The following is a 69,066-nucleotide window of genomic DNA, read 5'->3' as shown; positions in this document are numbered from 1 at the left end:
GGGGGTCTGATATCATTCACCCTGATTCAACTTTAGAGTTATTCCCTTCCTAGCCCCCATAAAAGAGAGCCTGGGGCTTTGGTTTCTCCCAGTCCCCTCGCTCCTGGCTTCCTCCACCGGCTCGACTTTGGTCTTTTTGGAACATCATGCCTGGTTTTGTTGAGGTTCAGCCCCCTCCAGAGGATGATGGTCTCATGATCATTCACTTCATTCAACAAACCTTCACTGGGTGCCTCCCTGGTGTTTCAGGTGCCTGGGTCTGGATTAAGCCTTGTCAGAGGGGGGCCTTGGGGTGGGAAAGGAAGAGCACCCACTCCCTGCCTCAGTGGTACGAGGAGGCCTGCTGAAGGGGTCATGGAGTTAGTGGGATGAAGACAGGCACAGGACGTGGAGTCAGACTGACCCAGGTTCAAATCCCATCCCCAGCACTTCCTGCCTGTGGGAGATTTAGCAGGGGGTGGCCCCTTGTTGAGTCTTAGTTTCCTGATCAGTAAAACAGGGGCCAGGACACTGAACGTACTGTGAGGTCCATACTGCTTTCCCAAGCATATGCTGGGCCTTTGAAACTGGCTCAATATTGTTGACCGTCTACCCTAACTTGAGGTCTGGGTTGCCCTGAGGCTGACATCTGCCTTCTCCCTGCCCAGAGTGTCATTTCTGAGCTTTCCTTCCAGGCAGCAATGCCAAGCAGCCAAAGGAGAGATGCCGTTCTGTGGCTTACTATCTTTTCTGACTCGGAGGAAAGTCGGGTGTAGGGGACCCGCTGTCAGCAAGCCGTGCAAGGGTTGAGTGAACTCTGTGTCCCATCAGCTGTACTTCCTCCTTATGACATCCTCTGTGGTCCAAACCCCTTCCAAAGCCATCCTGTGTCCCTCCAAGATGCAGCGACCCAGAGCCTGTAGAGCCTTGCCTCATTACTAGTTATGCCATCTGCTTGTGCTCTTTGAATATAATGCTGCTTCCGTCAAGTCACAGATTCTCAACCTTGGCCACACACTGGAATGACCTGGAGAGCAGATAGGTCACTGGTCTGACCTCCAGCAATCCTGACTAAGTTGGTCTGGGATATGGCCGAGTGTCGGGGTTTTAAAAAGCTTCCCAAGTGACTCTAGCGCACAGCCAGGGTTGGGGCCTTCTTTGTTAGGGCGAGGGCCTTTCTGCACGGCAGCTGGCGGGCTCAGGCCGAGAGCCCTCAGTCCCAGTGGATCCCTGACAGGTGCTTTGGACCATCCCTCAGCTCTGGCTTTTTTTTCTGCTTTAATCTCAAGCATCTGTGCTGAACTTTGAATTGCAGTTATCATATTTTCAGTTCCAGAGAGTTATTTTTTCTTCTCTGTTTCCCTTTTGTAACATCCAGCTCTTGTTTCATGACTGCCGTTCTTAACTCTGAGGTCATTAAAAAATACACACACGTGTCCGTGTTACTAGATTGTTCTAGATATCTGCGTTGTTTCTGTTTCCTCTTCACTGTTCCATTTGTTTGCTTGTTTTGTTGTGTCTCTGTCTGCGATGTTGGAAACGTCTCTCAAATGTCTGATGATCCTTCTGCTTATGTTTGTTGACACAACACTATAGGCGGGTTGGCAAACTGGTCTTTTGGATGACAGAACTACCTAAATTCAACTCTGATAGGTCTTTTGTCTGGGGTCAATCCTGTTTTTCAAAGAATGGTGAGAACGAGAGAGTCTGGGGCCAGGCCCCCATGTGCATCCTACCTACATTTATTTTTATGTTTATATATTTATATTTTAAGGTTTTATTTATTTATGAGAGAGAGCGCAAGATAGAACAAGTAAGAGCAGGGGGAGAGGGAGAAGCAGGCTCCCCGCTCGATCCCAGGACCCTGAGATCATGATCCGAGGTGAAGGCAGACACTTGACTAACTGTCACCCAGGCGCCCCCCACCTACCCTTGTTTAAAGGGACCCTGCACCCTGGACATTGTCAGTTCCCAGCTCTCACTTTCCTCCTTTGCTCCCACGTCCTTGCCCTTCTGAGTGACTTTCCCTTCTCTCCTTTTTTCAAATACACTTCTTTGCCCAGTAGTTGGCTTTGGCCTCAGAGGCGTTGGTGGATAGGATAGGCTCTGGACTCAGAACTGTGTGTGAGAACCAGCTGCGCCTGCTCCTGCCCTTGGGCTACCTGTCCCTGTCCCCATCCTTCACCCGATCGCGGCTTTGAACACCGTTGTTTTCCTTTTACACACACACTCGGGCGTGAGACCCAGTCCTTCCTCTGTCATGGGAACCGGTGCTCACGCCAAGAGTTTCAATTTAGTGCATTTTGCTGAAGTTCCCGTGGGTGCCTCGGGGTGGGACTGCACTTCACAGCACAGCCTCTCAGCTCCTTCCTGGTGTCCCTCCTCCTCACTCCTGCAATCCTTTCCCCTTCACCCCTTGCTTCCATGATTGTCCTGGAAACTTCCAGTTCCTCTCTGTTGTCTCCCTCTAATGTCTTGCCAGTCAATATCCAGGCATTTGGAGTCTCATCTTCTACCCTAAGAACTTTATGTATTTTTTCAAGTAAAGACAGTTCTGGGATACCTGGGTGGCTCAGTCGGTTAGGTGTCTGCCTTTGGCTCAGATCATAATCCCAGTCCTGGGATCGAGTCCTGCGTCGGGTTCCCTGCTCAGCGGGGAGTCTGCTTCTCCCTCTGCCTGCTGCTCCCCCAGCTTGTGCGCGCTCTCTCTCTGGCAAATAAATAGATAAAATCTAAAAAAAAAAAAAAAGATTGTTCTTTCTGCAAAAGGAATGCTGGTGGCAGGTACTTAGAGATGCTCCTACACCTTAGTGATTCTCAAGCCCACCTGGAGAACTCACTTAACACAGAGTGAGTTGGGAAAGGCACCTGTCTAACACAGATGGCTGGGCCCCACCCTCGGAGTTTCTGACTCAGCTGGCCTGGGGTGGGCGTGAGGAATTTGCATTTCTAACATGTTCCCAAGTGATGCTGCTCATCTGGAGACCACACTTGGAGAACCATTGCTACATCTTATTACAATAATAATTATTTTACGGTGTTTTGGGTGAGGATTAAGTGGGCAAATTAGTACCAGGCACCAAGCACAGTGCCTGGTGCTTGTATAGATTTAATAGATGCTGGTTATGCTTTTGCAGGCTGGTCCAATAAGTCTCATTCCAGCTAGTTGGTATCGTCATCATAACCTCTTTCTATCTGATGCCATTGTCCTCTCTGAACAGTTAATCCAGACAAAAAAATTGGAATTTATGGTTGGTGCAACAATTTTCAGGGAACTGGGCTACATGGCATTTCCCCTTCCCTGGCTTGCTGCCAGCACTTCTAGAAATAGATGAAAAAATAAGACAAGTACTTATACCCTAATATTATATTGAGAAGCTGAATGAATAAAAAGTGGCTTTTGGGGCACCTGGGTGGCTCAGTGGGTTAAAGCCTCTGCCTTCAGCTCAGGTCATGATCCCGGGGTCCTGGGATCCAGCCCCGCATCAGGCTCTCTGCTCAGCAGGGAGCCTGCTCCCCCCCCCCCCACCCCGCCTCCTTCTCTGCCTACTTGTGATCTCTGTCAAATAAAAAAAAATAATAAAAAAAAGTGGCTCTCTAACTCCACATACTGAGGAAGTGGTATGTGAGCCCACAGGTATCATAGACAGGACTGAAGACCACTGGTCTTGCCTAGTGCCTTTTTTTTTTTTTTTTTTTTTTTGAGAGGGAGCGAGGGCAGAGGGAGAGGGAGAGAGAAAATCCCAAGCAGGCTCCATGCCCAGTGTGGAGCCCAACTCAGGGCTCGATCTCATGATCCCGAGATCATGACCTGAGCCAAAATTAAGAGTTGGGTGCTTAACCACCTGAACCGCCCAAGTGCCCCTTGCCTGTTGCTTTCTTAAGGAATACCCAAGGCTTCTACAGCTGGAGACATCTGCTCCAGTCCCCTAGCTCAGCTCATTCCAGGGCTGCAGAGGGTTGCTTCTCGAGGGAGCTGATTCACTCTGCTTCCTGTCTCCGAGGTCCCGAAGTGAGGCCCGCGTGGCAGGAAGTAAAAACAGAGCCTGTTCCAGCCTGACCACCCCCGTCCTTCCGATAAACAATCCTCAAACTCTCAGCATCTCTGTATGTGGAGCAGGGCTAAACGAAGGGAGGATCCCGGGACGGTCCAGATAGAGTGTCTGCCTCACGGGGATGGTCCTGACACTGACCTCCTTTTCTGAGAGTGGGGTCCGCACGTCTCTCTTTCTTACTAGCAACTGGCTGAAAAGATGCCCCTGACTCTTCGACTTTCTGTCTGTGTCTGGAGTTTGTTCTCTCCTCCCTGCTATCACTTCTTCCCCGGGTTGGAGAGATGATACAGGTCTGGAAGCTTCTGAGGTTCTGTTTCCTATCTCCTTGGGTTTATACCATAGCCATTATCCATTATCCATGCGGCTTCCAGCACCCACACACTTCCTCCTTGGGGGGCAGTCCTGTCCCTACAGGGAACGCTCTCATTAAAAGGAACAGCAAGTGCCCCACAGAGCTCCAGCCTTTCTCAGGGCTCAGGCAGGTGGGGGTGCAGTGGGCAAAGCCATTGGCGGCTCAGGGCCAGGTGATGTGGTCTCCTGGCAGCCCCGCCCTGGTAATGAGGGCCCAGCCACCGAGCTGATCCTTTGAAGATGTGTCCTGAAGCTCTCTCCTGGTGATCAGTGACAGGAGCCCGGTGTCCTGCTTTAGCCAAATGACTAGCTTGGCCTCTTTTATGAGGAAAGGAACTCCTTATTGGAAACCAAATTATAAATTAATTAGCAGCTTCTTCTGGGGCTATGCACATCAATACCACCCCATGATGACTTTCTAGAGCGAACCCCCTCATTCCAGGGGTATAAAAAGGCCCAAGCAGGTTGGGGTCTGTAGACACCAGCAATCCAGGTGGCCGCCGCTGAGGAGAAGGGACCTTCCCAGACATGACTTCCAACTGTTCGGCTTCCATCAAGAGCTGCCCACGGCCCTCCTCTGTCTGTTCCAGCAGCATGAGCTGCCGGCCTGAGATGTGCCTGGGTTATGTCTGCCAGCCCGTGAGCTGCGTGCCTTCTGTCAGCATGCCCACCACCTACCGGCCCGCCAGCTGCTTCTCCAAGACCTACCTCTCCAGCTCCTGCTGGCCCAGCAGCTGCCGGCCCACCAGCGGCATCTCCAGCTCGGTGGGCACCTGTAGCTGGTTCTGCGAGGGCTCCTTCAACGGCAACGAGAAGGAGACCATGCAGTCCCTGAACGACCGCCTGGCCTGCTACCTAGAGAAGGTGCGCCAGCTGGAGCGGGAGAACGCGGAGCTGGAGAGCAAGATCCAAGAGGCCTGCCAGTCTCAAGTGGCCACCATGAGTCCCGACTACCAGTCCTACTTCAGGACCATTGAGGAACTCCAGCAGAAGGTGAGTGCAAGCAGCGAATGGACTCACGGGGAAGGCAGCCAGAAGAGCTCGCACTCCAGATTTGAATCTTGTTAATTCATTAAGCCACATTCAGGGGAAAGACACTTCCCTAGGGCATGGGGTTATCTCATAATTTGAGCGTTCAGCTAGAGCCCTTAATGCGGAAGAAAACAGGGATCTAGTCTCGGTTCTACCACTGCATGACTTTGGGAGGGCCCTTCTCTTCCCTAGACCTCAGTTTCCTCATCTGTAAAATGGGGATGAAAAGAGCTCTCACCTGGTGGGGCTGGTAAGAGGATTCCATGAATCGAGGCAGGTAAAGTGTTTACCACAGCCTCTGGTAAATGGTGAGTTTTCCATAAATGTTAGTGCTTATTAAGGGTCCGTCTGTCCCACGAATGACTTCAGACTTAAAGAGATTCTTTCCTTCCACATTGTTCATTGTAACCAACATAGGGGCAGTTGGATTCATGAAGACCTAGTGCTTAAAAAATAAATTCCGTGTTCTCCAATGATTAGCAGTTCATCTAATATTCTCTAGGGCTCCAGGAAAGCAGGGCTTCTGCAGTGATGGGTCCCAGGCTGCTGAACCCCATCAGCTGCTGGCTTCTCATTTGGGATCTTTTTCCTTTTTCTTGTCCTGAATTAAATGCCTCTTGTGCCTTGGCCCCCAGGTTCTGTGCACCAAGGCAGAGAACGCCAGGATGGTCGTGCACATTGATAACGCCAAGCTGGCTGCGGACGACTTCAGGACCAAGTGAGTTTGGCCGGGGCATGCGGGTACCCCCTTTCCCCGCATGCCTTCGGGGCAGCTCTCCATTAGTTTCAGAGAGGGCTGGAGAAGTGCCAGCAGCTCCAGGCCTTCCCTGAGTTCGGTCTTCAGCTTCAGCCCTCAGCTGCTGCCCCTGCCCTTGCACAGGTACGAGACGGAGCTGACCATGCGGCAGCTGGTGGAGGCCGACACCAATGGCCTGCGCCGGATCCTGGACGAGCTGACCTTGTGCAAGGCTGACCTGGAGGCCCAGGTGGAGTCCCTGAAGGAGGAGCTGCTGTGCCTCAAGAAGAACCACGAGCAGGTGAGACCTGAAGTCAAGTTGACGTGGCCCTGGGAAGCCGAGCAGGAAGAATTCGAGGCTTTGGAGTTGAAATTCCAAGGGACTGCCACTTGGAGTTTCTGGGACTTGCCCAGTTTACTGAATCTTCCCGAGCCTCCTGGTCTGTAAAACAGAGTGGCACTGTCACACGGGCTGCTGTAAGCTTTAAATGAGGCCGTGCGTGTGAAACACCTGTCACTTGGTCCGGGCTCAGAGAGCTGAGCAGCCTTCTCTTCTGCGTCGTGGTCTTGTGTGGCTTGTGGCCACTGCCTGTGTTTTTCTCAGGCGAGCCACATTCTGGGGGTGGAGTGGTGCGTGAGGGCCCGAGGGGGTTGGGTTCCAGAACTCGCATGCAATGGCCTGTCCCTCTCTGGCAGGCTTGGCTGCTGGTGGTGACACCCATCTCTTCCAAGCGGGGGTCGAATGCAGTGGATTTCGTTTTTCTGTCCCCACCCTGTTCTTCTGCTTTCCTGTTTGCATATCCAAAAGTTGCAGGTCAACCCTTTATTTTCTGATGTTCCCCCTCATCGCCGGCAGGTCCTCGAAGGGAAATTCCTCCACTCTGGGCACCCATGTGCTGCAAAGCCCACCGGAGCTCTGGTGTTTCCCCCGTCCTTCTCTGAATGGACTCTCAACCTCTTGACTTGGGATTTGAAAGAGCAAGTGTTTCGGAATCCTGGCTGGGTTTCCTTAGGCTTAGATGTAAAGTGACAATCAGTACCACATACTCACTGAGTGCCCTAAGGTAACTGACTCATCCTGCTTAAGTCAGAGAGCTGGGAACCACACCAAGAGGCCACTAATGAGGCATTATCACACACTCCAGGCAGCCTCCGAGACAACTTTCTCTCCTTGGCAGCCAAGCCTGGGGCGGGGGGTTGTCTGCTCGCACTCAGGCCTTGAACTAAGTGAAGCCTGGCTCCTGCTGCCCTCTGTCCCAGATATACACGGGCTGGGAGGCGGACTGGTAATACAGGGGCATGGGTTTCCCTTTTCAGCCCAAGGAGATCAAACGAATCCCGTCATTGCTCTCGGCTTCTGCCAAAGAGACAGGGAGTGCGATGGACTGCTTCTGCCGTTATGGGAGTGTCCGGCCGGCGCTGGAAGACCACAGGGCACGCTGCACAGTGGGCTGCAGTCCTTAAAGGGCCCCTCTAACCTAGACATCTTAGCGTCTTCTGTTCCATCATTTTATGTCTCGCTGGGGTGGCCACCATTTGACTTCACCCTTGTGCCTTTTCAGGAAGTCAGTGCCCTCCGCTGCCAGCTGGGGGACCGCCTTAACATTGAAGTAGACGCTGCGCCCCCCGTGGACCTGAACAGGATGCTGGAGGAGATGCGGTGTCAGTACGAGACTGTGGTGGAGGCCAACCTCAGGGACGTGGAGGAATGGTTCAACACGCAGGTGGGCCTCTCGCCGGTGGGCCGGCCTCCCGCAGGTCCCCGGGAAGGTACACCTGCCCTTCTTCTATCTCCCCCCATTGCAGATGGAGGAACTTAACCAGCAGGTGGCCACGAGCTCCGAGCAGCTGCAGAGCTACCAGTCAGACATCATTGACCTGAGACGCACAGTCAACACACTGGAGATCGAGCTGCAGGCCCAGCACAGCCTGGTGGGTACTGCCCACTGGGTGGTCTCTGGATCCCAGGTGGCATTGCGCGTAGGTGCAGGCATTCAGGAGGCAGGAGGAGGCCCCGATTCAGCCACCGCGGCGTGTCTCCCGTCCGACATGGGGCAGGTGGACACTGTTGAACACAACTCCCCAGGAAGGCTTATTCTCTACTTGGTCTGTCCTTCCAAACCCATTCTGCCTGTCGGAGTTTTACCACTTCCCATGCTCAGGATCCTCTCTGGGTGAGTGAAATCAGAGTCTGTGGAGTTGGGGCCGAGGCCCCAGGATTTTCTGAAAGCTCCCATGTGACTTCAATGTGCAGCCAGGGCTGAAGACCACAGATCTGAATAATGCCATGGGGGATGAGCCTGGTGAACTTCAGATCCAAAGTGTAAAGCCAGACTGAGGCTGAAGAAGAAATAAGGGATTTAGGATCACACGATCTGGGTTCAAATTCTAGTCTTGTTACCTGCCAGCTGCTTGAGCTTGAATAAGTCACCCAGCCTTTTGGGGGTTAGTTTCCATGGTGACTTAGGTGGGGAGGGGTCATTCCCAGCCCCAAAGAGAGAGGCGGCTTTTCTTGGTTCTTTCTGAACCAGGAAAATAGGTTTACTCCTCAGCTATTTTCTTTCCTTTTGCCTTAGAGGGACTCTCTGGAATCCACCCTGGCAGAGACCGAGGCCCGCTACGGCTCCCAGCTGGCCCAGATGCAGTGCCTGATCAGCAACGTGGAGGCCCAGCTGGCCGAGATCAGGTGTGACCTGGAGAGGCAGAACCAGGAGTACAAGGTGCTATTGGACGTCAAGGCCCGGCTGGAGTGCGAGATCAACACGTACCGGGGCCTGCTGGAGAGCGAGGACTGCAAGTGAGTGGGCCTGGCTGAGGCTGTATGGCTGTAGGCGAGGGTTGGAGGAGGCTATGGGAAGCCACTGGGCCTACCCATGAGATGGAGCCCTGCCATGATTAAGAAACAGTTGGGAAGCCGGTACGATCCAAAGAAAGTCAGGCAGGTGTTCGTGCTGCCGTCCCAAACGTGGCCCACTGGAGACCGTTGTGTTCCTTTCTGTGTCAGCACACTCCTTCTAAGGGCTTTTCAGGGGCAGGGCACCATGGGGGACATGGGGATAGGTGGTGACAAGCCCTCCACTCTCAGGTTGTTTCCATCTGTTTAGGGAGACAGACAAGCAACTGGAGATCATACTTGGGGGAAAGGTTTTCTGCACTTGGGAGGACAAGGGTAGCTTAACATGACTGAGCTCCCTTTCCTGAGAATAGGAAAGACCAGTGAGGCCCATTCCAGGAGAACCACGAAGTCCATGCTGGGGAGGGAGGACCTTATTTTATAGACAATTGAGAGGCCTTAATTTTTTTTTTTTTTGAGGAGGAAATGATAGAATTTGCTCAACTGCCTATCTCCCCAGTGAGATGGTAAACACCTAGAACTCAGAGACATTATAAATGATCTTTATCTCCTGCCCCTGGCACAAGTAAATGCTCAGTAAATGTTCCTTGACTGAGTCCGTGAAAACTCAAAGCTGCTCTTGAGGAAGATGGCACAGACGGCTGCAGGAAGGACAGAGTAGAGGGAGGGGGGTCCGGGCAAGGAGCGTGTTCAGGAGGCCCTGGCCATGGTCTGGGCAAGCAGTGGGGAGGGTCGGAAGCTGGGCATTGCAGGGAGGCTCAGCACGGCCTGCTGGTCACCTGGGCGCAGGACACCTCGGACCATGGACACCTGGTAGGCTGATTGCTGTTGCAGACATTTTCTTTCTTTCTTTTTTTTTTTTTAAAGATTTTATTTATTTATTTGTCATAGAGAGAGAGAGAGAGAGAACACGAGAGCGAGCACAGGCAGACAGAGTGGCAGGCAGAGACAGAGAGAGAAGCAGGCTCCCTGCCGAGCAAGGAGCGTGATGTGGGACTCGATACCAGGACGCTGGGATCATGACCTGAGCCGAAGGCAGCTGCTTAACCAACTGAGCCACCCAGGCGTCCCTGCAGACATTTTCTTATTCTGCATTCAGCCTTGCTTTTCTGTCATTTAGTCTCAGCCTCTGGGGCAAGGGTTGCAAAGTCAAATGCCCTTCAGGGAGCAGGCTGTTTCCATGCACGAGTGACATGGGTCACTGTGGGGCTGTGGAGGACCAGAGAGCTATGCCTAGCCCAGTGAGGGCACTGCCCCCCTCGGGGCCATCTCTAGCAACCAGTATTATTGGGTCTTTCGATTGTTCAAGAGAAGCTGGGAATCCTGAGGTCTTTTAAACATGAAATTCTTCTTATTTTTAAATATTTTCAACAAATTAGAAAAAAATACGTCACCATACGAAACACAATTCAGGCTGGATATGGTCCCTGGGTGCCTGTCCAGTTTCTGGGCTATCTGGTTCCCATGTACTGTCCAGTGTGTTGTTTCTGGTTTTGAGCCCACATCTGCTAGTCTCTGAGATCACCCTTTTTTCTCTGCCATGTATGCCTTCTGCATGAATTACTTACCTCTTCTTATTCAACACATTCTCATGACATACCTGCTCCAGGCCAGGTTTGCAGGGTGTGCATACATATGTGGCTGCTGACCTCACTGTTTAAGGGGACACGGACCGTAACAGAATAATCACGAATCATTCTGGGAGGAGGCACATGGTAGCCCTGGGGGACTTGATACAGAGAGATCAGAGAGGGCTTCAAGGAGGATATGGCCGTTGAGTTGAAGGTAGCTGTTCTTCATCATGGCCCACATGGAGCCACCAAAGGTTTTAGGCAGGGAGAGGCACGCTTCTATTTGTGTTTGTAGAAGATCGTTTTGCCCTCGAAGTTGACAGTGGTTAGGAGGGGCAAGAGTGGGGCTGGGGAGACCAGTGAGGAGGCTGCTGGGGTCATACAGGCAAAGATGGTGGAGGTGGGACTAGGGAAGGTGAGTGGAGAAGGTGAGCAGTGGGGGAGTTTGAGAGGCATTTGGGGGGCAGAACCACGGCATGTGTTGCTGAGTTGGACTTTTTTCTAATCCTGCCCCACGTGTCTTTCTTCCGCAGGTTGCCCTGTAACCCATGCTCCACTCCCTCCTGTCCTCCTTGTGCACCTTCCCCCAGCATGCCCCGCACCGTCTGTGTGCCCCGCACTGTCTGTGTGCCTTGCGTGCCCTGCCCTCAGAGCCGCTTCTGAAGTCTCTCATATCGGTGGATCCTGCAGAGACCGGAGCTGGGTGGCTGGAGCCTCCTCAGGCAGAGTCTGACCACAGTCCCAGGCCCCTAGGAAGCCCCCCAGCAGCGGTGCGGGGAGGTGGGCTGTGCACAACCCGCTACGACCTGCAGGGGGCGCCCTAGCTCCCACTTCTTAGACGCTGTCTCTCCCTTCCACCTGCCCATTGCTCTTTGCTGATGTTCATGGTTGTCTGTTCGGCCTCAAGAGTATATTCTTTTAACTGGTAAATAAAGCCTCATCCAGTGGCCCTGCAAACACGTTTCTCTATTTGTCGCTTTGTTGCCGTATCCACCAGCCAGTTCTACTCAGCTGGGCTCAAGAGGAATGTCGCTAAACTCTGTATTTATTTTTATGCCCTGTCTGTTTCCACAGGCTTGGGAGGCACTCGCTAGAAAGACCAGCATGCCATATACTACTTAAAGCTAGGCCATCGGTCCAGAGCCAAGTAATAAAAGAATAAAGAGAAGAGGGAGATAATTAAGCCAGAAACCTAGGCCAAACTACTGTAATTGAGAATAATACTGTTATAACCCCACCCCTCTACCTCATTACAGCTGGTACAATAGGATCATTCATTCACTCATTCAAATAAACTTCACTATGGCCTCCTATGTGCAGACTGGGCGTTAGGGGCCAGCCAGCCCCCAGGTAGCCCTCCAGACATTTGTTCATGCCTCACTTGCTCCTTGCGACAATCTGTGAGAAAGGTACCATTATTTTCTCTTTGTAAATGAGGAAACTGAGACCCAGAGAGGTTAAGAAACTTGCCCAAGTTCACACAGCTAGTAAGAAGTGGACCCAGGATTCAGTATAGGCTGTTAGGCCCCAGGGACGCTCAAGCAATTCATAATTCTGAGTCCTCATATTTGCAAACTAGAGCTGGATGCAGGGGTTACAAAAATTGCAAGTGATCCCTACTGTCCAGATGTCTAGGATTGGAGAGGGAGCTGAGGCCAGTGTGTGTAAGGCCCCACTCTTCCTCAACAAAAGCCAGATAACAACAACAACAATAACAACAATAGTAATAATCATGACTACCCCTTCCTGAGCACTTACGATGCACCAGGAGCTGTGCTGAGCACATTATGTAAACCAGCCTACAGCAGCTCGCACAATCACCATGTAAGGGAGGCATCGTGTCCATTTAGAAAGGAGTGGAAGATGGGTTAGTCAGTTGCCCAAAATTCCATGCAAGGGCAGAGATTCAAACCCAGGTCCAGCTATTTCCACCAAAGCATTTATTTGAACCCCTCTGCTGGACGGCTACCTTCCTACTGAGAACGAGCACACACTAGCAAAGACTGGGAGAAAGTACTCGACTGGGGAGAGTAGTAAGGGCCTCAAGCAGCTGGTGGCATTTGAGATGGGCCTGAATGTCTACAAAGCAAATGAGAGGTAGCTATGTGTGGGGCCTGCATAGAAGCAGAGGTCGTGCTCAAGAGGCCTTGAGTGGCTGGGCAGCAGTTGTCCCTGTGGAAGCCTGGTGGGAATAAAGCTCATGTGGTAGGGAGGTATCAGACCCTGAGGGGGCACCTCGTGTACCCCCACAAAGAGCCCGGACTCCATCCTGAATGCAGCAGGAGAGCTGCCGCAGGTTCAGAGCCCCAGGATGGCATGGCTGGAGTGATATTTTAGAAAGTTTCACCAAGGAGTGTCAAAAGGATGACTGAGAGGCAGGGGGAGAGCTGATACGAGTGTGTGGAAGAAGCTAAGGGGACCTCAACTCAGGTTGTGACAGTGGGAAGGTCAATGTGAGAGGCTCAGTAAAGAACCCCACTGTGCAAGGCTGGCCATGGCAGATGACGAGGAGAGCGCCAGAAATGGGAATCTCGCACCCCTTTCTGAATCTCAACCTCCAAACACACTGTTCTTCCTTAATGAGCTGTGGTGATGTTTCTATTAAAGATCTGCCTTCTGGCCTTGCCAAGAAATGACGAGAGATGGATTGGCTCCTGCAGCTGCCTGGGGCTCTCAGGACATGATCCTGCCTGCAGACCTGGCAGGCAGAGCCTCGAGCCTGACGGGACACACAAACACACTGCTTAGCCAGCTGTGGTTTGTGAGTGTGGAGGTGAGGGAAACATTTCATCGAGCTGGAATGCCAAGGGAGAGGAGCTTCTGGCTCCTCTCTCATAATTGAGTACCAACCAGTGGCCCTTCTTATTTTCAATCCCTGTGCAAATTTGCCTAGAATGTGCTTCGCTTGATAAACACAATAGACTGAACAGAACCAGATCTTTGGTTCTAAAATCTTGGGCCTGTTCTGTCCGAAATGGTAGCCACAAACTACAGGTGGCTTTTGAATTTTTAATTAAATAAAATGGAAAATTCAGTTCCTCAATTGTACAACCAGTGCCTCAAGTGCTCAAGGCGAGGGGGTACCATACTGCATAGGGCAGATGTAGAATATTTCCATCATTCCAGAATGTTCTATTCGCCAGCACTGTCCTAAACTGTCAGAATCATAAGGAGACTTCCAGATGATCTGGCCTAGTCTCTTCCATTTACAGATGGGGAGTCTAAGGCCCAGAGAGTTGGAAAGATGTGCTCACAGACATACAACCAACAGATGAGAATCAAAGTCTAGTGGGTCTCTCTGACCCTTCATGTTTTCTCCTAGGACCAAGGTTTATTATTATTTCAGGCTAATAAATATTTTTCCTTTCTCCTCCTTTCATGTCCTTAAGAGCAGAGACATTTTCTCTGAGATGCTGAAATTCCATCCTGGGATGATATAGTTGCCCTTTAAAAAAAAATAACTGGAAACCACCAAACTTAGAATCTTCTTATTGTTGGAGCATGTGGCTCATTAACATCACAGACCCCAGGCTGCAGCCAGAGCCATAGCAACCACACAGGGCTTGCAGGCCAGGAGTCCGGGCCCCTGGACCCTTTGTGGACTTCTGCAGGCTCCTTTTCCCTCAGAGCATCCTGTCCAATCCATCCAGGTCTCTGTTTCCACCCTTGTGTCATCCAGCTTGCCAAGACCTGTCTGACCACCGAAATGCGTGTTAAAGCTTTTTATATGATACCAAGCCCGGAGTGCGACCCCCTCTGCTGGACATGGGTGGCCACCATCTTCTGTGTTTGGATGGTGCTTCCAAGAGAGGGAGCTTGTGAGCTATCCTCCTGCCTAGCCCATCTCTCTTTTTTGATGGATGAAAAAGCCATGGGTGTAGACTTTGAGAAGTAGTTATACCCACCAGCACCAGAACCTCCTGGAAAGTGGACCCAGGGCTACACATATGGGGATTCTCAGAGGAATTCCATTCTCATTTCAAAGCATTCGGAATTAATGACCTCCAGTTTATAGGAAAACTTAGGCAGGACTAGGGTAAAGTAGTAAAACCTCTGGCATATTTGATGTTTGAGAGAAACTCCCACAGGTGGCTGGATCCTCCCTGAATGGGGACTGGAAAAGAAAGGACGTGTGTTTCAAAGATGAGACTTTCCCTGAGGCCATCAAGGAGACAGGTGCACAGCCTTGGGACTGCGTCTCACTGCCCTAGAGGCAAGGCCCCCTTCTTGGGGTGGGAGTGAGGGCCGACCAGGGCAGAGCTGGGTTCAGGGAAGCTTCCAGAGAGAAAGGCCCAGCTGTTGGACACACTGACTAGGAGAATCGCCAGGATAGTTTGTGGACTGAACTACACTGGATGGTACCCTCCCTATGATATTGGGAAAAACATCTGCAATAGGATCAGAAAAGGAGGTGCCCGTTGAAAACTGGGAAGATCGTGAATAAGAAAACAATTCTTTGTGTGTTTCATAGATTTTAGTACCAATCACGCAACGATCCCAATTTTGCTAAGTAAAAATTTCCTAAAATCGTTTGAATTTTATCTTTTGGAACAGCTGGTCAAGATAAATTCATTTCCGAAAAGTCCTCTCCCTAAACCCTAAATAAGTAACCAAATACACCAGTGAGCCTTTTGCTACAAGGGAAACCATCAGTGACTTTGGCTTCACAAAACCAGGGCTGGGATCCCAGTCCTGCTGCCACTAGCTGGGTCACTGTGATGGGTTGCCTAACTCCATGCATGGCAGTCTCCTTCTCCCCGTGGAAAAGGGGGCGATTCTATCTCCTCCACGAGTCAGTGGGACAGAATGCCTCTTAACTGTCCATCATGATGTCTGGCAGACCCTAAGTGCTCAATTCATCTCAGTTAATCCACATGCCACTCCCTCAGGCAACACACAAGGGCATCCCATGACCTGCATCCTACAAGCCCCCAGAGCGCCTCCTCCTTGAGACCAGTCTTCGCGCCCATGAGAGGCTGGCAGGGTCACAGTGGATCCTGTACCTGGGGCAGTGGGGATCCTCCTGTCGCCACACATGAGAGGGATGCAGGAGTTCAGGGACTCACCTGTGGCTGACGCCCACTCACGAATGGCTCATCTCTGAGGTGGGGCGCCCCTGGGGCTCTGCAGCTTCTCATGACTTCCACACGTGTTTTGACTTTCAAGTTTTCTTAGTGGGGCCATTTTCCTTCTGGAGCAGTTGGGGAGCTGCTTCTCTTTTCTGGATCCTGGCCAATAAATTAAATGAATAAATGAATATGTGAAGTTGCCTACTGAGTGTGTCTATTGTTGTCAGGTTATTTCACTGAGTTACAGCGTTACTGGGTGTGGTGTATTTGAAACTATGGCTGCGACCCATTGATGGTCTGTGAAGTCATTTTAGTGGATTTTGATCAGAGAGAGAGAGAGAGAGAGAGAGAACAGAATAGAAAATAATGTGTGTGTGTGTTAGATTGCAAAATGTGCAGTGTAATTCTTACTTGGGTTGTGCTCAACTATTCAAGCCCATGGTCTCTTCTAGAGTCTGCATTTTCAGTGGGGGACTGGGGACCAGAAGAACTGGCTGACTTGCTTTGGGCCACCCAGCTAGTGAGGGGCAGTGTTGGGAGCAGAAACTGTCTAGAAACACCCCATCCTTCAATGAAAACGAAGTCCTAATCCTGCCTTGTCAGCCCTAGAAGGAGGCCCTTCTGGGGTGGAGAAGGGGCCAAATAATTTGGTCTTGCCTTCTGGGTCAACCTGCCCTTAGGGACTGTCACTAAGCACCACAGCCAGGACTTGGGAGCCTTCTCTCACTTTGATACTGGTCAATAGTGAATAAAGGACCCCAGATTCCCTGCCACTGTGTGCGGGATGGGTGGTTGAGAGGGGATTCAGCTCCATGTTGATGACAGCAAAAGGGATCTATGGGTCATAAGTTTAGATGACCTGGCTAACCGTCTGCTTGTGGGACATACAGACCTGTTCTAACTGCATGGTTTTGTGAGGAAAGTGATCTTGTCTGAGATCCTCTCCTTCTAGCTCCTGTTTCCCTGTGTTCTGGACATCATAACCAGCCCCTGGGCTCCTAGGAGCTCCTTCCCAGATGCTGGACCAAGGAGGAGCTGAGCCCTTGAAGTGTTTCTTTCCTTTCTGTGACTGCCCCTCCTCTGCCGGTGATGGACATGTTGAATGGGTACCCACATAGCACAGGGGTGTTGCTCTACCTCCACAGACTTCAACCACACCAGATTCAACATATTATTCCTGGCATTCACTGGAAAGTTACCCAAAAAGCATGAGAGAGTGAATTCCTTACAGAGCCCAAGTGGCTGGGGCCCTTTCTCCCAGACCTCAGATAACTGTGGGGAAGACCTTGTGAATGAAATCCTTACTGATTCTGCCGTGAAGTATATGGATAGTTCTACTAAGTGGGATAAATAAACACTAGACAAAGACAAAAAAGTTAGGAGCGAACTTCGCTTTTCAGAATGTCTTGGATCTCAGAATTGCACAGAAGGTCTTATGGTCGTATCCTGCTTTATTAGAAATAGTTTCATTAGCAACTGAAATCTGTTTTCTGGGGTGTGTGAATCCTCCCAAGTAACTCCCAGGGCAGATTTTATAACCTTCACTTTCCACTGGAGAAAATGAAAACTCCGTGGCTTAAAAAACTTAGTTGAGCCAGAATGACACTTGTATGGCTCCAAAGTGATGTTTTTCACAAATACACAATGGCTTTCCCATTCTCTCTTTCCTTGTTCTTCTAGGTCACTGCTTCTTAGCCTTGCACACTGGAACCCCTTGGGGAGCTTTAAAAAAAATACCGATGTCTGAAGAAGAACAAAGCAAGGGGCATTACATTCCCTGATTTCAAGCTATATTATAAATCTATAGACATAAAAACAGCATGGCACTAACATAAACATAGACACATAGACCAGTGGAACAGAATCAAGAGCCCAGAACTAAGCCCATATATATACACAGCCAATTAATATTTGACAACGGAGACAAGAATACTCAATACAGAAAAGATAGTCTTTTTAATAAATGGTCTGGGAAAACACGACCATTCACCCCATCTTATACCACTCACCCAAATTAACCCATAATGGATCAGAGACTTAAATGCAAGAACCAGCCCCATTAAAATCCTGGGAGAAAATGTGGAAAAAAAATAGGTCTTGGTCTCGATTTCTTGAATATGACACATAAAGTGCGAGCAACAAGATAAAAAACAAGTGGAGCTACATCAAAAAGTTAGCATACATTCATGTATTTATAAGCCGTCCTGATTTTTATTTTTTCTGAGAACACTAGGCCTTTTAAAGGGGTAATGGTGATAGTTGGAGACCCTGAAGTGGAAGGGAACTGACATTTATTAAGTGCTTACTCTGTGCTAGGCATTATGCTAGGAGTTCTATCTAGCTGGTATCCTTAACTCTTAACCAGTAGCCCTGGGTATAAATATCATTGTAAGTGTTCATAGGAGGAAACAGATGTATTTAAAGGTCATGTAACTTGGTTGAGGTCAGGCAGCTCAGAAATTGAGGTTTGGGTATTTTCTATTCCCATTGCTGTGAAAATTATATAAAAAAAATATGTATATTGGTCTCTTGGTCCCAGTTCCTGGCACAGAACTCCTAAAACTCTTATAATTTCCTAAGTGATAAGAACATTAGGAGCATCTTTAGTTCTAATATTTCATTTTTGACCCTGATTCCTGACACAGAGCTCCCAAATCCCTTGGTATTTTGTGAGTGATAGGAGTGTCTTTTGTTCTAATGAAGCCACTCTTGGGGACTTCTGGATGGGGGCTGGTCATCACAAAGACCAAGCTGTTAGAATCTTGGCATTTTCCACCTCAGTGATCGATCATGCCTACATAATAAAGCCTCCATAAAAGTCCCCAAAGTACAGGATTCATAGAAGTTTTGGGTTGGTGACCATGTGGTGGTTAGGCAGTATGGCTTGTTCAGAGAGGGTCTGAAAGTTCTGTATCCCTTCCTACATATCTTGCCCTATGCATTTCTTTAGGCTATTCATCTGTGTCCTTTATAATAAACTATAAACATAAATATTTCCCTGAGTTCTGTGAGCCATTGCAGCAAATTATCAAACCCAATGAAGGGGTCATGGGAACCCTGAATTATAGCCAGTCATTCAGAAGTACAGGTGACAAACTGGGACTTGTGATTGGTGTCTGAAGTAGGGACAATCTTGTGGGCCTGAGTCCTTACCTTGTGAGATCTGATGCTAAATCCATGTAGATAACATCAGAATTAAATTGAATTATAGGATACCCAGCTGGTGTCACAGAATTGCTTGGTGTACAGAATGGGCAGTTGTGAAAGAAAAGTAGATTTTGCTCTTGGGCCATCAACAGGATAATTGGAAAGAAGATGGCGGCATGTCTGCAGACATCAGAGTGAGTGTGGCACCACCCGCACGATTTTTTCCATTTGTCAAAGCCTGAAGAGTTGCATACCAAGAATAATAAATTGATTATTTATTACTTACTATCACTATTTATTACTCTTCTCTCAAGAGACTTCATGATTTTCTTGACCTATAATTCTCTCTGGTACCATTTTCTAACATTGAAGAGATGTGACAGTATGAGGCTCCACACACAGGAGCTGGCTTCAACCTTTGCAACCACTGTGCTATATGATGGGTAATGTTCCTACACAGGGCATGAACACTTCGATGCTCCACGCATCTTCCTGCAGCCATGACATAGAAAGGTAGGCAGGCTGTGGGTTAGGCACAATTTCTGGGTGCTAGTCTACAAATCAACATCATTCCCTCCTACTGGTTGAGATGCATCCATCTGTAACAACACCATGTTTGAAAATATCATCTCAAGACATAGCTTGGGTTTTCCATCTGCAGTAGGCTTCCTGCCTCTAGAGACTGGTATTTTCTAAAGTCAGAATCAGCGAGACAACTTTGTGCACACAGTGAGTAAAGCAGGGTTAAAGTTCCTGTCTCTTACACTCTGTCTTCACCACTTCTTGTCACTAAATCTGGCTCATATTTGGTCAACAAGGGCCATAGGGACTCTTTCCAAAGGGTCAGGAAGAAAGATGGTCTTAGATATGAGGGCAGGGATCCTCACCTCACACTGACCTTCTTTGAGAAAAATGCAAATCAGTGGAACCAAACAACTTTACAAAGAGACATGCAACATCAGTGTCATTATGCAAAACAGCATATTCAGTAGAAGTGCACGCCGGGACCATGAGGAAGCCTCAGTAGAGGGGAGCGTCACCCGGATGCAGCAGTGACATTAATGAAGTAACAAGTTGGTTACTTGAGATGGAAGAAATAATGAGTTTTAGTTAATGGAATAAATTCTGCCAGAGAATAAGGCCAAAGGATAGATTCTATTTAGTGAGAAAAAAAAAAGACAAAAAAGAAAAAAAAAAGACTTTATAAGTCTAGTTCTTTGGTTTATAGAGAAGCTTGTTGCTATATGATGAGGCAGAGGAGAGTAACAAAGGGATGTTTGAAGATGTAACCGATGCAGATTGCCCCCAGAGGCCTCTGAAGGATGAGATTGCCTCGCCTGGTGATGTCTTCTAATTATCGTGTCTATAAAGAGTTATTCATTCATGAGCTCTGAGTAACCCTTAGGGCAGAGCTGACCACCAGTTACCTCTCCTGGGAAACCCAATCTGGACAGAAGTCCCAAATTCTGTATTTCTTCTTGCTAGAACCCCAATAGCTTATGTTTCCCAGATACATATTTCATCCTTATAGAGATGTTTGTTCAGGTTTTGCTCAATGCCCAGAGGACTGGAAAACATTCATGTTCACAAAGATATATTTATAACCACTTTGGGGGGGTATTATTCCACATTAGGTCTTTCTCAGTCCTAGGGGACCATCTATCTCCTGCCACAAATTTTGAGAGAAAAGTTTTTGGACCTTAGCAATCAATTGCCTTGTTCCCCCAGTACCAAGAGCTAGTGGGGTGTGGGATGTAGTACAATAATAGAGATGGAACTTTCTCCTGGGCATCTTTCTGCATGGTCCTTGAAGAAACCCTGCCCTACTGCTTTGGTACTCCAACATTTGTATTTTCTGAGATGCAAAGAATAACATAGAATGTCAGATTCTTATTTTGTCTCTTAATTTTAACTTCTTACCCAGTTTCTAGACCTTATAATCTTTCTTAGTTCTGGCAATGACACAGTTGTTCTCCTTTTGGGGGGTGGGATGAGGGATGTGGTGGTGGTCAAGGTGAAGAGAACAAGAATGCACACTGGAGTCAAAAGAAACAGATTGCATGGAGCATTGGGTGTGGTGAAAAAACAATGAATACTGTTACGCTGAAAATAAATAAAAAATTTAATTAAAAAAAAGAAGAGGTAAAATATATATGAATAAATAAAAAATGAGCAATCTTAAAAAAAAAAAAGAAACTGAGAACAGGCTTTGCCACTTCATAGTGGGGGTAGAGCTTAGGAAAAGTGACTTCACATCTCTCGCCCTCAATGCCTTATTTATTTCTTTTGTAAAATGAAGATAAGAATATCCGCTTTATAGAACGGTAGGAAGGATTAAACAATATTTTTGATAAATCCCCTAACACATATGGTAAGTGCTCAGTGAAGAACTTCAGAATCAAGGAAGTAAGGCAGGAAAAACTCCCCCATAATGACTCTGACAACTCAGTGCCCCATTGAGTTTCATGACCAGGTTCTTATTTGGCATTAAAAAAGGATTATTGTTCATTTTCATTTGTTTCTGGCTTACTGAAGTCATCTTTCCTGGTCCAGATCAGGCAAGGTTCAGGGTCATCCTCAAACTGATGAGCTTCTCAGAACAACCTATTGAAAACATCCATGGCTACCCAAGTTTGAGTTGCATCCTGATGGACAGGAAATATACTAGGCTTAAATAACTGTATGGCAGGTGTGTGGCATAGTGCTTGGCACATAGAATGTGCCAGGAGATGCATGTACAATGAATGGACTTATTAAAGTTTTATTGTCCCTCAAACTGATTTTGAAAGACACACAACTGAAGAAAGAAGTAATGTGAAATTTTTGGTAATCAAAACCCAGCAAAGAAGCAGTTTCTTCCCTAGATAGGGAAGGCTGTGTTACTCTCAGCCCAGGTGAGCACCACTGTGGTCATAGGGATTTATCTCTTTTGCTACTCCTGTGACCAAAAGGAACAATCATGCCTTCAGTGTGAACTCTAGTCAAGGAATAAACCTCTGATGGCCAAAAGGATTTTGTTCTTTGAAAAACAGTAAAAAGCTTCTGACTTTCCATCAACAGACAAGCTGATATCAAAGAGCCAGGAGGCACCTCAAATTCATCAACATTCCTTTAATGAGGTGGTGAACTCTTAATGGTAAACTCAACAGCTGAGTAACAGGCTGATGTTATAACAATAGGGAGAGAATCAAGGCACTGAGGTCAAAGCATGGAGCCAACACCCACCTGGGATGGGGTATAAAAGGCCCAGGAGGGAAGGAGGTTGTCAGACTCAGTGGCTTGGCCTTTCCAGCTGCTCTCAACCTTCTGTGCAACCTCAGCCTAACACCATGACTTCCTGCTACATCAGCTCATCCCAGTGTCCCGGCAGCACCAGGTTGCCTGCCCCAACAAATGTCTATGGCCCCTCCATTGACATTGTGGGCCAGCCTGGGGCAGAGGCCAGGGCTGCCTCCCTGTGCCTGTCGGCCACCGTGGCACATGCCAACCGACCCCGTGTGGGGGCAACCCCTCTGGGCAAACCCAGCCTTTGTATGCCCTTCAGCTGCCGCACCGCTTGCCCCTTGCCAGGGACCTGCAACATTCCCGGCAACATTGGAGTCTGTGAGAACTATGCGGAAGGTGCCCCGAATGGCCATGAGAAGGTGACCATGCAGTTCTTGAATGACCGTCTGGCCAACTACCTGGAGAAGGTGCGCCAGCTGGAGCGGGAAAATGAGGAGCTGGAGACCAAGATCCGAGAATCGAGCAAATGCCATGAATCTACCATGTGTCCAGACTACCAGTCCTACTTCCAGACTATTGAGGAGCTCCAGCAGAAGGTGAGGTTTAGAGTAGCCTGGGGTGTGCTGGGTCTGAGGAAGGTAAGGGCTTGGGAGGCAAAAAGTTCCTGAAGGCTCAAGGAACTTTGGGTTCTTGGATTCTTTCGAATATGAGTGTAGAGGCTACCTGTAGAGCTGGAGCCCAGAGTACGATGTTTTGTGTGCAAACTGTCTTCCTGCTTTTCCTCAGATCCTTTGCAGCAAGGCTGAGAATACCAGGTTGATTATCCAAGTTGACAATGCCAAGCTGGCAGCTGATGACTTCAGAATCAAGTAAGTAGGGCCAGAAGAGGGCTCAGAGTGACTCCTTCCTCCACCCTCACTCCCAATGGCCGAACACTTGATTAACAGAATTATTGTCTTATTTCTTCTTTCCTAAATTCACCAAACAAAAATTTTTATTACAAACAAAACTAATAGAAGCTGGATGAGAAAAAAATACCACCAAGTTTAGCATGTATAATATAGCCTAGAGTTAGCCCTCCTTCATTTATTTTCCTAAAATGGAAGATAAGGCTTTCTGAGCTCACTAACTGGGGGCAGAATAAGCTGACTTCAAGAATAAACTGAGCAAGGACAGGCACTGAATTTCATATGTAATTAGAGGATCAACTTACAGATGGGCCAGGGTCCAGATTTACCTATGGGGCCTCAAATACCAGATATTTCTACCAAACAAAGATCAGAGATAGAGAAGTAGTCCAATACAAGGAATAAGGGAACAAATTGCTGACTTGGCACCTGGTTGTTGCTTATTCTGGTGAAGTGATAGCTGGTGTGAGTCCTGTCCTGGATCCTAAGATACATTGTCATAGGGAAGCCAGTTAATCTTTTGGAATCAAAGTTGCCTCAGTGCCCGATGGCAAAATGATACCCACTAGGAGTGTTTTGCTAGACCATGAGCAGAATGAGTAGAGGGGCGGAGTCTAATTCATCTCTGAGGCCAGAAACGAGCACAGTGAGCAAATGAGAATTCTGGTTGGTGAAGGAAATGGGAAAGAGCAGCAGCTGAGAGGGGATGTCCTTGGCGTCCTGCTGACCTTGCATTTCCTGTGCTGGAAGGCACGAGAGTGAGCTCTCTCTGCGCCAAATGGTGGAGGCAGACATGTGTGGAATGCACAAGCTCATGGATGACCTGAGCCTGGCCAAGGCTGACCTGGAGGCCCAGCAGGAGTCCCTGAAGGAAGAGCTACTCTGCCTCAAGAAGAACCACGAACAGGTCTGGGCCCGGGGCTGCAGACCTTTGGGGGAGGGCCCTGGGCAGGAAGGAGAGCACTGCTCACCTTGGGGCTCTAGGATTCAAACCTGGGCTCAGTTGGCATCGAGATGAAGGGTTGATCTGGGTCTGGGAGTCAGGCTGACTGTGTGGGAGGTGGTGGAAGGAGAGATTCTTGTCTGTAAAGGTTTGCCTTGTCAGTTTAGGAAGGCGTCCAAATGGGCTCTTCCCAGTGGACTGTGGGCAAGGCCTTTTACATCAATGCCCGAGTGGTGGCACCCCTCAAGCTGTTAGTCTGGAGGAGGGGTTCAGGTGCCATCTGCTCTGTCAAAAGCCCTTGTCAAAAGCCCTTTCCTCACTCAGGATGTGGGTGCTTCTGTTCATGCAGGAAGTGAGCATTCTGAGGAGCCAGCTTGGGGACAAGCTCCAGATTAAACTGGACGTGGAGCCCACCGTGGACATGAGCAGGGTGCTCCAGGAGATGCGGTGCCACTATGAGGCCATGGTGCAGACCAACCACAATGATCTGGAAGAGTGGTTCCAAGATCAGGTGAGGGCATGGCCTTGGAGTAGGGAGGGACCCCGGCTTTCCCGTGGGAAGGTTGCTGATCATATCTCTGTGGCCTTGTGCTTCAGTCTGAAAGCATCAGCAAGCAGGACATGTCGTGCTCCGAGGAGCTGCGGTGCTGCCAGTCGGAGATCCTGGAGCTGAGACGCACGGTGAACGCCCTGGAGGTGGAGCTTCAGGCCCAGCACAGCCTGGTACGGTCCTACACCCTCAACCACGCTGCTAGTGCCACAGACCATGGCCTGCTAGCACCATCTCTCAGGAGCCCCACTCATCAGTTCCACTGACAGGCAGAACTCAGGGTCTGGGTCCCTCTGTCCTTGGGGAAGGTGTCTTGCTGTCAAGGTTAGTTTAATCCTGAAAAGCAGTCCCTTTTACAAGTCAACTCCACTTTCTTTAGAATAACGTGTGGAGGTTCAGGCACTCATTCATTCCACAAGATTTCACTGGGTTTCTACTTTGTCAGGTATTGGGAATCCAGGGATGACTAGGACACTGTTCCTCAAGCTAGATTTTTTGTGAAAAGTCATGGTGATGTTGGTGGTGATTCCTCTAGAGTTGTGGGAATGTCCTGTCACCTCTTGGAATGTGCCCCATGGTGAGATTGGCCATGATTTTCACTGCTGAATTTTGGGACATCTTGTTCTCTTACCCCATTATTTCCCATTACAGAAAGACTGTCTGCAGAACTCCCTGTGTGAAGCTGACGCCCGCTTCGGCACCGAGCTGGCCCAGATGCAGGTGCTGATCAGCAACGTGGAGGAGCAGCTGTCCGAGATCCGGGGTGACCTGGAGCGGCAGAACCAGGAGTACCAGGTGCTGCTGGACGTCAAGGCCCGGCTGGAGTGCGAGATTGCCACATACCGGAAACTTCTGGAGAGCGAGGATTGCAAGTATGTGTGATCTAGGCACTTGGACAAATCATTTGCTCAATTCTCATGAGATTCTCAGAGTAATAGCAGTGTTGTCTACAAAGAAGAAGGCAGTCTATGCTTCTGCTGAGTGACCCATTGCTCTGTCCTCTGCTCACGCTGTGCATTGTTGAGAGAATGTGAAGGGAGTGACTGTCCACTGTCCATTGACAAGTCTTCAGTGGGGCTGCTTGGCTTAGCCATTGACTGGGGAGAGCAGACATGTAGACATGTGGCTACACTTCCAGCAGGAGATTTGAGTATAGTCCCCAGCAAGACTTGCTTTTGCTCTCTTGTCAATCCTTCTTTGTATTTTCTATCCTGTAGGATAGAACCTGATTCTCATATAGAAAACCTCATTCTGGAAGGCATTTTAAGATCACTCAGTCTAGTCCTAGGGGTGCACAGTGGGGGTCAATGGCCAGGGCTTCTGTTGGGCCCCTGTCCTGTAGTTTTGGAGTGGGGACTCCTTCTTTGTTCTCCGTCACATATCACTCATTTCCCATCCCTAACGTTGTTCACCTTTTCTATCTTTCCACAGACTCCCTTGCAATCCATGCTCCACCTCTGCCTCCTGTGTGACTACCCCCTGTGCACCTCGTCCAAGCTGCACACCCTGCAACACTTGTGTGCCTGGGCCAGCCTGTGGAACCAGCACTGGGAGCCGGTTCTGAATGCCCATGCACCAGCAGGGGCGATTAAAGTGAGGGGATGCCAAGGAGAAATGTTTGTTATACATCCAGGCAGTATGGTTTCTAACTATTGCTGACTTTCTCTATGCAGAGGCCTTTCAAAGGCCATAAGATATCAGGAGAAGTGGAATCTTAGTTGAGAGTCTTCCTTTTTAGCTCTGAATTTTCCCAAATCAGTTCCATGGCCTTAGTGGCTGGATCCCAGCCACCAGTGGTGGCTTGGGGATATCTACATTGGAGAGACTCAGGTATAGGATCAGATTGAGGAAGAATCTTGGAGGAGAGGATAGGGTGGGACCTGAGATTGCATTTGCATTTCAAATACCGATTTTAGTTTGAAAAATTTTCAGTTTGTGACCAGAAAAGTGAGGAACAAACTTCTGTGTTTGGGATTCTCCCCAGTGTACTAATTCTCATATCTCCAGCCTTGGGTAATGGTTCCTGCAAGGGGGCAATGGAACTAGATACTACGTATCTGACCACTTCCTCTTCTACTTCCTTTCTCCTATCCTCCTGCCTCCCTGCCTTGGAAGTGGCTCCATTTCCTCTCTAGGGTTAAATGGGAGCTTCCCTTGTATCAGATCTGAGCCTCTTCACTCAGAGTTCTATCTATGACAAAGGACCAGGCTTGCCTCTTGCTATGTAAAGGGAACTTTCAGATAAAAAAAAAATCTTCTCCAGAAATCTTGACTCTCTTAACAATTATCTGATTATACCTATCTCTTCATCTAATTTTACAGTAAAATTTGAACACTGACTTTATTTTTTCTAGTACTTTCTCCTGAAATATTAAAACCTATTGATTCAATAGGGTCACACTGCCAGACATGATGATGTAGGGTAATAGAAAAGACAGCATTATAATAGTTTCAAAATTTTTAGTCTTGCTTACCTTCTATGCCCCCACCTCATGTCTTCCCACCCTCTCTTTCCTCATCATGAAGCCGCCATATCTGCCAGTGCATTCCTTGGACATGCCTGAGACTGGTCCCTGTTCTTCCTCCTTCCTGGAATGCTTTCCCCCTCTTTCTTGTTATTCAGGGCTCAGCAGAAATGTCACTTCTTCTGAGAGTGACTGCTTGGCCATCGGTCCACAATGATCGCAGTCTTGTCACCCTCTGTCCGGCTTACTGTCACTATGGTAGCTCTCAACAACTAAGATTGCCTGATTCGCCATTGTTTTTTCATTAAAATGCTTCCTGGAGATTAGCATTTGTCCACCGCTGCTTCCCCAGAGCCTAGCTCACTGCTTGGTAAAGAATAGATGCTTAATAAACATCTGTTGAAAGAACAAATGTGTCTTCCTGACTTTATCTCTGACTTGTTATGGGGCTTGAGAATCATCATTTAATTCAGCGTTTTCCCCCTGCTCTAAAATGAAGGTTATGTCATCTTTCCTACTTACATCCTAGATCTGTCATGGATTCTATGGGTGAGATGAAAGAAATTTAAAAAGTCTGAAAAGGAGAAAGCACCACATTAATTTCATCCAGAGCCAATGTCATATAATTAGGAATGTGAGTACTGAGCCAAATTGCTCAGAGTTCACCCATGGCCTCAGGTTTTTTGCTCTGGGCAGCTAAAATGAATTTCCTCCAGCAGCTAAATACAATCAGAAACAAAATGGTGCACTTAACAACTTGCTTTCCAGAGCAAATTTTATTTGATTATTTGCATTAGTTCAAAGAATGAGAAAACTTTGCTCCAAGGGTTAGAGGCTTCTTAGCAACTCCTTTATATTGAATCTATCCAATGATAGGGGGCCCGATTTTGTGGGTGTTCTTATTTCCTTTTTCTTCCTTTGGGTCCAACATTGTTGAAGTGATGGGAGAATATACTCTAGTCCCCAGAGGCCCTCACTAATTCTAAAGGCCACTGTGATTCTTGTAGAACTCCATTTTGGAGGCTTTGTTTTGGAGGGGGGGGAATACAGATTATTACCATTTGCAGCCCTGCCTTCTAAATGTGGTTAACAGCTGAAAAAGAATAGCTAAAAAGGAAAAAAAAAGAAAGAAAGAAAGAAAGAAAGAAAGAAAAGAAGGAAAAAAAAAAGAAAAAGAATAGCTCCTATTAGCCTCACTGCTTCTCAGGTCTTGTGCCATCATAAAAGAAAAAGCAACAAGGAGAAATGAAGTCACTTTGACCACCCATGTCAGAGTAAAGACTGGGATAGCTCAAGGCAGCCATGGGGACAAACTGCTTGTTGGCATTTTGGGCTACAGATACCAGTCCTGAGTGTGTCCTGGTGGTGAGGGGTGACGTTCAGGAAGAACTTATGATATCAACTCACCATTTTGTCTGAAGGGGATTGACTGGCCTGTGTTGGGGCAGGAACAGGAGTCTTTCCAGAAACTGTTTTTTTTCCCCCCATGAGCTGGAAAGCTTCCTCTGCAACTTTTGCTTTTTTCTGAGAAGTGAAATAAATGAGATGGGACCTGCTGTATTGGTACCCACCACTGGAGCACTGCCTTTCAGGAAAGATCCAGTTTCTTACTTTTGGCCAGCTTCAGGCCCCTCACTCTGTGGTTGGTGCATTTCTTTCCTTCCTGTGAAAAGCAACATCTATATTGCACAGAGCCTGCTTTGCTCTCCCCCTCTTTGATGGTTAAATATTTGAATATAACAGCACAGTTTAGTTTTTTAAATTTTTTTCTTTTAAAAAATTAATTTAATTTAATTTTTGTGTGTGTGTTGTGCCCAAATTTATTGTTTATGCACCTTACCCAGTGCTCCATGCAATATGTGTCCTCCTTAATACCCACCACCAGGCTCACCCAACCCCACTCCCTCCCCTCCAAAACCCTCAGTTTATTTTAACTGCACAGTTGTAAAATGGAGTTTTATATAGTTGTGTCTTCCTCCCACCTGATGTTAAATGCTGTCTCTTCTTCCCAAGAACAGAATACCACTCTCCAGCATTCTTGTAGGGCAGATGTTATAACTGCTTTTAAAATATGAAACAGTGAAGCTCACAGAAGTTAAATAGCTTGACTACAGATGTAATTTGGCAAGTGGCTGATGTAGGACTCAGATCTAAATTGCACTGGCTGTAAAGCAACTCTCATTTTTATCACTTAACGCATTTATCCTCTGTTCCTTTGAATGAGTGAGCTGCCTTTTAAAGAGAGACACTTATGAAAGAAATTGAGAAAGGCGCAAAAAGATGGGAAAACATTCCATGCTCATATATTGGAAGAATAAACATTGTTAAGATGTCTATGCTGCACAGAGCAATCTATGCTTTCAAAACAATCCCTATCAAAATACAATTGATATTTTTCACAGAGCTGGAACAAACAATCCTAAAATTTGTATGGAACCTGAAATGACCCTGAATCACCAGAGCTGGTGGCATCACAATGGATGACGTCAAACTATATTACAAAGCTGCAATCATCAAGACAGTATGGTATTGGCACAAAAACAGACACATAAATCAATGGAACATAATAGAGACCCCAGAAATGGACCCTCATCTCTATGGTCAACTAATCTTTGACAAATCAGGAAAGAATAGCCAATGGAAAAAAGACCATCTCTTCAATAAATGTGCTGGGAAAATTGGACAGCCACATATAGAAGAATGACACTGGACCCATTTTTTTAGGCCATACACAAAGATAAACTCAAAATGGATGAAAGACCTCAATGTGAGACAGGAATCCATCAAAATCCTAGAGGAGAATATAGGCAATAACATCTTTAACTTTGGCCACAGGGACTTCTTTTTAAGACATGTCTCTAAAAGCAAGGGAAACAAAAGCAAAAATGAACTCTTGGGACTTCAAGATAAAAAGGTTCTGCACAAATAATATAGAGGACAAGGGTAGATGGAGAGGAGAAGGGAGTTGAGGGAAATTGGAAGGGGAGGTGAACCATGAGAGACTATGGACTCTGAAAAACAACCTGAGGGTTTTGAAGGGGCGGGGTGGGAGGGTGGGGGAACCAGGTGGTGGGTATTAGGGAGGGCACAGATTGCATGGAGCACTGGGTGTGGTGAAAAAACAATGAATACTGTTACGCTGAAAATAAATAAAAAATTAAAAAAAAAAAAGGTTCTGCACAGCAAAGTAAATGTAAAAAAACTAAGAGGCAACACGCAGAATGGGAGAAGATTATTTGAAAATGTCAATACAGATAAAGGACTGGTATTCAAGATCTATAAAGAACTTCTCAAACTCAACACCCCCCAAATAAGTCATCCATCAAGAAATGGGCAGGGAAAGAAGACATCCAGATGGCCAACAGACACATGAAAAAGTGCTCCACATCACTCAGCATCAGGCAAATACAAATCAAAACCACAATGAGATACCACCTCACACCAGTCAGAATGGCTAAAATTAACAAGTCAGAAAATGACAGATGCTGGTGAGGATGCAGAGAAAGGGGAACCGTCCTACACTGTTGGTGGGAATGCAAGCTGGTACAACCACTCTGGAAAACAGCATGGAGGTTCCTCAAAAAGTTGAAAATAGAGCTACCCTACGACCCAGCAATTGCACTACTGGGTATTTACCCTAAAGATACAAATGTAGTGATCCAAAGGTGCACGTGCACCCAAATGTTTATAGCAACAATGTCCACAATAGCCAAACTATGGAAAGAACCTAGATGTCCATCAACAGATGAATGGATAAAGAAGAGGTGGTGTATATATATATATACAATGGAATACTATGCAGCCATCAAAAGAAATGAAATCTGGCCATTTGCGACAATGTGGATGGAACTAGAGGGTATTATGCATAGCGAAATAAGTCAATTGGAGAAAGACAATTATCATATGATCTCCCTGATATGAGGAAGTGGAGATGCAACATGGGGGGTTTGGGGGGGTAGGAAAAGAATAAATGATGGGATTGGGAGGGAGACAAAACATAAGAGACTCTTAATCTCACAAAACAAACTGAGGGCTACCGGTGGGGGGTAGGGAGAGGGTGGTGGGGTTATGGACATTGGGGAGGGTATGTGCTATGGTGAGTGCTGTGAAGTGTGTAAACCTGGCGATTAACAGACCTGTACCCCTGGGGCTAATAATACATTATATATTTATAAAAAAATAAAAAAAGTTAAAAAACAGAAAAGAGATGGGCAGAAGACATGAACAGACACTTCTCCAAAGAAGACATACAAATGGCTAACAGACACATGAAAAAATGTTCAACATCACTAGCCATCAGGGAAGTACAAGTCAAAACCACAATGAGATACCCCTTCACACCAGTTAGAATGGCAAAAATTAACAAGATAGGAAGCAACAAATGTTAGTGAGGTTGTGGAGAAAGGGGAACCCTCTTACACTGTTAGTGGGAATGCAAGTTGGTAGAGACATTTTGGAAAATAGTGTGGAGGTTCCTCAAAAAATTAAAAATAGAGCTACCCTATGACCCAGCGATTGCACTACTGGGTATTTACCCTAAAGATACAGATGTAGAAAAGAAGGGTCATATGTACTCCAATGTTCATATGCACCACAATATCCAAACTGTGGAAAGAGCTGAGATGCCCTTCAGCAGAAGAATGGATAAAGAAGATGTGGGAAAAAAAAAAAAAAAAAGAAGATGTGGGTAATATACACAATGGAATATTACTCAGCCATCAGAAAGGATGAATACCAAACTTTTGCATCAACATGGATGGGCCTGGAGGAAATTACTAAGTGAAATAAATCAAGCAGGGAGAGACAATTATCATATGGTTTCACTTATGTGGAACATAAGGAATAGTATGCAGGACCACAGGGGAAGGGAGTGAAAACTGAATGGGAAGAAGTCAGAGAGGGAGACAAAACCATATGAGACTCTGGATTCTGGGAAACAAACAGGTTTACAGAAGGGAGGGGGTGGGGGATGGGGTAACTAGGTGATGGGTATTAAGGAGGGCACGCGTTGTGATGAGCACTGGGTGTTATATGCAACGAATGAATCGTTGAACACTACATCAAAAACTAATGATGTACTATAAAAAAATAGATACCGTCTTTCCTCAAAAATTTAAAAATAGAATTACCATATGATCCAGTAATTCCACTACTGGGTATTTAACCAAAGAAAATGAAAACACTAATTTGAAAAGATACATGCACCTCTATGTTTATTGCAGCATTATTTACAATAGCAAAGATATGGAAGCAACCCAAGTGTCCATTGATAGACAAATGGATAAAGAAGAGGTGGTATATATACACAATGGGATATTATTCAGCTCTATAAAAGAATGAAACCTTACCATTTGCAACAACATGAATGGCTCTAGAGGGTATAAAGCTAAGTGAAATAAGTCAGTCAGAGAAAGACGAATACCATATGATTTCACTCATATGTGGAATTTAAGAAACAAAACAAATTAACAAACAAAAAAAAAAGACAAACAAAAAACCAGACCCTTAAATACAGAGAATAAACCAGTGGTTGCCAGAGGGGATATAGATGAGGAGAGGGTTGAAATAGATAGAGGGGATTAAGAATGCATTTATCATGATGAACACTGAGTAATGTATAGAATTGTTGAATCACTGTATTATACATCTGAAACAGATATTACACTGAATCAAAAAACAATACAGGGAGACCCTGCAATGTGAGCCTTGGATAGCCCCATTTTTCATACTTAGGGTCACTGACATACTATAATTTGGAAATGGTCACTGAAACCATGTAAACCATTTGATTTATTTAGTATAAACCTTATAGGACAGTGTATTATCAGTTCCTGAATGAGCTAATCTGCTCCCACTCACTGCTGCCTAATTCCTCCTAAATGCCTTGTCTGTTTTGAACATTTCATGGGTCAAATCAGTTATCTGAGAAGGGGTAGAGGATGACTTTGAAGGGGGGAATATGTCATTAGCAGAGAAGGACTATTCCCAGTACAATCAAAGTGATTGATTCTGTCATTAAATAATTCTATTCTTTACCCAAAAGGACATTGGCTAAATACATAATTCAGTGTGATCTGCTTTTGAATGCTCTGTAGAACTTTTCATAGAAATATGTTCCTAGATGAAAACAAATGTTATCTTGATTTTGATTTGATTTAAGATGACAGGGTTTAGAAGTCAAGGATTTTCTGTCCTTGGGGCAAGAAGCTACTGTTTGGTTCATACTACATTCATTCATTCATTCATCACATAATTGCTGAGCATCACCATGTACCAGGCACAGTGGAGGATAAACTGAGTGTGACTGGCTCTGAGCTGAGTTCATTTAGTACTTTCTTTCATGTTTTCATTGATTGGGCATTTCCTATGATTTCTTGTGTTGGGAATTACAGAGATGAACAAGACAAAAATAATAAGGCAGAATCCCTGCTTCCAAGCATCTTCCACATATGCTGGCAACAGAGCACACTATGGAGAGGGTTATGTTTAAGGCAAACTGAGGATTCAGCGTGAGTGGAGAAGAGGAACTGACTGAGTGCTCTGGGAACATGGACGAAGCTTTCTCTTGAAGGCAACTCTTCAGTTGAGAAACATGAATCCCCAGAGATACACTTGACCCTAAGAATGATTCAGAATTAGGGTATTTAATAATAGGTTTTCAATGTGAAAAATAATGCAGAGTTGTCAATATTTACCTATTTTTAAAGGTTTGTTTATTTATTTTTTTTTTGAGAGAGAGCGAGAACGAGAGCAAGAGCGAGCAGAGGGAGGGCAGAGGGAGAGGAAGAGGGAGAGAGGAGCAATCAGATTCTACACAGAGAACAGAGCCTGATGCAGGGCTTGATCTCACAACCCCGAGATCATGACCTGAGCCGAAATCAAGAGTCAGACGTTCACCTGACTGAGCCACCTGGGCACTCCAATATTTACCTATTTATATTGCATAAAAACTGTGAAGTGGGCCAAATAAATAGTTTGACAATGAGTTATTCAGAATTTCATATTTTCCCAACTTCCTAAATCATCCACTCTACAAGTTTCTACAATTGCATTTTCCTCCTTTCCATTAAACATACCTTTGCCCCAGAATAAAGTCAGTGAGAGGTTTGTTAGCTTCACATCCATAGGACATGGTACCCTGAGAAGCTCAGAGAAATGGACTCCCAACATTGGGGGGAAATCCACAAGCCTTTTGGGGGCACAGGATGGAGGACATGGCTCCTAGCCTAATGTCCCAAGGACCTCATCAACCAGAATCACCACTCAAAGATGAGACTGTGGAGGGCAAAGGGGCTTTTGAATGCTGGGCAGAACAACATCTGAACCCAACCAGTTCAGCACAAAATCATAGATTCCTGAAAGGGGAAATGGACTCCAAGGGTGTGCAAACTCTCACAAAACACCAAGCATTTTGTTTGTTTGTTTGTTTGTAGAAACAAACTAGTTTCTAGTTTATAAGCTAGTTTTATAACTAGCTTATAAAAATTGTACACATAGAACATACATCTTGTGAAAACTTGAAACAGAAGTGAAGCCTACACCATGGAAATAGTCCTCCTCCACCAATTAGTTTCCATATGTATACAGAGGAGAGGAAGCAAATTTTGAGGTTCTAACAGATGATCATCACTATATTTCCTCGTACCCTGGGCCCTTCTAATAGCTGTAGCCCAAGCAGCTCTCAGCAATTTGGGAGAAGGATGGCATAGCAGAAGACAGGGAAGAGGTTTTGAAACTCATGAGTCCAAGTCCTGAGTTGACAAGAGAATGGACTTGGATGAGATGAGTAAGGGGAAAGATATTTGCAAATGACAGTACAGACAAAAGGTTGATATCCAGGATCTATAAAGAACTACTCAAACTCAACACACACAAAACAGATAATCATATCAAAAAATGGGCAGAAGATATGAACAGACACTTCTCCAATGAAGACATACAAATGGCTACCAGACACATGAAAAAATGTTCATCATCACTAGCCATCAGGGAGATTCAAATCAAAACCACATTGAGATACCACCTTACACCAGTTAGAATGGCCAAAATTAGCAAGACAGGAAACAACGTGTGTTGGAGAGGATGTGGAGAAAGGGGAACCCTCTTACACTGTTGGTGGGAATGCAAGTTGGTGCAGCCACTTTGGAGAATAGTGTGGAGATTCCTCAAGAAATTAAAAATAGAGCTTCCCTATGACTCTGCAATTGCACTACTGGGTATTTACCCCAAAGATACAGATGTAGTGAAAAGAAGGGCCATCTGTACCCCAATGTTCATAGCAGCAATGGCCACGGTCGCCAAACTGTGGAAAGAACCAAGATGCCCTTCAACGGACGAATGGATAAGGAAGATGTGGTCCATATACACGATGGAGTATTATGCCTCCATCAGAACAGATGAATACCCAACTTTTGTATCAACATGGATGGGACTGGAAGAGATTATGCTGAGTGAAATAAGTCAAGCATAGAGAGTCAGTTATCATATGGTTTCACTTATTTGTGGAGCATAAGAAATAACATGGAGGACATGGGGAGATGGAGAGGAGAAGGGAGTTGAGGGAAATTGGAAGGGGAGATGAACCATGAGAGACTATGGACTCTGAAAAACAACCTGAGGGTTTTGAAGGGGTTGGGGGTGGGAGGTTGGGGGAACCAGGTTGTAGGTATTAGGGAGGGCACATATTGCATGGAGCACTGGGTGTGGTGCAAAAACAATGAATACTGTTATGCTGAAAATTTTAAAAAAAAATTAAAAAAAAAAGGAGGGAAACGTCCCACCCTCCAGTCAGAGGAAGGCATCTGGGATTGAGGAACAAAGAGAAGGGGAGGGGAAGAGAATTTAGATGCTGGTGGATCCCCTGTTTGTCCCACCCCTTTACCCAGGCTGGGATACAGAGTCAAGGGGCAGGAGGGTAATAGGTTAGGGAATGTAGGACCAGAGGGCATCTGTTCTCCCTTTCCCAGGTAGAACCTAGAGAGGCACCAAGACCCTAGGGGAGAAATAGTTCATGGGGAGTCTGGACTGAGGGCCTGAGAAAATATAGACAATCCCAAGGCCCAGGATGGTACTGAAGCTGAGACATGACTCTGTGGATCAGAGATAGCACAAACGGAGCAAAGGGAGCCCCGAGAGCTCAAGGGCCATGTGGGTGAGGATGACGATACCATGGCAACACCGGGGTGTTCTGATAGCTGAGAACTGGGCAGGAGGGCCCACATGGGTCTCTCTTACAGTGTGGATGGAGGAAAATCCCAAGGGCTGATCCCTGCCCACCTCCTGTCTCCCAACGTCCTGGAGAAAAGGCCCCTGGAACTCAGGGTCCTCAAGATGATTCTGCCACTTGGTGTCATGTGGGATGAAGATTAAAAGTACAATTTAGTTCAAGCACAAGAAAGAAAAGCTACCTATCTTTCACACCTGACTTTATGGTCTGAGATTCATTCTTACCATAAATGTATTCCCCTTTGGGTAAATATAAAAAGTAGCATACTGGGTATCTTGTTGAGCATTTGACCTTTTCTTCACTGAAGCTTACATTGCAGGTGTCATTTCTATGTTAGTATATCTGTATCTCTATATATCTACCTCATTATTTGCAATGGTGGCAAGCTTTTCCCTATATGCATATACTACAATTCGCTTACCCAGGCTTCTTTCAGTGGGTGTTTCATTTCTCTCTAGTCTACTATGATTCCCCAGATATTGCAATAAATACTCTTGTTATTTGTATGCACGTGTCTATGTAAGTGCATCTGGGGTAATTCCTGGAAGTGGAATTATTGGGTCATGGGGTATGCGCAATTGCTATTTGCATAGATGTTGCTGAACTGCCTTGAAGAGGCTGCATGATTTACTGGCCCACCCAACAGTGTTTGACAATGCCTGTTTTCTATTCATTGCCAACATTGTGACATCAACCTTTTTGATCTTTGCTCATTTAAATAGGTACAAAATGGTAATTTAATAAGCATTTTAAAATTTCAAATGATGTGAGCATCTAAATCGATGATTAAAAGCCACTTGAAAAAAGACAGCTAGCACTTATTTTAGTATTTACTCTGCCATGTGCCGGACATTATTTTAAATGGTTTACAGAGATCAAACTCTTTAATAGTTAAAACAAGTCTATGAGCTAGATGCTATTACTGCCTCTGTTTTGCATATGTAGAAATCTCAGCACAGAGAGGTCAAGTGTTCACAGCTAGTAAATGGTAGAACCAAAATCTGAATCCAGGCTGGCTGGCTCCAGAGTTCTTGGCCTTAACCATACTGCTATGCTGCATAAAGGGCTTCATAATGGGCCTGGGTAGGAGATAAATAAGGGCAAATGTGCTGCCCTAGAGTGCTAGGGCACTAACAGGGGATGGAGAGAGGAAGTGTAGACAATTGTTTTTGTCAGCTAGTTTCTGATGCCCTAGAGACCTGCGACAAGAATAAAGCAGAGACTATTAATAAAGACCCTTAAATCAGACTTAAGATTTCCAAGTGATCATATCATAAAATCCCACTTAATAGTGAAAACAGTGGCAGCTTTTGGTCTTTTTCAAATCCTCTTGAGGTGGCCTTCTGGGATCATAAATGTCCCTGAAGGTGTCCATCCTGGAACCCCCACGTCCAGCATATCTGAGGGTGTATGGACACAGCTGGGTCAGGATGGACCACCTGCTGTGGTTTGACATCTTCCTGGTGCAACACACACAGTGCACGCTGCATGTGGACAGCACCTGCTTCCTTAGACACCCTCAGAATCTCCCCTTGGCAACAGATAAGATAGCTGCAGACTAGATCCTAACCCTGTGCTGCTCCAACTTTACTGCTTTCTCTTTCACAAAGAGTTGTCTCGGTAGGTCCCAATGCCGGCATTGAATGATGCTGTTCTGGACCCAGTGCCTCACCTCCCCCTGAAGACAAACTATAACTCCAAAACTTGTACTCCCAAAGAGCAATGGGGTGATCCCTGTGAATGAAGAAGGGCTGCTGGGCTGCCTCTCTTTTCACAACTCATTGCCAGGACTTCCCTTCACGCAACCTGGCCCACATGTTGCTCTCAGGGTCCAGGGACTCTTTGCAGGGAGTGAAAGGAGGCAGCCTGGGATGTCAAGGATGGGCTCCTCCCCAGCTCACAACATCTCAAACACCTGTCTCATGACTTCCACTTACTACCAGTTCCTTTGAGACAAAAGAAAATCAGCAGAACCTACTTCTCTACTAGCAACAGGTGGCATCAGTGTCATTATGTAAAACAGACCACGCTGAGCCCAAGCCAGGACTTTAGAGAGGGGTGTCAGGGAGGGCATCAATACTCCAGCTGTGAAGCCTAAGAAGTAACAAATGGCGTGTGTCTTGAGATGGAAGGAATCATAATTTCAGTCAATGGGATAAATCCTTCCAGCGGGTAGGGCCACCACGTGGAGCCTATTTAGCAAATCAAAGGAAATGACTGTAATGGTCCAATTCTCTGGATTAAAGTGATGCATTGGGATGAGGCAAGAGAGAAATAAAGAGGTGTTTGAAGATGGAACTTATGCAGATTGGACCTAGAAGCCTCTGAAGGATGGGAAGGCCAAGCCTGGTGATGTCTCCTAATTATGGTGTTTGTAAGGGGTTATTCACTGGTGACCTCAGGGTAACTGGCACTGACCCCACAGTGGGTTTTCCTTTTGGGAAGAATTCCAGATCTCTTTATTTCTTTTTGAGAGAGTTCTAAGAGCCCAGGTCTCACCAATGCTCATACCTGCTGCCTCCCATTTGGTTTTCTTAGAGATGCTTTTTCTTGAATTTTAGGGATTAGAGAAAAGATATATATATATATATATATATATATATATCCCAGATATATATATTTATATATCTGGGGTGTTCTCTGATCAACTCTTCCTCCATTCTTCTGTCCGTCTACTTTCCCTCCAGCATTCTGGAGGGGTGACCTCTGACCTCACAGCCCATGATTGCTTTAGTGTCTTGGCTCTAACAAAAATCTCTGGGATATGAGGCCCACTTTAGACTCTTGACTTTTTATATGACTTTCTGTGTGCACTTTTTTGGTCCCTTCCGCTCTGTGTTTAGGCATCTTCTTTTGCTGGAACACAAGGACCCTCAAATATTTTAGTTCTTTTCACATTAGCTTCTTGCCCAACAACTAAGCCTGCGACAACTAAGTCCAACAACTAAGTTGCCTAACAACTAAGTCCTGCGACAAAGCAACAACACAGGCAGTACATAAGTTGTTTTAACTGGGGGTCATGGCAGGGTGGGAAGAGAATGAATGGGCCCTATAGACCTTAGACAGAATCAAGCTCTTGACAATTTATTTCTCTGTGAATTGGAAGATGGACTTTAGTTTCTTCACCTGCACACTGAGGCTATGACTAGCTGTCTCATAGGTAGTAAGGATTAAATAAGAAGGAATACCACAGGATAGCTATTGTACCTTACATCATCATAAATGTTAGTTCTTGAACTTTTCTTTAGATATCCTTTGAGCTCTGGTCCCAGTTCCCTTTTCTGGATCAAATAAAGTTTTTTTTTTTGTTTTTGTTTTTTAATTTTTATTTATTTATTTATTTTTGTTGTTGTTGTTGTTGTTAGTAGCTTCGCTCTAGATACATCCTTGGTCAGGACCATGGATCCTCTCTTTCACCAACTCCCATTGATCAATGGTTCTCATTCAAGTTTGTTGAAGGCATCCTGAGGTTTCTGGGGTGCTCTTTTCTCCTGAAGAATAGGGGCCATTTCATGTTCAAGAACCAGCACACTGCCCAAGTTCTAGGAAATGTCCAGGAAACATGCTGAACAAGTGAATGACTGAAAACTGATTCTGACTAGTCAACCAAAACTTAGCCAGTTCTAATGTTTCTGGATGCATTAATGCTTTTAAGCTTCTCAAGGGGAGTGTGCAGTGTAAAGGATAGAAGAAAGAAGAAATCGGACCTCTCAATAATCAAGTATCTGTAGACTTACCAGTTTTATAAACTGGTGTTTCTCTTCCAAGGAAAGTCTGGGTGAGTCTAAGCACAGGAGTCATTGTCCCTTCTGCTACAAAGATCACTGGCTGAAAGATTCAATCCTTGAGTGTGTCCACATCCATAGAGATACTGGCCCAGTACAGAGAGAGGACATCTGGAAGTTGAATTAACTGCTGGTGATTGTTGGGTAGAAATAGAAATCTTTGACCTTTCGTCAATAGATAACCTGATATGAAAAATCAAAGGGCACCACAAAAACATTCCTATAATGAGGCGGGGAACTCTTAATAGTAAACTAAAGAGCTGAGTAACAGGATGACCATACAACAGTAGGGAGAGAATCGAGGCACTGAGGTCAAAGCAAGGAGCCAACACCCACCTGGGATGGGGTATAAAAGGCCCAGGAGGGAAGGAGGTTGTCAGACTCAGTGGCTTGGCCTTTCCAGCTGCTCTCGACCTTCTGTGCAACCTCAGCCTAACACCATGACTTCCTGCTACATCAGCTCATCCCAGTGTCCCGGCAGCACCAGGTTGCCTGCCCCAACAAATGTCTATGGCCCCTCCATTGACATTGTGGGCCAGCCTGGGGCAGAGGCCAGGGCTGCCTCCCTGTGCCTGTCGGCCACCGTGGCACATGCCAACCGACCCCGTGTGGGGGCAACCCCTCTGGGCAAACCCAGTCTGTGTATGCCCTTCAGTTGCTGCACCGCTTGCCCCTTGCCAGGGACCTGCAACATTCCCGGCAACATTGGAGTCTGTGAGAACTATGCGGAAGGTGCCCCGAATGGCCATGAGAAGGTGACCATGAAGTTCTTGAATGACCGTCTGGCCAACTACCTGGAAAAGGTGCGCCAGCTGGAGCGGGACAATGAGGAGCTGGAGACCAAGATCCGAGAGTCGAGCAAATGTCACGAGTCTACCATATGTCCAGACTACCAGTCCTACTTCCAGACCATCAAGGAGCTCCAGCAGAAGGTGAGGTTTAAAGTAGCCTGGGGTGTGCTGGGTCTGAGGAAGGTGGAAAGGCATGGCATTTTTCTCCTTTCCATTAAACATACCTTTGCCCCAGAACCAAGTCAGTGAGAGATTTGTTAGCTTCACACCCATAGGACATGGTCCTGAAGGCTCAAGGAGCTTTGGGTTCTTGGATTCTCTCAAATATGAGTGTAGATGCTACCTGTAGAGCTGGAGCCCAGAGTACGATGTTTTGTGTGCAAACTGTCTTCCTGCTTTTCCTCAGATCCTTTGCAGCAAGGCTGAGAATACCAGGATGATTATCCAAGTTGACAATGCCAAGCTGGCAGCTGATGACTTCAGAATCAAGTAAGTAGGGCCAGAAGAGGGCTCAGAGTGACTCCTCATTTTTGTTCTATTTCTAGGTGCCCATCATGGTACCTGCCCAAAGTAGATGTTTGAAAATAGTTGCTGGCTAGAAGCATGAATGGATCAATACCCAAGTGTTCACATTCTTCCTTTCCAAACCATAATTTAACCTATTACTAGAAATTGTCCTTATATAGGAGAAACAGAAAAAAAGCATTGAAACAAAAAGAGGAAGAATCATCTAGATTGGTCAGGTCCCATGTCATTTTCTCCCCACATCTAGAAGATAAGAGAACTTGGTGTTAGAGCCAGAAACAAAATCAAGTCATTGTAAGAATAAACTTTCAGTGCATTGGCTGTTGACAGATGCACTAACTCTTGGCCAAATTCATCGGTGGGAGAAATTGTCACCGTAGTTCCTTGTTTTCAAGAGTTGCAATTGAATGAACGAGAAAGGCATAAAAATCCTGCAAAATGATTAATCCATGGGATAAACTAGAAAGCTTTAGGTCCAGAAGGCTTAATTTTAAGCCATTCTTTTCCAGCTGAATGATCTTTTTTAGCCAGATGGATACTGCATTCTCGTTTGAACACTTTGGTTGAATCCGCGTATTTGCTATTGACCAAGCGGACAGTCCTGGAATATCCATTTATTCTTTCTGAGCCTCAGTTTCCCATTTGATCCCATCCAGTGGGCATAATGATACTTGTCCTGACCATGAACTCTGTAGCTACAGGATCCAATAGGGTGAATGTTGATTAATCGAGGAAATGAGGATCCATGTTGGTGGGAACCAGGGGCAGCTGAGAGGACATGTCCTTGGTGTCCTGCTGACTTTGCATTTCCTGTGCTGGAAGGCACGAGAGTGAGCATGCCCTGCGCCAAGTGGTAGAGGCAGACATGTGTGGAATGCACAAGCTCATGGATGACCTGAGCCTGGCCAAGGCTGACCTGGAGGCCCAGCAGGAGTCCCTGAAGGAAGAGCTACTCTGCCTCAAGAAGAACCACGAACAGGTCTGGGCCTGGGGCTGCAGACCCTTGGGGGAGGGCCCTGGGCAGGAAGGAGAGCACTGCTCACCTTGGGGCTCTAGGATTCAAACCTGGGCTCAGTTGGCATCGAGATGAAGGGTTGATCTGGGTCTGGGAGTCAGGCTGACTGTGTGGGAGGTGGTGGAAGGAGAGATTCTTGTCTGTAAAGGTTTGCCTTGTCAGTTTAGGAAGGCGTCCAAATGGGCTCTTCCCAGTGGACTGTGGGCAAGGCCTTTTACATCAATGCCCGAGTGGTGGCACCCCTCAAGCTGTTAGTCTGGAGGAGGGGTTCAGGTGCCATCTGCTCTGTCAAAAGCCCTTTCCTCACTCAGGATGTGGGTGCTTCTGTTCATGCAGGAAGTGAGCATTCTGAGGAGCCAGCTTGGGGACAAACTCCAGATTAAGCTGGATGTGGAGCCCACCGTGGACATGAGCAGGGTGCTCCAGGAGATGCGGTGCCACTATGAGGCTGTGGTGCAGACCAACCACAATGATCTGGAAGAGTGGTTCCGAGATCAGGTGAGGGCACTGCCTTGGAGCAGGGAGGGACCCCGGCTTCCCCGTGGGAAGGTTGCTGATCATGTCTCTGTGGCCTTGTGCTTCAGTCTGAAAGCATCAGCAAGCAGGACATGTCGTGCTCCGAGGAGCTGCGGTGCTGCCAGTCGGAGATCCTGGAGCTGAGACGCACGGTGAACGCCCTGGAGGTGGAGCTTCAGGCCCAGCACACACTGGTGAGCTCCTTTGCACACCTAGAGGCCTCTGCTTGGCTCCCACTCCCAAGAGCAGTTCCTGGCTCAGTACCTGCCTCCCTTAAATACAGACCAGGACACAGTTCAAACCTCGACTTCCTTGCCTGTGCAAGAACCTTTTCATAGATGGTGGATGCTGGGCAATGAACCTTCACCCATATGGGGCAGGTCCTGCACACTCATCCTGGGTCTGCAATGAAGAGTAATGGCACATTGTTAGTTCTTCTAGCTGAGGTCTGCTAACAGGACTAGATTGTTCTCCAGGCCTGGCAATACCTTGGGGTGTCACAGTCTTACTGGAGAGACTGAGAGCTGCAGTCCATGATTTTCCACCTGCCTCCCCCTTTGCCATTACAGAAAGACTGTCTGCAGAACTCCCTGTGTGAAGCTGACGCCCGCTTCGGCACCGAGCTGGCCCAGATGCAGGTGCTGATCAGCAACGTGGAGGAGCAGCTGTCCGAGATCCGGGGTGACCTGGAGCGGCAGAACCAGGAGTACCAGGTGCTGCTGGACGTCAAGGCCCGGCTGGAGTGCGAGATTGCCACGTACCGGAAACTTCTGGAGAGCGAGGACTGCAAGTATGTGTGATTGGGTCTTTTTCTGCCCAAGATACATACCTGATGGCCAGGCGGGTCCTCAGAGATAACTGATGGGGTTGTGGAAGGAGATGTCATTGGAAAGAACAATGTTCCCGGTGCATGCTGGCTAAGGGACACACTCAGGTCTCTGCTGTGTGCAGACTGCCCTGTGGGTCAGTTGTTATATGAAGAGCTGATTCCTAAGCTGAGTCCCCCCAGAGGGATCCTGGATGTGGAAAGACATAGATGAGGGTGGACGAGGAGCTGGTCATACGGAGTTCATGCGGCCCTGTGACTTGGTGGTAGACCCGTCCTTTACCTGTTTGATGTTGCCCTTTCTGTGCGTCCCTGAGACACCTTTGCACCTCTCGTGTCTAACTCTTCCTCTCTCTCTCTCTCTCCCTGCAGACTCCCCATGAATCCCTGCTCTATGGCTGCCTCCTGTGTCCTTTGTCCAGGCTGTGCCCCTGCCACCTGCAGCCCTCTCTAAGCCGGTGGCACCAGCGCTGAGACCTGATGCCAGCGTGGAAGGTCGAGACTGGCTGCCCTCACCTGCTTAGTCTTCCTTCCAGGAAGACCAAACTCACTGGAGGCACTTTCACCGAATCAAAGTGTAACAGAAACTTCTAAGCAGTGGCTCCCTGTGCGTCCCTAGGCTGCGTTTCTCCCCAGAGCTATAATTGTCTTTCACTTAAGCTATTGTTTGTTCCCAGTACCTCTTCTGGGATTTTGGTTCTACTCCAATGCTTCAGCCCCTCCTAAGATGTAATTGGATTCCTGTACAAAATGGTCAATAAACCTCCTTCCTGCATTAAGTTCTATACTTCTGGTGTTTGGCAATGTATGTGGGGAGATAAAGAGCTCTGGCCCTCAAGACCTTGGGTGGTTGATGGCTCCAACATGTCTCATTGCTGCCAGGATTTCTCTGGGGCATTGGGGTCTTAGCCTCTGGATGAAGGCCCTTTGCTGACATGGGATGTGTACTTACCTTGCCCATCGATTCCTATGGACTGGTGAAAGCAAGCCATGCTGGTTGCCAGGTCTGAATTCCTTTAGAACAGCTCAGAACTAACATGTCTCTATCATGCTTTTGGCATCTTCAGACTCTTGGTATTTTGTCCCAGAGCAAAATCACACAACTTAGCTTTCCAAGCTAGCCAAAGTGAGGTCATGCTGAGAACTGCCCTGGCCAGGTTGCCAAGTTCTTTCTCTCATTCAGATTGTCCCTTTTATGGAGGCATGGCGTTACCACATGCTGTCTTAGATTGGGCTCTGGGGACAGCTGTCTGGGTCCTGGGCGTATTTTCTTCCAGAGACATGTGTGCCGGTCTCCACTGCTGTTGCCTTTGGAGTACCGATGCTGAGGAATGCAGTTGGTGTGAGTGCTCTGTATGCCTGTCTGCCTCTTGGACATGGCTCTGACCCAGACTCAGGTGGGTCACAGCCAGACATGGCAGAAGAGCACTTGTGAGATTATGCGCCTTCTTTGCTGTCCAAGTCAGTTTAGCATCTGGCATGCGCTGAGCGTGTCCAAGAATGAAACTCTCAGATTTTGGCTCCCCTGTGTACCCTGGTCCAAAGACCAAGGCAGATTCGGTTCTTCTGCACGGTAGCATAGTATTGTGGAAAGAGCACTTGCTCTGGAGTTGGGCCGATCTGGGCTCAGATCCCACCCTCTGTGACCCCAGTTCAGTGGCCAGGCCACTACACTCTCTTGAGACCTACTCTTCAGTTGTCAAAGTAGAAAAATGTTATTTCCCCTTCACTGTTGTTGAGGGATAATTCATACAATGCTCTTGGCATAGAGAAGGTGTTGAGTGGATATTGGCCTATGGGGCTCCCTGGGAACCAACAGGGATGATCTTTTCCTCTTAGAAGGAAAGAGGGACTGAAGAGTTGATAGCAGAACCCATTAGCAGGATCAGGGGCCATGTATTTCCAAGTCAGTGGCCTGGAAGTTTGACCACCCTCCTTGTCCACTTCTAAGCAATAAGGGAAACCAACCACTCTTGTTATTGGAGCTTAGTGTTTCTCTCCAAATGGCCTAACCCAAACCAACCAACCAACCAACCAAACAAAAGACATTCTTTGGGCTGTTAGAGGACAAGTGGGCTCTTGTGGGCTTCCTTCTAATAAGTAACTCACAAGAATCTTATGTTATAAGGAGTGGCCATAACTTTCTCATGTAACACGGTCGTGAAAATCTGGCCTGTTCCTGCCTTGACCGGCCAGGTCACAATCTGCATTTGGAATCTAATTTGGGACCCCCACGGTTAGTGGGTGTGATAGGAAAGGCTATTCCGACGCAGGGCAGACTGCAGGCTAGGGAAGCTAGCAGGTGGCTATCCTGCCTGGCCCAGGGCACCTGGACACTGGTTTTACAATCATCCCTAATGATGCCTGGCAGCTCAGGGCGCCCTCTGGTGCCAAAACCCAAGCACTTCTCCATTCACAGACTGGTTCTCGTCTCGCGTCTGTACATTCCACACTGGGCCCTGCTGCCTCACTTCGTTCCACTATCGTTGCACATTGGACTGATAGGAACCCTAGATGCAGTGTCTAGTTTTGTTTTGGTCACAGTGATTTCAATGAGGTTGGTTATTTTTTTTCCCCTGAGACTTTTGCTCTCTTGGCTTGGAACCAGATCCTCTTTTGAGTCACCTAGTTAAGTTCCAAGCCCACTAGTTTTCAGATTACTGCCTCTGCACTACCAATGTGCTGATCCATAATATTTTTTTCCAGGCTTCACACAATAACACCAGGCAGGCCTCTGTAAGCCTCTCCACTCATTGCCTGTTTTTTACTCCAAATGCCATTTCTCCCAAATACCAGCAAAGTGGAAGGAGTGAGGGTAACCTGTTGCAGGCCCCAGGACAGAGGCTGGCAGTCACTGAGCCAGCTTTGGGGAAGGGTCCACACTTCTGCTCCCACCACCGTTTACTCCTGGAAGCCAAGAGTATTGAGGTGGAATTCTGGACTTTTCCGAACAGGAACATTTTTTATTTAGATACTAATTTTTGTGTGTTGTGGTCCATGATGTGTGATCGCTAACGCTTTGCTTCACCACTCCTTCATCATCCTCTCTTCATCTTCCCCACTAAGAACAAAATCAAATCTGCCCCTTCTGTTGGCCACTTATAATAATCTCCCAGAGTTCATCTCATTGAATCATTTCTTTGTTTTCTTGTCACCTAATTTAGTGTTTCTCAGCCTTTTTTCTCCCTCATCTGTGGCTTTTCTTTAACAAATATTTAAAAAAAAACAACCCTCACTTCTCACTTAATGTTGTTTTAGCTTTCAAAAATATGAATACAGAGCCCTGTCATGGCTAAAAGCTCATTTAGAACACAGGTTGTTTGTTTTTAAATGACACTCCTTCTAACCTAAATATCTTCCTCACCGCGTCCCCTCTGGCAGGGAGAGGGGACTCTCCCTTGGAGAATCACTGCCTGGTTCAGGTAGGAGCCTCTGGGCTAGCTCAGCCGCTCTACCTGCCCGCCAGGTGTAAGAAATCTCAGTGACTCGGGAGAGTGTCTCAGTGAGTCCAAGCCACTCAGGCTGCTTTCGCCTGGCTCTAGGCCTTTCCCTCAGTCCTCCTCGTGGGCAGTCCTGCTGGGCTACATTTCACATTCTCAGAACTTGAAGTCAGCATCTTCCCTCTTGAGCCAGCTCTTTGCCTTGACTACCCGGCTTCCCTTCCCACCCCATTCTTGTCCCAGGAACCCAGGGACCTCAAAGACACTTTTGGTGTCCCTCTCTCCTTGGACCCCCATATACCGCATATCACTCAGCCCTGTAGTGTTTGGTAGAGTCCTCTTGTAACACATCTGCCCCCTTCTCTTCCTCTCTGTCGGCACTCCTGATTTCACCACATGCTGCTAGGGGTCTTGTAGGAGCTTTCTCCTCTTCCGTCTGCTCTGTCTCCTCTGTACTGAGTTTATCCTGCACACACTCCAGCCTTTCACCATTTCATTTAACAGTTCCTGGGTATGTGTTATGTACCAGGCACTGCACTAGGTGCTGGAGATCGTGCAGAATGGAGATTCAGCGTTTCCATCCCAGGGTGCATTCTGGGCACTGCTTTTCCTAAAATACCCTTTGGTCATCTCTCTTGTCTACTCAAAACCTCCAGAGGACACTGTCCTGTCCCCTGTTACACTTCTAGCTCTCTGGATGAGTGTGCAGCCCGGAGGGGACTGCGGCACTTGTTCAATGAGTGGAGCACGTGGATGGAATGGGTGTCCGTGGCAGCTAGCGAGGAGCCTTGGCTTGGGTTTAAGGGTCTTTCTTGGTCGACCTGAGCTAATGTTTCTCAGACTTCCTTTTCTAGTTTTGTGAGCTCAGACAAGTAACCTAACCGCTCTGAGCTTTTTGCTTATTCTATAATGGGATACTGGCAACCACTATGCAGTGTGATTGAAAGGATTTAAGCCTGAGGTACAATACTGGGGAGCACATAGTAGGTAGTCAAACGTGGTAGTGTGTCTCAACTCTGAATATGTGGGGGGTGTGTGTGTGTGTGTGAGAGAGAGAGAGAGAGAGTCATGAAATCCTGTGTGACTGCCAAGCCAGATTCCCAGCACCTCGTAGATATTAATCAGTATCACTTCACTTGACCTTCACCTGTCCACTACAGACATTGTTTCATGTGGACAGACTTTATACCCACAGGTTTAACAAACACTGTATGGGTTTTCCCTCTGGTCCCTCCCTTCTCCTTCTGTCTTAGATGTTCTTATAAAACAAACCTTTGTGAAGAAGAGTAAACTAGGAAGAAGAAAACAAACAGAATTACTTATTATATTAAAGACAACCCATGCTAACACATTTCAAGTGTGCCCAAACATTGGCCCCTCCTGAATGCATCAAATACCAGTTTGCTACATTGGGCTTCCTTTATATAGGATGACAGCCACCAGGAAGCTCTTCTCTTTCTGTAGAACAGAGGTCCTATTCTCAAAGTGTGGTCCCCAGACCCCAGAGCTGGTATCACCTGAGAATTTGTTAGAAATGCAGACTCTTGGGGCACCTGGGTGGGTCAGTGGGTTTAAGCCTCTGCCTTCGGCTCAGGTCATGATCCTAGGGTCCTGGGATCGAGCCCCACATCGGGCTCTCTGCTCGGCGGGGAGCCTGCTTCCCCCTCTCTCTCTGTCTGCCTCTCTGCCTACTTGTGATCTCTGTCCGTCAAATAAATAAATTAAAAAAAAAAAAAAGAAATGCAGACTCTTGAGCCTGACCCCAAACCTACTGAATCAGATACCCTGGCATGGGGCCCTGGCAATCTGTCTTTCTGTAAGCCCTCCAGATGATTCTGATACAGCCTAAAGTTTGAGAATCACCCGTGTAGAAGTTATAAAAATATAAGGAGACCACATTTTTTTTTGGCATAAATTAGTATAAATTCCACTTCTATAGGCTTTAAAAATGCGATTTGACTCTTGGGTCTACATTTTTCTGTCATTCAAAGTTATCTCCGTCGGGGCAGGCCTCTGTGGGCTCGCATTCCTGAGGTTGCACCCCTGCTTCTTTGGAGCCCACCATTACGGTTCTGCTTTTGAGTGTGTGCCTGTGGTTATCGTTTTCTAGAAAATTCTTTCCCTCTTTCCTCTGCCTGTCCAAATCTTACCTTTCAAGCTCCAGGTAAAGTCTCTTGATGTCCAACCTTCCCGCCCCCCCAATGCCTGCAGCTCTCTCTGTGACTTCTCTTTCCTTTGAGTGACATGAAATATTTCTCTTTCTGCTCTGAGCTTTTTCAGAGATGGGCACTTCTCTGATTCATCATTGCGATCCTCATGGTGCCTTGAAAGGGCTTTGAACATTGGAGGAGGTTATATGAATATTGAATCACTTGGAGTAGCTCACTGGGACAAATTCACGGATGGTGGTAAGCCTCTACCTTGGTAAATATTGCCCATATCCGTACATAGAGTAGTTAAGGGGAGGTGTTCCCATGGGTCTCACTGATTGCATATGGGACATTGTATTGTATATGAGAGTTGGAGGGATCAGCATATAGCACACAGGAGTCCTGGGCAAGAAGGTTTGCTGGGCCATTTGTTGGCAGCCTCTTAATGTCAGCTCACCAGAAATTCCATTCTAGGGTCCTCATTTAAGAGTAGTAGAGGGGGCACCTGGGTGGCTCAGTGGGTTAAGCTTCTGCCTTCAGCTCAGGTCATGATCTCAGGGTCCTGGGATCGAGCCCCGCATCAGGCTCTCTGCTCAGCAGGGACCCTGCTTCCCCCTCTCTCTCTGCCTGCCTCTCTGCCCACTTGTGATCTCTCTTTCTCTCTGTGTCCAATAAATAAATAAAAATCTTAAAAAAAAGAGTAGTAGAGACTTCATGGGATGTATTCATAGGAATGTATTCAGGATGGCAAGGGGATTAGAAAGAATTGAAGGTCTGCCATGTGGCTCAATGATTCATTTAACCTCTGTGGGACCCCATGGGTAGAATGAGAAAGTAAATTAACTAAAGGCAAACTCTCTGACTTACTTGCTAGCATACCACCAGCATCCAGCATCAGAGCCTGCCTGGCACAGCATGGGTCCTCGCTCAATGTTTATTGAATGAATGCAGGAACAAATGAAAGAAAGCCATAAACAGCTTGGAGGTAGATATGTCTTTCTGCATAAAGGACATTCTAACTCTCCCCTGTATTATAAGCTCCAGAAGACAGAGCTGGCTGTTATTTATCTCTTGACTCCAGCATCTTGCCCAAAGCCTGGGAAACTGAGCCACAGGGGCCCAGTTGGCCAATGATGGGAGGGGCCTTCTGGGGAGTGGTGGACTGGACAATGAATTGGAAGGTTATCCGAAGACATTTAATGCCAAAGGGCTTTAGACTAGAGGACTTTGAGGTCTCCTTTGGCTCATATTCCATGTTTTAGAGCTACCTAAAACATGTACCTACTGCCTCAAGGGCCCTCCTGGTGAATTCATTCATCTCAGGAATGGGGTCAAAGCAGCGTCTTCGTTAGCATAGCCTAGAAGCTGGCTGGCTGCCCTTTTCCAGAGCTTACTGAACAACTGGCCACTGGCTTATTTGTTTAGGAATAGAGGAGGCCATAAAGCTTCTGATGCGCTGAGTGTGTCTGAAGATTAAGGAAATTTAAATTTTATTTTACAGTCTGCTAAGTAAAGGACCATCAAGGTAGGTGCATTTCAAAGAAATGTACTAAGTTTCAAAAGATGGAAGATCAAAGTTCTTGAGTATGTATCTTCTTAAACAAGGTGAAGAGGGAGTCAGTGGGTGAGAGGACCAATGTCTTATAAGGAAAGCTGCTGGAAAGGAGGAGGAGGTGCCTGAGAACAGACACCATAAAATACTATTCACTGCCTGCCTTAATTAGCCTATAGACTCTAATACGCAAAAACATAATTTTATTTCTTGGGAATCACAGATTACCTGGTTTCATTCATGAAGTACCCCCCCCCCAACCTTCCCAAGCTAATTTGTCTCATGCTTGCACAGGGAAGTCTTAATTGCCCAAATCAGTTTGATAGGTGGTATTTTCATTTTAATTCAGTTTAAAATACTTTAATTTCTCATTACCCTTTGACCCATGGGTAATTAAAAAGTGTCTCTTCAGTTTTCAGAAACCAAAATCAATTTGGAAGTTAGGTTTCTCTTTTGTTGTTTCTGGTCTGATGTTGTCCTCTAATGTTGATACTAGAGACTTTCATCTCTTCTCTATTACTTTCCTTCATAAGGAACCTGGATATTTATTTTTCCTCATATTTGGGGAAAGTCAGCTTCCAGGGGCAGATTCCTACCTTTGATCTGGCTTTACTTGAAGGTTGTATATGGGATGGTCCTGGCATTCAAGGCTTCCCACAACCTGGACTGAATGCAACTTTCCAGGGCTGGTGTATGTGTCTTTCTTATAAATGCCAGCACAGTTATACTATTTTCCATTTCCCAGACAAGTTTGATTCTGTTCATTTTGGTCTCTATGAGAGATGGTCTCTCTCCCACTCTCTCCTGGAAACTATCATTCAAAACACATTTTAAATGCTTCCTGTTCCATGAAGTCTTTTTCTAGTCACACAGTGTGCTGTTTTCTTAAAATCTATGCAGATTTTTTAAAAAACCTCCTCCCTTATTGCATTTATAATAAAGGTCATTTACTTTCTTATTTCTTTTACTAAAATCTAAGCCCCTCCCTCCAAGCAGGCTAAGCTGTGTCCCACAGTGGAGATTTCTATACACACCTGCTGAAAGAAACTAATTGTGATTTGTTTTGCTTTCCTCAATGTGCCTGATTGACGACCATTTTAGACTTTGCCATGACGGGAAGATTTGGAGGCAGGAAAAGAATACTGGAGTGGGAGAGATTTTGAGGGGATTTTAGGAGACTCTGGTTCTTGATTATCTCACATAAGCTGGCAGAGGGGAAAGAGATATAAGCCACAGAATGTGGGCCATTTGAAGAAGACCTCATTTTCTCTGTGTTCTAGGACCCTGCAGTGAGGGGAAGTATCCTGTGTGGGTGAAGGCCTCTTTCATGAGCTCATTAACTCCTTATAAGAGACAAAAATCACTGACTAATAGAGTGATTGTATGAGAATCAACATAAATATTAATGAGGAAAATGCCTGTTTTCTTGCACCAACACCCACTACAGACCTATATAAGGTCTGGAGGAAGAAGGCTTCTACTTCAAGCAAATCTAACTGTGGGCAAAGCACACGTCTGGCCTTCAGCACCATGACTTCTCATCGCTGCAGTTCTCTTCTCAGCGGACAGGTTCCAGAGGCCAAGGCTGCCTCTCAGTGCCTGTCAGCCATCCTGGCACATGCTAACCGAGCTCGTGTGGGGGCAACCCCTCTGGGCAAACCCAGCCTTTGTATGCCCTTCAGCTGCCACACCGCTTGCCCCTTGCCAGGGACCTGCAACATTCCCGGCAACATTGGAGTCTGTGAGAACTATGTGGAAGGTGCCCCGAATGGCCATGAGAAGGTGACCATGCAGTTCCTGAACGATCGTCTGGCCAACTACCTGGAGAAGGTGCGCCAGCTGGAGCGGGACAATGAGGAGCTGGAGACCAGGATCCGAGAGTCGAGCAAATGTCATGAGTCTACCATGTGTCCAGACTACCAGTCCTACTTCCAGATCATTGAGGAGCTCCAGCAGAAGGTGAGGTTTGTGGTGCTTCAGATCAGGGGTTGGTAAACAATGGCCCACTGACTGATTTTATAAATAAAGTTTTATTGGTACATGGCCATGCTCATTCATAATGTATTGCATATGGCTGCTTCTGTGCTCTAATGGCAGAGTTGAATAGTTGTGATAGAGATTCATGGCCTTCAAAGTTTTATATATTTACTGTCTGGCCCTTTATAGAAAAAGATTACTGACACTTGCAGAAAATTTTCAGGGCCTGGATTGGAAGTGGAAACAGCCACAGTTGAAAAAAAATTTTTTTTTATTGTGGGAGGATAATTTCTTGAGTGCAGATGAATGGGAATATGTAAAAGATGAGATGTTGGATTTGACTCTCCAGAATTCTGAGTCTATGTTTACTTAGTCTCCGTACTTAAAATTCTAACATTATAGTTGCAAAAACGGTGCAACCTAAGTTCTGGCGCAATACAAGGCAGCATATTCTAGTGTCCTTTATGAGCCAGTATATGCCCATTCATATGTCTCTTCTGCATAACTACTGGACCCTTTGATAATGAATCCAATGCTTCTTAAGAAACTACACCTCCGCTTTGGAGATAGGAAGATAGGAAGGCAAAGCATGTCAAATAGGGGCCACAGAAACCCAGAGAGATTCACAGAAGACCTTTGGGGAAGTTGGCCAACCAGCATAAGGGACTTCTGATTGAGAATGTGTCCCCCTTCACTTAAACCTTTCATAACCAGCTCATTGTTTTGTGGCCTAGATTTTAGATCTTGTTCATATCAGGCTAAGTATCATGGCTGGCAAAATAAAATTAATTCTCTGTTATATGTTCAGTTTGCTATTCCTTTCCATCTCCCAGTTCTTTTGGCTGTATGCCTTTCGCCTCTGCCAAGCACCCTCAAGCATAGCTCCCACCCTGTATCACAGTAGCATTTCTTACGTGTTTGGGAGTTTGTGTTGTCCAAAGGGATGTTGTCGTTTGAATCTCAGCCAATGCAACTTCTTTTGACCCGAGGCCATTGATGGCTCTGGGGATAGTGACTTACCAAACCTACTTTCTTTCCCCAGATCTTGTGCACCAAATCTGAGAACAATAAGCTGGTGGTGCAAATAGACAATGCCAAGCTGGCTGCAGATGACTTCAGGACCAAGTGAGTTGGGGTAGAACAGGCAGAGGGAGGAGGCAAGTGCCTAGCCTAACTTCTTGTCTCTTGTGATGCAGTTGGCATCAGAGATATAGTTGACCAAGATTCCAAACTGATAGTTAGAGCAGGAGAAAAGAGAGGGCACGATGTCCAAGGTCTTGAAAGAACACTCCTCTGCCCCTTTGTTGTTTAGCTTTTATAGTTCACGGCATGTTTGAGAATACATCATACACTTGCTGTTATTGTTCCAAGGACCTGGGGAGGTAGGCAGGGCAGTGATGGTTTCATTCCTGTGAGGGTACCAAAGCTCAGGGCCCTGGAGTGACCTGTCTGAAGCCACATGGCTACTGAGTGGTAGGACTAGAACCTGGCACCACGTTTCCTAACCCCGAGCCCATTTCCTACCAAATTCTGCTGCCTCCGTGAAGATGTTTCCACGCTGCAGCCCAACCAGTTGTGAGCACTAGCACTAGGAACTCACGACAGACATCATGCTCCATTATCTATGATGGAGGCTTGGGAAGGTCAAAAGATCTATGCCACCTGAGAAGGTCCAACCCAGGAACAGGAAGGAGCATTGTGTTTTATTGTCTTTCTTCAGAGCTCTGTAGAATCCTCACTCCTCTGGAGCTAAAGAAGGTCATTTCCATCCTCCCATCTGGTGTTTGGCTTCTAATCTGAGAGAGGACCCAGAGTCTGCCTCAGTAGGGGGCGTGGAAGAGGAGGGTCTGTGGGGATCACCCGGCATGGCAGTTGCCAGGTTACTCTGCTGCCCTGCCTTTGGCCATCAGCCCATGAGGGCAGATGCTGACCATGTGCCTACCCCAACCCTCAGTACTGGCCACTCTGCCTAGTGGTGCTTAGTGCCAAATGAATGGGGCATACTCCCTTGCTTTCTGGGCTGGGAGTGTGACACCTAGGAAATGCCAACTCACAATTAGACTGCAGAAGGATGCTGGTGGAACGGCTGCCAGTGTCCTGGGGCCCCTCTGCTCTCTACCCCCCGACTCCTGTATCATTCTTGCTAAAGGTACCAGACGGAACACTCGCTCTGCCAGCTGGGGGAGGCCGACATCTGTGGCCTGCGCAGGGCACTGGATGACCTCACACTTGCCAAATGTGACCTGGAGGCCCAGCTGGAGTCCCTCAAGGAGGAGGTGCTCTGCCTTAAGAAGAACCATGAGCAGGTACATGGCCCTTTGTGTAAGACTTTCTGGGGATGAATTCGGGCTTGTTTAGGGGAAGCAGTGAAGCTCTTCCTCCTGCTCAGGATGGAAGCTCTGCAGGCCTTGCCCTGTGGTTAAACCTCACAAGCTATGGAGGTGAGCTCCAGCTTTCGGTGGGAAATTGCTTTTCATCCACAGCCTTTGGAAGTTGCTAGGCTAATGCAGGTGGTGCCTTATCCGCAGAGGAGCACAGGGAAATCACTGGGGAGGGTAGATAGTGGGAGATGAGGCTTTGGGGTAGAGGGCAGTGGGGACTCCATGACTGGGATGTCCCCCTCCTGTGCCCACAGGAAGTCCACATTCTGAGGAGCCAGCTGGGGGACAATCTCCAGATTAAGCTGGATGCTGAGCCCACCGTGGACCTGAGCAGGGTGCTCCAGGAGATGCGGTGCCACTATGAGGCTGTGGTGCAGACCAACCACAATGATCTGGAAGAGTGGTTCCGAGATCAGGTGAGGGCACTGCCTTGGAGCAGGGAGGGACCCCGGCTTCCCCGTGGGAAGGTTGCTGATCATGTCTCTGTGGCCTTGTGCTTCAGTCTGAAAGCATCAGCAAGCAGGACATGTCGTGCTCCGAGGAGCTGCGGTGCTGCCAGTCGGAGATCCTGGAGCTGAGACGCACGGTGAACACCCTGGAGGTGGAGCTTCAGGCCCAGCACACACTGGTGAGCTCCTTTGCACACCTAGAGGCCTCTGCTTGGCTCCCACTCCCAAGAGCAGTTCCTGGCTCAGTACCTGCCTCCCTTAAATACAGACCAGGACACAGTTCAAACCTCGACTTCCTTGCCTGTGCAAGAACCTTTTCATAGATGGTGGATGCTGGGCAATGAACCTTCACCCATATGGGGCAGGTCCTGCACACTCATCCTGGGTCTGCAATGAAGAGTAATGGCACATTGTTAGTTCTTCTAGCTGAGGTCTGCTAACAGGACTAGATTGTTCTCCAGGCCTGGCAATACCTTGGGGTGTCACAGTCTTACTGGAGAGACTGAGAGCTGCAGTCCATGATTTTCCACCTGCCTCCCCCTTTGCCATTACAGAAAGACTGTCTGCAGAACTCCCTGTGTGAAGCTGACGCCCGCTTCGGCACCGAGCTGGCCCAGATGCAGGTGCTGATCAGCAACGTGGAGGAGCAGCTGTCCGAGATCCGGGGTGACCTGGAGCGGCAGAACCAGGAGTACCAGGTGCTGCTGGACGTCAAGGCCCGGCTGGAGGGCGAAATCAACACATACCGGAAACTTCTGGAGAGCGAGGATTGCAAGTGGGTACCCCAATGTTTGTGTCAATGTCATGTATAAAAACAGAGCCCTTTTGTGGGGATGATTTGAAAGGAGGGGTGGCATGGCAGATCGCATCTCTGGGGACAAACTTGCCACCTGGTAAGCCTGGTGAGCTGCTTGGACATAAGGGAGGGTGTGAGGGAACTTTTCAGCTCATGCCATCCATTCTGCTGACCACGTTATGTTCCCAGATGCCAGTCACTGCCACAAGGTGGGCTGAAATACTGAGAGCTCAGTATATTTAGCTTTTGTTAAATTCTCTCTGGAAGAAGTATTCTAGTAACAAAGATTCTTCATGCTCAATGTTAAAAAACATTGCTAAGGGCATTTGCAACCATTCTTTCATTTTGTCCTCCCATTGTGCTGTGCAAGGTAAGGTGGATAGAGCACCCTGTTGAGCAATAAGGAACAAGACTGAGGCCTATGTGTCAATCAGGAGGGCGGCTGAGCTGCTTTTGCTTGGCCATCCTTTCTGCCTTTCTCATCCGTGTTCCTTTACCTGCAGCCGGAAGGGCTGGTTTTGCACAGGGGCACCATAAGCTCCGGTCCCAGCTCCACTGTGGACTTTCTAGGCCTAGCAGGAACGCCAAGGTCTACAATCCCCTTTTGCTTTTCTGATATTGAAATGCCTGTGTACTTTTGTCTTTCATGCACTTCTGACGTCAGTGTTTCAAACACGTTTTTCTCTCTGCAGGCTCCCTTGCAACCCATGCGCCACCCCAGCCTCCAGCACCCCCCGCCCAACCCCTGCAGCCTGTGCCCCCTGCTCTCCCTGCCTTTCTGGGCCTCCTCGGGCCTCTTGTGGTTCCAGCTCAACACCTCGATGCTGACACACTCCTCAGCCTGAGGACTCAGGAGATGGGAACCGTCTGCAGCTCCGCTGTCTCCACTCCGCAGGCCTGACCCCCGAGGGCTTGCTCCCTCGGCCCGTAGGGCAGGAGACTGATGCCCGGCAACGCTTCTCTGCTGATGGGCTTTCTAGTCCAGCAGCTCAGCCCCGGCCCCTGGATTTGGGCTTCCTCTCTTTAGGGTGTCCTGAACACTTCTTTTACTCTCTCCTGTTGCTTCACAGTCTGAGGAGTGGTAGGTAGCCTTGTTTTTATTTTGCTAATAAACCTCACTTCGGTAGCATGAAGAGTGCAGGGCCTGTGGTCAGTGTCTCCATCTCATGCCAAAAGTGTTGCCGAGGGGCCCCTTGAGCCAGCTGTTCCCACAGAAGCAGGGGTTGGGGTCTCCCTCCCAGGAGGGGTCCTGGGAGATGGCAAAGCCAGCCAGGACCACAGTTAAAAATCGGCCTGCAGCAAAATGGCACCGTTGACAGATATCCAGCTGTAACTGGGTATCCAAAGCTTATTTAGAGCTGGATTCACAGAGCTTTTAAAATGCTCGCACCAGCTAAAATCTCCCCTTATCAGGACGAAGCCTTCATCCTTGTGCAAAGGAAAAGCTCAGGTCAGAGTTTCTGCCAGGACCCCTAGAATGCTTTACGTAAAGTAAGCTTTTGTGATCATGGGTCCATGGCAAGCAAGGCACGGTTCTGGGGCTTCAGAGATCTTGTGACAACAGGGGCCTGCCAAAGCCCGCAATGAGGGAGCATCTGGTGGCTGAATCAAGACTTGAACCCTGGTCTCTCTGAATTAGGCCCAAAGTCCATACTTTGGAAACATTGAAGGGAAAAAAATTAAACATGAGAAGTTTTGAGGTAGTGGTTCTAAAAGTGTTCCAACCAGTAGAACCAGCTTTACTTGGGGACTTTTAGGAAATGCAAAGTCTTGGGTCCCACCTCTGACTTTCTGAATAAGCAGTCTGATTTATTGAGCTTTCCAGGTGATTCTATGCATGCTCAAGTTTGAGAATCACTGGGTTAGGGCGTTTCTTTGGGGACTGAGCCCCTCACGGGCCAGATATGTTGTAGAAGGAGTTGGCTGCGGCCTCCTATAGATCCCGCGTGTGAGCAGTGTCTCATCGAATCAAGGCAGTGCCTTTCCCCTGCACGCTGTGAAATGCTGAATGTATTAAAGGATGATGGTTGCTGAGCCTGTCAGACTATCAGTCTAGAGAAGGCCAAATGGACCCACCCAAGCTCCCTCACGGGCTCCACTAGCAAGCTTTCTGGCAGCTGCTTGGCTTGGACCTTGTAGGCAGTAGACACACGAACCAGAAGATCCATGTTTAGGCAGCCATGGCCAAGAACAGCATGTCTCCAGAGAGCATCGTCAGAGCTGCCCAGAGATGGGAAGCAGCAAGTTCCCCATCACTGGAGGCATACAAGCAGGTGTTTATAACCACCTGGTGGGGGTGTTGAGAAGGATATTCAGGTATCTGATGGGGCTGGATGAGATGGTTGTAGAGGGTGTTCTAGTCCCCAGATTCTATGACCCCCTGAGGTCTAGGTCTTATTCATTGGTGAGGTTACAAGTGTTAAGGCGGAGCTGACACACCGACCCCCACAAGCTGGTTCTTGTCTTCTCTCTGCTCCATGAGGTCTCCAAATCAGAGTAGCCTGCTGAGAAATTTACAAAGTCCAGCCCATCCTGGTGAGGAGTGACCACAGTCTCAAGCCCGAAGGGTGGAGAGATCTTAAGCCAGGGCCTGGTTTTTGTGCCTCCAACTGCTCTCAAATCCAAAATCCTACCCGTTGGCTACCATCTGTGTGGACAAGACTGATTTGCTTGGAAAGCACCAGGACTTCCATCACAGGGAATCTGGAGGGGTCAGAGGCTGTCACACCCTTCCCTCCCTTCTCCTCCACTCTGCCTCTGTTCTTTTTTCTAAGCTGTGTAGGTATTCAGGTGGTGACATCTCTCTCTCTCTTTTTAAGGTTTTTTTTTTCAAGATTTTATTTATTTATTTGACACAGAGAGAGAGATCACAGGTAGGCAGAGAGAGAGGGAAAAGCAGGCTCCCCACCAAGCAGAGAGCCTGATGCGGGACTCGATCCCAGGACCCTGAGACCATGACCTAAGCCAAAGGCAGAGGCTTTAACCCACTGAGCTACCCAGGTGCCCCTTTAAGGATTAAAAAAAAAAAAAGATTTTATGTGTGTGTGTGTGTGTGTGTGTGTGAGAGAGAGAGAGAGAGAGAGAGAAAGAGAGAGAGAGGGAGAAATAATGCACAAGCAGGAGGAGTGGCAGATAGAGCAGGCAGAGGGAGAAGCTGACTCCCTGCTGAGCAAGGAGGCTGACATGGGGCTCGATCCTGGGATCCTGGTCACCAAGACCTGAGCCGAAGGCAGACACTTAACCCACTGAGCCACCGAGGTGTCTCAGGTGATACATCTCTGAGGGTAGGTCCCAATAAGAAAGAACAATCTTGGTAAATCTTAATTTAGCACCTGGCCAAAATACCTTTGCTTTTCCTTTGTACTTAAAAAGCTCCTTTCATCCAACAAGTTCAAAGCAGTCTAACAAAACAAACCCACTTATTCTTGCACCATGACAGTAGGTAAGCATTGTTTTTCCCTTTTAAGGAGAGGGAGAGAAGGTGAGTCATTGAGTGGTTGAGGGATTCTTCTGGTGACATGAAATGAGTCAGTGGGGCCCCAGGGTAATTGACCTGTGTTTCTTAAGTTCATGTCCAGCCCCCTGATTATAATTAAAAGAGGAGCTTTGATGAGACATTGTGTGTGTGTGTGTGTGTGTGTGTGTGTGTGGTGTGTATGTATGTGTGAAGTGGTTTGGGTTTCCTGGGAAGAAATGCTGGGTGGAGGCATCACTCTGCTTGGGGTGTGTGTGAAGAGGTTCCTTAGAGACCAAACAGTCCCTCATCACCACCATCATCACCATCATCATCACCAACACTGAAGCTCACATTCATCGAGCTCTTACCATGAGCCAGGCACTCATCTAAGTTACAGATACATTTTTGTATATAAACTCATATAATTCCCGTTTTGGAGTGAGAAACCATGGCTCAGAGAGGTTAAGGAACATGCCCAAGGTCACACAGCTAGTAGGTGGTGATGCCAGGATTCAGATCCAGGCTGTCTACCTCCAGCAACTGTACTCCTAACCACTGTGCTGCACATAGCCCAAGTCTCCGATTGTGTGGGTGGGATGACAGAACCATAATCACCCCATTGTTTTGGTTCCTTTTCCTTGAAGGAAATGGTAGAGTGTTTATGCTAGCAGAACCACTGCTGAGAATTTCTGCCACAAAGGGCAGTACAAGAAATAAAGGTTGTACCTCATTTCAAAATAGTCTGAGAACCCTGGCAATTTTAATGGCTGCAAATCATGAAAGAAGGTCAACTCACCCCCTGCCATTGTTAAAAACACTGTCTACTGAGGAAGAGGAGAGAGAAACAGTCAGAATCACTTACCTACCAATCCCTTCACCACTTACGATGTACTTTCACACAGGCTACCCAGTTTGAAATACCCCAGACTCCCGGGAGAGGCAGAGCAGGCTCCACGGTCCCCATTTTGCAGGGGGAAAAGTTCAGGGTTAGGGAGGGAAATGAGCCCGCGAGGTCTGTCTCTCAAGCCCATTGCCTGGTCCCTGCCCTCAACTGCTAAGGGCTGGATGCAGATCTGCATAAGACTGCCCATTCAGACTGACTGTCTGATCCTGCAGTGAGGTGGCTCGGATGGATTTTACAGGGCCTGGGAATCTCCCCAAGGAGAATCTTCCTGTGTTTACTCCCATCTTGCAGGGTCCTCCCCACCCCAACCACATTTCAGACCAAGCTTCTGTCCTTTGGCCGCCCCCTAGCCTTCTTTAGCTGAGGCTCCCCATTTACGCTGGACTTCATGCCTAAAGCTCCCTTGCTTGCCTCTCCCTTCTCCCTGCTGGGTTGCCGGGCATACTGAACACATGCCCCAAGGCCCTCCACCAGGATGCCTCTCCCTGTAGTAGATCTTTCTCATCCCAAGGGTGGCCGGCGTGTGCCTGCTCACCAGCTGGCTCACGTGTCACCCCCATCTTCCCACGTGAGTCTCAGGCCCTTTGACACTTCCTCTTTCACTTGCTTGATTTAACATTGCTTCTTCTTCTTCTGCTACCCCATATTGTGTCCTGGAGGCCTCTTTCACCTGCCTGGAAGTTCACCCTAGTACCATGATGCCTCTGGGGATCCCTCGGGGCAGCCAGACCACTCAACTGTGGTGTCCAAAGCAAAAAGAACCAACTACCAAAAAAATAATGACCAGACCTCGTCCAAGACAGGATTCTTAAAGGAATTAAGGCTCTGAGGAGACTGCTAGTTTGAATTCGACCCCTGAGTCACCCAGAGAATAGGGTTACTACTAAGTCTCCTTCCGGATACAGGTAAATAATCTGAAATGGTCTCATCCCCCATCTCCAGGCAGAGAATCAGACACTGGTTTAAAATGGTCTGACTGGAGGCTGGGACAGGAATATGTGTGGGAAGAAGTGAAGGAGTAAGGAAGAAACTTTTGGGAGGGTAGGATCCAATTATATCACCTTATACTAGAGGTTGTTGTGGGCCCATATGTGTGCTCAGCAGGACTGAGAGCTCACAGAGGACTGCAGCATGTCATCTCCCCACTGTCCCCGTGTCCCTGTCCCGTCCCCAGTCCTGGGGCTGGGCCAGGTGTTTGCCAGAGATTCAGTAAATGACTTCTGCCCTTAATCTTGTATATGCAATTTCCTAATTACATTAAATACAAACATATTTCCAGACATGTCCATCTCACATCTCTTAAATATCTCACTGTTTTGTTTCTCAGATATTTTGGGGACCCATATGAGCCTGAATTGCTCATAAAAATATAATCCTCTACCAGAATGATGATTCTTCTTTTCCAATGTAGCCCTGTGCCCAGCATGGAGAAGCTGCACCATAAATGTGCTTTGAATAAAATTGATCTAAAGAAAGAACATGGGCTTGATCGTCCCTTGACCCCTCAGTTTCTCTTTGAGTGAATACAATTTGCAGATATTTCAATTAGGAAATCAAGAGAGTACACAAAGTTGACTCCTAGCCCGTGTGAGTTCTCAAAGACCTTACAGTGCAGGAGTCCCTTTCCCCCCACTAATTCAAGAAGCAAATTTACTCAAGCCTACTGGAATTTTAAAAAACACTGCAAGGCAGAGGCAAGATTTACAAGGGATGGCAGCATTGTGTTCACTCACCAGTCACTCCGTCTGCTGTCCCTCTTCTGAATCCTTGTGCCATTGCGGCATCTGCGGGGTGGCCAGCCGGGAAAAAGGAATCTCTGGTTGTAAACTGTTCATTCCTGTGTCTTTGGTGTGGTTGCTGGTTGGCCATGACCTGAAGCCAGTGCAGCTCTGTCCTCCTCTGCTCCTTTCTTCCTTTCTCCTGTTCACACCTTACTCATTCAGGAACAGGAGGCATTGTCCCCTTCTGGCCTTATGCTGCCTGGTATAGACAATCCTGTATTTCTCAGCCACAGACAAATCTCAGACTGGATCGTGGAGGTGATGCTCTGGTCTGGGCACCTTGGGAAATGTCACTTCTTTTGGAGGCCTCAGAAGCTGTGATCCCATGTCTGTAGATCTTTCCTGAATCATCTCAATTTACATCATGTGGGACACTCAGCAGGGTGGGTCAGTCTTCTGCCCATGGATTTGGGTCATCTTGGCTACTTCTCAGCATTGCATTCTCCAGGTCCACTCATTTGAAGATGGGCTCACTTTGTCAGAGCAGTGTGGCTGCAACGGTTCTGAGGATTCCTTCCTTGCCTCTCCGGTCCGTTGTTATCTCTTATTCAATGCACTTCTCCTGGTTTCCATTTCTCTGGTTTCTTGGCATTGCATGCAAATTCTAGTTCTGCTTTTTTGTTGACGCAATTCTTGAATCTTCTCTTTCTTAGACCTAAACACCCTCCTTGGACTAAAGCCCCTGTGAGGCTGTGCTGGCCAATCAGTGGGCTCGGCCAGAGAACTTGAAAAAGTGCTGCCATTGTTCTGTGCTCAGGGGTCACTGTCCTTGGGTAGGGGGTGAGGAACAGCTCTGGGCTGGAAAGCCAGTGCTCTGGAGCAGGCTGACAAGAGGCAGGAAGCAGGATGCCAGTGCTATTCCCTCTAAGCAAACACTCATCAGTCTGATGGACAGGCCTTTCCATCTGTCCCAAACCCAGCTCAAGTGAGACAGATGCTCCCTATGCCTGGCCTTGCGTCCGTCCTCTGGAAAGTCTCAGTGGTGCCTGCCTCAGGACCCACCTATTTCTGCCCCTTTAATTGACTGGGAGGAAAACAAAGAAATTTTGGTTTGATTATAAGTCTGGGCTTCTTTGTAGTGTGGTGGGGCTTTCCGTCTGAATGGCATTATAATAAGTGGTGAGATAATGGCTTTGGAGAGGGTAGATGGAGGACCTTTTATCTGGGACCCAAGCGGAGTGCTGCATGAATACCATCATGAAAGCTTCTTGGGGAGAAGGACTCCAATAAGTTGTCAATAAAACTACCATTCTGGCTGGCAGCCAAAGCCACAATGGAAGTTGAGATGCTGCTACCCAAGATGCAGGGGGTACCCCAGTGGGGCCTATAATTATGCAACCTTTATATACTCAGAACTTTGGCCATCCCTTTCCACAGACCTTCTGGTGCCTTCCCTCCCCTCCCAAGTCAACCCCGTATGACTTCAAGCTTGCTCTGCCAAACTTGCTTCTGCTCTGTCTCAGCAGTTTCTGTCCTGGTGCCCTAGTCCTTGGATTCAATTATACCACCACAGAGCCCTCCTTGGTGCCTCTTAATATTTGGTTCTTAAACCAGATTGTGTGTAACCCAGTAAGGCTGGGGATGGGAGCCCAGGACAGGATGTGGTCCATCTTCTGGGTGTGTTGATTTCACTGAGAAGATTGGGCAAAATCTTAGAAAGTTTAACTGGAAATTGTGAGACTGTTTTTTAAAAATATTAAAGCCAACATGGGCATATGATGGAATATAAGGTCAATTCACATGAAGTTTTAAGATCAGCTTCCTTGAGGAGGCTCCTTTGGGCAATCTCTCGATTTCCCCGATTATCTGCTCATGCTGGTCTAAAGCTAGACCAGTGGTAAGGTTTGACTAGCAGTGCCTTTTTCCTTTCCAAGCCAGTCCCAGATACTTCTCCTGGACAGTTAAAATACATTTATATGGTTCTCTCAGGAATCCTTCCAAATGATCTCTTCCTCCAGAATCTTCCCTGTTCTTAAAGCAATGATCAGAGCCTCTTCCTTTGAAATGCTTCTATAATCCATGTACACAAAATATAGGAGGCATTCCACAAACAGCTGTCCATCCTTCTCAGCCATGGCCCAACTCAGTCCTTATCCACATCAAGGCTTACAAGGCTTCGAATGGTGCACTATTGAAGGATTCTTCCCTTAAAGCAGATGGAAAGGGAGTTCAATGAAACTTCTTCTTTGACTCAATCCCAGTCCCTCCCGAGAAATGCCAGGTGGGCCAGGAAATGAGTCTGAGTATGGGTTTACAGGATCACATAACACAGAAGAATGTCATTGGATGGACCAACTCCCAATTAACAAGGGCAGATACCTGGGCCAGACTGTGTGGCCTCTTTTAAGATCTACCACAAAACTCTGATTTTATGGGTATACTGCCTGAAGAGGAGTCCTGACTTAGCAAGAAGCCCAAGTAAAGAATTTTATGGGACAAGGGACTCTTCTGAGGAAGGCAAATAACAGACTGAGGGAAGGGCATTTGAAAACCAGAGAAGACATAGAGAGAAAAAAGACATTACATACCATGTCCACACCCTCTGTGAAGGGAATATAAATCCTCCTCAGAGGAAGGAAATCCACAAGCTCCTTGGAGAACGTGGACTCTGTGTTCAGCCAGTGCCTTGCTCCCTCCAGCACCATGCCTTACAACTGCTGCCTGCCCAACGTGAGCTGCCGCTCCACCTGCTGCTCCCGGCCCTGCGTGCCCCCCAGCTGCCACACCTGCACTCTGCCCGGGGCCTGCAACATCCCCGCCAATGTGGGCAACTGTGGCTGGTTCTGCGAGGGCTCCTTCAATGGCAGCGAGAAGGAGACCATGCAGTTCCTGAACGACCGTCTGGCCAGCTACCTGGAGAAGGTGCGCCAGCTGGAGCGGGAGAATGCGGAGATGGAGAGCCGCATCCGGGAACGGTGCCAGCAGCAGGAGCCCTATGTGTGTCCCAGCTACCAGTCCTACTTCCGGACCATCGAGGAGCTCCAGCAGAAGGTGAGGGGGTTTTCTGTGGGGATGCAACAGCAGCTGACTGTCCTTGAACAATAAGACCTTCTCAAGTTCAAGCGGCCCTCACAGTAGAATCTTGCTTTCAGATTCTGTGTGCCAAGTCTGAGAATGCCAGGCTGGTGGTGCAGATCGACAATGCCAAGTTGGCTGCGGATGATTTCAGAACCAAGTGAGTTGTTCAGATTTCACACTGATGTCATTCCTTTTGTTTCTTCTCTGGTTAAGTGAAAGGGATTTTCCATAGCTTTACTGAACCACACTTCCAACCATTGGTCATGAAGGATCCAATAGGGATTGAGGAGAACCAAGTAAAGGAATCACAAAAATAGATGAGGACTCAAATTGATCTGTTTATTTTTGGATCAATATTTGGTCTGGACTGAGACTCCAGAACCCTCTGTCTCTTGGGTCTACTCATTGCAGAAAGTGGAAAGGCTAAGTGCATGGGGGCTTTCAAAGATCATTTCTGTATGTCTTGGAGGTCCGCTGGTCACTGATTTGACCTTGTCCTTGTGCAGGTATGAGACGGAGCTGGGCTTGCGGCAGCTGGTGGAGTCGGACATCAATGGTCTGCGCAGGATCTTGGATGAGCTGACCCTGTGCAAATCTGACCTGGAGGCCCAGGTGGAGTCCCTGAAGGAGGAGCTCCTGTGCCTCAAGAGGAACCATGAGGAGGTGAGACCAGAAATGAGAAATGAAGTAACCTAGCTCAGCCTCAGGCTGAGGGTGACTTGAAAGATTTGGGATGGCAGAAACTGGAATATGAGGTTGGGGCTGACTTTATGATTTTCCTTTAAAAACACCAAAACTTCAGGATGAATGAAAAAACAGAGATGAAACCTATCCATGTTCTCAGATAAGGTGTATCTTTCACTCAAAACTGTTTTGTCATGTGAGTTTCCTAGAGTCTCTCCATCAGCTTCTGATAGATCACTGAGCTGTAGAATGAGCCTCAGCATTGCTGTATTCATGCTGTACCAACTCATCTCTCTCCCCAAAGGTCACAGAATCGAGCCTGGTAGATCTAAATCTCCACTCTCTCAAAGTCTTGTTGAAAAATGTTTTGGGGTTCCTCCTCTCTCCTGAAGGGGCCATGCCATGATCTTATTTGATGGCAAGAATTGTTTGCTATAAAATCTGAAGCTGTACAATGAATTCTTTGTATTATGAGGTCTTCTGCAGTCAGTCTGCAAATTGGGAACATTGGGCATTAGTCTATCTTTTGGTGGCATCTGAGCAAATCCTCGGATTTGAGCCCAAGTGCCATGGCACAGTTGTGTGAGGAGGGAGCTCTGCCACATGAAGCACAGAGCACTTTGCCTTGAGTTGTCACAGACTGCTCCACTCAAAGTCTCTTTTCCAAGGAAACAGACTAATGGGGCTCAAGTTTATTCTTCACTGAGGAGAGTCACTCTTGCCTTTTCTGCATCCACAGGAAGTCAACACCCTGCGCTGCCAGATAGGAGACCGCCTCAATGTGGAGGTGGACGCAGCTCCTGCTGTGGACCTGAACCGCGTCCTCAATGAGACCAGGTGTCAGTATGAAGCCCTGGTGGAGACCAACCGCAGGGATGTGGAGGAATGGTTCACCACCCAGGTGGGCATCTCAGCACATGGCCGCTCAGGACCCCGTGGCCCCTCAGGGCCCTTGAGGAAGGGTCTGACCCTGTCTTCTCCCCTGTGCTATTTCAGACCGAGGAGCTGAACAAGCAGGTGGTGTCCAGCTCAGAGCAGCTGCAGTCCTGCCAGGCGGAGATCATTGAGCTGAGACGCACGGTCAACGCCCTGGAGATCGAGCTGCAGGCCCAGCACAACCTGGTGGGTGTTGTTCAGTCCTCCTGGTGACCAATGTGAGGCTGGGGAACTGGAGTCAGTGGAGTGTACTTTGGGCTACACCATTCCTGACCTTGTAAAGCCTGGGGCTTCTCTGGAACCCCATGGAGAAGCTCCCTGAGGAGCGGCTCTGGGACCTTCCTTATCTTCCTTACCCAGAGGGACTCCCTGGAGAACACGCTGACGGAGACTGAGGCCCGCTACAGCTCCCAGTTGTCCCAGCTGCAATGCATGATCACCAACGTGGAGTCCCAGCTGGCTGAGATCAGGAGTGACCTGGAGCGGCAGAACCAGGAGTACCAGGTGCTGCTGGACGTGCGGGCCCGGCTGGAGTGCGAGATCAACACGTACCGGGGCCTCCTGGAGAGCGAGGACTGCAAGTGAGTAGTCCGCTGGAGATACCTGATGAAACCATGCTCATATAAGCGTGCTTCTCCGTTGGACTCCAGACAAAGATTGCATACTTTCAAAAGGAAATTATGACTCCACACCAGACATGATCAAACAGAACTCAGAAAACACAGTATAGCCGTCATCAGAAATACAGAAAAGAGGGAGTTGTTTGATGGACAAACTGCAATTGTACAGCTATTTCTTTGCATTCAAGTGTGGTCATATAGATATAAGATCAATGAAGTTTACTGCATTTTACAAGACTGTATTGTGTTGAGGGTACATCTCCATATGCTACCTTATCTGACCTTGTAGTTACTGCCAAGCCGGTTGGATCAGTACTGTTTCCATTCTGTAGGTGAAGAAACTGGGGCTTGGAGAGGCTAAGTGACTTTCCTAGTCTTACCAGCTAGGAATGAACAATGTTGGGAGTCAAAGCCAGAGTTCTAGAGTTTCTGTCTAGTACTTTGGGCACTATGTGGTAGGAAGACATTAGCAATTTGATAGGGAGCTTTACAGCAGGTGAATCTGTGGCTTTCTCCATTACGGGTCAAATCCCACAGGCATTCTGCTCTTCTATGTACTACAAGCCTCCCTCAATTCACCTTTTCCACATCTTTCTTTTTCTCCAGGCTGCCCTGCAACCCTTGTGCCACAACGAATGCATGTGGATCCTCCGGGTCCTGTGTCTCTAATTCCTGTGCCCCCTGCACGCCCTGTGTCCCCCGCCCGCGCTGTGGGCCCTGCAACTCCTTCGTGCGCTAGATAGAGCCCAGGGGCTGCCAGAGAAGCAAGGAGGCAGGGCACAAGGTTCCAGAGCTTCGACCCGACACTGGCTCTCTCGACGAAAAGGGGCAGAGAACATGGTTTGCGTGGCTGGAGCCGCCCCAATAAGGCAGCCACGAAACTCACCGCCCCCCCGCCCCCAGGCTGTTCCTTGCCCACCCTTTCCTTCGCTGTGGTCTGTTCCTTTTTCACTCGCCCAGGGAACCCTCGGAAGTGCCAGGGTGTTCCCTTGTAACCTGCTAATAAACTTGATTTCCCTGGCAAAGCAGATGCCTTTCTCATTGGTATTCATTCGTTTTGCCGCGCCCATCTCTTGAGCACTCTATAAAAAGCCACTTGAAAGTCAGGCTACATAATGGCCCGACTCTTGGGTACGAGAGCCGTTCTTTGCCTGGCGGGCAGAGGGCTGGCCTGGCGCCCTGGATGCAGGGGTGAGGCAGGCTGTCAGAGGGGAGGGCAGAGCAGCCCTAGTGCTGTAGCCTTCATCTCCTCTTGACCGTTCCTGCATGTTTCCCACTCTCCCCTGTTGACCTGGACATCTAGAGCTGAATGCCTCTAAATTCGAAAGGAGGAGGCATGAGCTGGGCACAAG

At 47.5% G+C, this 69,066-nt stretch overlaps 4 protein-coding genes across 5 annotated transcripts; all 4 read left to right on the top strand.

Annotated features, from left to right (window-relative positions):
* The first annotated feature begins 3,688 nt into the window (after positions 1–3,688).
* KRT32 (keratin 32) lies at positions 3,689–11,890 on the top strand. Its single transcript, XM_080826308.1, has 7 exons — positions 3,689–5,378; positions 6,053–6,135; positions 6,298–6,454; positions 7,716–7,877; positions 7,960–8,085; positions 8,730–8,950; positions 11,112–11,890. Exons 1-7 carry the CDS (start codon positions 4,914–4,916, stop codon positions 11,239–11,241), a joined length of 1,344 nt encoding a protein of 447 aa, XP_080682434.1. The 5' UTR covers positions 3,689–4,913; the 3' UTR covers positions 11,242–11,890.
* Positions 11,891–22,066: 10,176 nt separating this feature from the next.
* KRT38 (keratin 38) lies at positions 22,067–27,294 on the top strand. Of its 2 annotated transcripts, XR_013968149.1 has the most exons (8): positions 22,067–22,615; positions 22,806–22,888; positions 23,678–23,834; positions 24,220–24,381; positions 24,468–24,593; positions 25,072–25,292; positions 25,852–26,250; positions 26,306–27,288. XR_013968149.1 is itself a non-coding variant. In XM_080826304.1 (7 exons), exons 1-7 carry the CDS (start codon positions 22,124–22,126, stop codon positions 25,982–25,984), a joined length of 1,374 nt encoding a protein of 457 aa, XP_080682430.1. In that variant the 5' UTR covers positions 22,068–22,123; the 3' UTR covers positions 25,985–27,294. The 2 variants fall into 2 exon arrangements, 1 of the variants encoding a protein (XP_080682430.1); XM_080826304.1 differs by having other exon boundaries at positions 22,068–22,615; positions 25,852–27,294.
* A 12,186-nt stretch (positions 27,295–39,480) lies between these two features.
* Positions 39,481–44,356, top strand: LOC308356910 (keratin, type I cuticular Ha7-like). Its single transcript, XM_080826296.1, has 7 exons — positions 39,481–40,828; positions 41,094–41,176; positions 42,035–42,191; positions 42,564–42,725; positions 42,812–42,937; positions 43,313–43,533; positions 43,942–44,356. The coding sequence occupies exons 1-7, from the start codon at positions 40,238–40,240 to the stop codon at positions 44,021–44,023; spliced, it is 1,422 nt and encodes a 473-aa protein (XP_080682422.1). The 5' UTR covers positions 39,481–40,237; the 3' UTR covers positions 44,024–44,356.
* Positions 44,357–51,997: 7,641 nt separating this feature from the next.
* Positions 51,998–68,736, top strand: LOC308357183 (uncharacterized protein). Its single transcript, XM_080826652.1, has 17 exons — positions 51,998–52,670; positions 53,731–53,813; positions 54,838–54,994; positions 55,324–55,485; positions 55,572–55,697; positions 56,073–56,293; positions 57,007–57,116; positions 57,210–57,395; positions 63,110–63,140; positions 65,027–65,447; positions 65,549–65,631; positions 65,981–66,137; positions 66,898–67,059; positions 67,155–67,280; positions 67,455–67,675; positions 68,321–68,424; positions 68,618–68,736. Exons 1-17 carry the CDS (start codon positions 52,095–52,097, stop codon positions 68,707–68,709), a joined length of 3,018 nt encoding a protein of 1,005 aa, XP_080682778.1. The 5' UTR covers positions 51,998–52,094; the 3' UTR covers positions 68,710–68,736.
* Positions 68,737–69,066: the final 330 nt, after the last annotated feature.

This window comes from Martes martes, assembly GCF_963455335.1.
Source record: "Martes martes genome assembly, chromosome: 16".
NCBI lineage: Eukaryota > Metazoa > Chordata > Mammalia > Carnivora > Mustelidae > Martes > Martes martes.
This window is presented reverse-complemented; position numbering and strand designations above follow the sequence as displayed.

What these genes read in the sequence shown, in the direction of transcription:
- KRT32 (XM_080826308.1), top strand. Translation starts at nt 4,914, where the DNA reads ATGACTTCCAACTGTTCGGCTTCCATCAAGAGCTGCCCACGGCCCTCC. An exon ending in TCAAGAAGAACCACGAGCAG is followed by an intron (nt 6,455 to 7,715) that starts GTGAGACCTGAA and finishes GTGCCTTTTCAG; the next exon opens with GAAGTCAGTGCCCTCCGCTG. An exon ending in AGGAATGGTTCAACACGCAG is followed by an intron (nt 7,878 to 7,959) that starts GTGGGCCTCTCG and finishes CCCCCATTGCAG; the next exon opens with ATGGAGGAACTTAACCAGCA.
- KRT38 (XM_080826304.1), top strand. Translation starts at nt 22,124, where the DNA reads ATGACTTCCTGCTACATCAGCTCATCCCAGTGTCCCGGCAGCACCAGG. An exon ending in AAGAGTGGTTCCAAGATCAG is followed by an intron (nt 24,382 to 24,467) that starts GTGAGGGCATGG and finishes CTTGTGCTTCAG; the next exon opens with TCTGAAAGCATCAGCAAGCA. An exon ending in CTGGAGAGCGAGGATTGCAA is followed by an intron (nt 25,293 to 25,851) that starts GTATGTGTGATC and finishes ATCTTTCCACAG; the next exon opens with ACTCCCTTGCAATCCATGCT.
- LOC308356910 (XM_080826296.1), top strand. Translation starts at nt 40,238, where the DNA reads ATGGGGTATAAAAGGCCCAGGAGGGAAGGAGGTTGTCAGACTCAGTGG. An exon ending in TCAAGAAGAACCACGAACAG is followed by an intron (nt 42,192 to 42,563) that starts GTCTGGGCCTGG and finishes CTGTTCATGCAG; the next exon opens with GAAGTGAGCATTCTGAGGAG. An exon ending in AAGAGTGGTTCCGAGATCAG is followed by an intron (nt 42,726 to 42,811) that starts GTGAGGGCACTG and finishes CTTGTGCTTCAG; the next exon opens with TCTGAAAGCATCAGCAAGCA.
- LOC308357183 (XM_080826652.1), top strand. Translation starts at nt 52,095, where the DNA reads ATGAGAATCAACATAAATATTAATGAGGAAAATGCCTGTTTTCTTGCA. An exon ending in TTCAGGCCCAGCACACACTG is followed by an intron (nt 55,698 to 56,072) that starts GTGAGCTCCTTT and finishes TTGCCATTACAG; the next exon opens with AAAGACTGTCTGCAGAACTC. An exon ending in GCTTCACAGTCTGAGGAGTG is followed by an intron (nt 57,396 to 63,109) that starts GTAGGTAGCCTT and finishes TCTCTTTCTTAG; the next exon opens with ACCTAAACACCCTCCTTGGA.